This window comes from Pipistrellus hanaki (assembly GCF_964339955.1).
Source record: "Pipistrellus hanaki genome assembly, chromosome: 15".
Taxonomy (NCBI): Eukaryota; Metazoa; Chordata; class Mammalia; order Chiroptera; family Vespertilionidae; genus Pipistrellus; species Pipistrellus hanaki.
This window is the reverse complement of record NC_140517.1, coordinates 20259146-20331234: the sequence shown is the minus strand read 5'-3', so window position 1 is coordinate 20331234 and position 72089 is coordinate 20259146.

The window sequence follows — 72089 nt, the reverse complement described above, 5'->3', positions numbered from 1 at the left end:
GGATATATTTTAAATGGTGAGTTCTCACAAAGGCAGAGAAGGTTCATTTTTTCAGGGAGCTCTGATTGCCTTTGGGAGAGGGTCTCTTTGTGACGAAGATCTGTAGGTCCAGAAAGAAACCTATGTTATCATGAATATTTGGGAGGGAACGCTGGAGAATCCAAGTTGCTGGAATTATCTGAGTTGTAGAAAGGACAGTGGCCTGATTCCAGAAGTTTTGGTATTGAGTCAGCTTTTGTCACTTATTGGCTTGTGTGGCCTGGGTAAGCCAGCTTATCGTCATCAAACTTGTTTCACTTCTCTCATCAGGTGACATCAATTGAATTGGTAAAGGATGAAAACAGAACCTTGGGTTTAGTTAGTCTTGGCTGTTTGCTGGTTGAAAGTGAGTTAAGCCCCTTTTCCACAATATGTGAGGAGGAATATTGACTTTTACCTTTCCTGGTTATTTTTTATTTTTTATTTTTCTGTTCATTGAGGGCAACCATTTAATTTCTTTTCCCTCAATGCCTGTGGTTCTTTTTAAACTGGCAAGTTACTATTTTCTTATTTTGAAGCCTTTTACTCTCCATCAGTTCTCAGACCTCCCATGGGACACCACCTACACTCGCTGGGCCTTGATATTTCATTTCTGAGTTATCAATACTCTGATAGGATGGGCATGCCTGCACATCTTCTCTGAAGCTGATGGTCACATGGTCTTTCCTTTTAACTCTTATTGTGCTTGAAATTGTATGATTGGCCAGTTTTTGCCTTCAGGTTTAATACAGAACATGTATATAATACAAATGGTAAATAAAAAAGCGAGTATTTTGGGGACATTTTGCAATGTGTGGCTGAGTCCACCTATCCTGTGTATAATGTGGTTAGTACTGTTAGCCCCACATCTGAAATATGTCCTCCACGCAACCATTTTTCCTCCTTGCCACTGTCTCCTCCTGCCTGTGTTACTGTAAGAGCTTCCTAACTCCACTCACCTCTTGCTCACCTACAACCCAAAGCCAGGATGAAAATATCACCACCTGATTGGAAACAACCCAAAGTCTTCTCATTGCTCTGAGAAAGAAATCTAAACTTCTCATCACATTTGCAAGGACTTGCGTGAACTGACCTACTTCTCTGACACCATGAGCTTCCTTCCAGCCTCCAACTTGTTTGAAGTCTTCTGACATTTATCTTATCCTTCCCATCCCCTTAGCCAGCCAAGTTCATTTCTGCTGCAGGATCTGTGCACAGCTGTTCTTCACAGAACAAACTCTTATGTCCTGTCTTATCCCTGATTTTGCTACAATGTCAGCATCTCAGAGAGGATTTTCCTGATCACACTATTAAAAGCAACTCCCTGACTCTAGTCACTCTACCAAATGGTTAAGTTTTCTTTCATAGTAGTACTTATATCTGGCATCTTACTTAAATGTGGTGGCTTCTTCATGGCTGTATCCTTGGCACCTAAACTCTGCACAGCATGTCATTGATGCATGATAAATAGCTGTGGAATGAATGAATGAATGAATGAATGAATGAATGAAAAGCATACTGGTGTCCTTGGTGTGGACATACTTGGACATTCAGCATCAGAGGAGGCCCAGTAACAGCAGACATCTCTGTTGAGTGGGAATTTCACACATGGATGTGGTGGTCCATTCTGTTTACTAACCTCTGCACTTCCTACTGGATCTGATCCTCATACGTGAGCTGTCCAGAACAGCGAGTGGGCAGTGGGCATTCCATTGTACAGATGAGGACATTTTGCTAAATCATTTGCTACATGTTACAGTGTGGCCGAGGCAGGAGCGAGCTTCCTGTGCAGTGTTTTGCTATAAATTCCTTTCCTCCTGATCTGAACGGCAGGCAGAGAAAGTGAAAATTAAACAAAATGAGTCCTTTTTGCAGAGCATACTTCCTGAGGAGTAAGTTTTCCAGAGGCTTAAAATAAAGTCAAATGCAAAGACCAAGTCCAAATTGAGATTGGAGCAGAAAAGAAAGCAAAAAGCTCATTTCAGAGAAAGAGTCTATACATATTTATTTATTTTTAAAGCGCCACAGTTAGAAGAGGAAGGGGATAGGCTGCTAAGATTTCACACAACAGTATTTCCAGTGCTCCCTCCTGCAGCTCTGTATTTAACTTCAGCTGGGCAGGCTTTACATGGTAACTGAGAGATGGGGTTGCAATGGTGTAGGCCCGTGGTTGGCAAACTCATTAGTCAACAAAGCCAAATATCAACACTACAACAACTGACATTTCTTTTGAGAGCCAAATTTTTAAAACTTAAACTTCATCTAACATCACTTCTTCAAAATAGACTCGCCCAGGCCGTGGTCTTTTGTGGAAGAGCCACACTCAAGGGGCCAAAGAGCCACATGTGGCTCTCGAGTCGCAGTTTGCCGACAATGGGTGTAGGCTCTTGGCTTTTTGTTTGCTTGTTTCCACCCCACTACTGTAAGTCATTTAAAGTCAAATGTAGGGAGAATCAGGGCTTTTGGAGGTCTGGCATTGATTCTGCGCCTTCAGCTCATGCAAAATAAAGATGACAAGGCAGCTCATGGGAATCATTTCTGTTTTGAAAGGAAGGTTAGCAGGGTGCTGGCTTCCCAGGAACACAGAACCCTTATGGCCCCTCTTTAGAACATGTCTCAAGCCCCATATCCTTTGTTCTAAACACCCTGGCTTCATCGCAGCTGGACTACTGGGAAAACAACGACAAAAGCAAAACCAAATACTTAAATCTACATCCCATGTACTTATGAACAATGAATATTTGGGAACAGAAATGTTAGAATTCAGTCAAACCGGTGGGCAAACATATGTCTTTGAAATTGCCCGTTCAACTTCTCCACTAAAAAAAATCTAGGTTCGCCTTTGTATTAGTAGGCAGTGGAGTCAAAGAAACCCTTTTATGTTCACTTTATCATTTCGTGATGTTCTTTTAAAAATGTTCATCTTGATAGCATTGGAACTGGAAACAAAATTACTGATTCCTTCTCTACTCACACCCCCTCCCCCAGGAGATAGCTTCAGCTTTCGGATTTATTTTACTTTTAATAAAATATTGAATGCCATTTTCCCTAATTATTTCTTATTGAATGTACTCCTTAAGTCCCCCTTTTTTCAAATAAAAAGAATAAAATGGAGCCTGTAATAGGACAATGGCTCCATCACTACTGATAATACATTTTGTTCTCATTGTAATTGCCCTGGTTTGAACTGTGCTTATTTTAGCAGAAAGCGTTCATTATTTTATCAACAACTGGCAGACCCCGCTGGTATTTACTGACTTTCCTTTAACCAAAACAAGGATTATAGCTCCTATCCATGGCTCAGCTGCTAAATCTTTGCTAAGAAATTTGGGAACCCCTTTTGAATGAAACACTGTACAAAGCTTTAAGCACTCTTTGCAACCGAGTTGTATTAAATGATAGACAAAAAAAGCCCTCTGAAGAATTGGTGCTTAATTACAACTTAATTAGCATAATTATGCATGCTAATAGCATCTCAAATGAATAGCAGTTGTCAGGAGGTTGGGACCATCTGTAAGAATGTCGGATTAATACATCATTTTTTATTTCTAACAACGCTGTAACTCTTTCCCTGAAAGTGATTTTCATTAATCAAGTTCATTTTTATTATATAGAAAATTTGGCATTTTTCATTATGGGCCATTATCTGTTTCCCCATGCAGCCCTAATACAACACTAATGAGCCCCCGTGTGGCTGGCCCACACTGACAATGGTGGTACAGGTGTATTATTATAATTGTTACAAACAGCACATTGTACCTCTGGAGGAGCGGAGTTCTAATCTCCCAGCCCCGGCGTTTCCACTTGGTACCTCCCCAGGGCCTAGTACAATTTTCAGAGCTTTATGAAAAACATACATGTTTGTGGTTACAAAGAAGCTATTTAAAGAGAAAGAGGCCCGCGATTACCTGTGGCCAGGATGCTGTTTTGCTGAAAATCCCTTTTGTGCAAACAGAAAGCTTGGGAGGGTGGGAGGGCGGGCCACGAGGGGTCCTTCAGCCAGCTCTGGGGAGGAGGGAGGCAGAGGCTGCGAGGCCTGGGCATTCGCTGAGAATGTTTCTGTTGCACACAGCATCATTCATTGCTAAACACCGTCATAAAACCACAGGGGGGACGTGTGTCTTCATGGTTCTTAGCCCCAAGAAGCACCCCAAATGGCAGTCTTGAAATGCACATCTGGATCCACACACACATGCTGCAGCAGGCCCCGTAAATCCCGGAGTCTGTCTGGTCTCTGAGCTGCCTTTACTTTTAACTCGGGCTTTTGATAGTTTTAAGAGTGTACATGCTGCAGCTCTGCCTGGGCTCCCCCTACCCCCTGCTGCCCGCCCTCCCTCTTCCCCTCCATCCCTGCCAACATTTGCTCACCCTCTCCCCTCTACACACGTTGTACCTTGTACATCCACACACGTTCTTTTTAGCTTATTTCAGGGAGCCTCACTCGTTCCTGCACCCACACCCCAGACTGAAGCCCAGGCTTGATGCTCAGGACTCTCTGAGGAGGGGTGGAGGGTCCTCATGCTCTTCACCCATTTCCAAGCTCATAGGGGAGTGTCAGCCTTGTCCACTTCGTACAAGTGCAAACCAGTGCCAGACCTCAACTCCGGGAGAGGAGAAATATTATAAGCCTCTGGCCACCCAGACAAGCTCTCGGGTCCAGAGAAGAAAGCACCCTCTCTTTAGCCTCCTCACAAACTGCGTGGGGGCTGGGAGGGGACTCTGTGGGGCTGGTGATGTGCGTTTATACCTTGTGCCCTCAGATTGAAAAAACTGGGGTTAGAGAGGATGGGGCATCTGCCCCACTCAGGAGTCCTCTCCCGGTGAGTCTGTCAGACACTGAGCTAGTCACACCTGCAGGGACGCACACTGTGAGCCAGGGGTCTTCAAACTACGGCCCGCAGGCCACATGCGGCCCGCAGAGGAGTCTGATCCGGCCCGCCAGGTTTTTTGGGCAGTGAGCGCAGCCGAGGTGTTACAGTAGGAATTAGTAGTTCATATAGTCCGGCCCTCCAGCTCTCTGAGGGACCGTGATCTGGCCCCCACTTTAAAAAGTTTGAGGACCCCTGCGTGAGCGAAGCATGTCACTGGGTAGTGACTAAAACAGTCACTGTCCTTTAGGTGCTTTTTGTTATTTGCTAAGTCTGGCAACCCTACTCCCATGCCAGACTGCCTGGCCTTGAATCTCAGGCCTCCCCTTCTCATAAGCTGTATGACTCTAGGCAGCTTACTAAACCCCTCTGTGCTTTGACTCACCTGTAACATGAAGGCAGTGCTACTGACTTCGGAAGGTTGTTGGGAGGATTAAGTGATCTTAAAAACGCCAGGCACCTGGAACCGTAGGGGGCAATGAGCACTCACAAAGTGATGCCTGCCATCTCCTGGGAACTGCAGGCCCCTCGGTGGCCTCTGTCCCATCTCCAAGTTCATTTTGTTTCTGGTGGCCTGTTTGTCTAGATCTCTATACTGTTAGACACTGCACATTTTAAAACCAAACGGTTTCACAAGCCCTTGAGGCTGGCTGATGTTTGCTAAGGGCCCTAGATCAGGTACAAGATGCCACTTGCGGTTTCCGAGTTTCAGGGTGGGCCCCGCAGGGTCAGAGGGGGTGCTCACGCTCATGGGGTCTTGGTTCTCTAGCCCCCCAATTACTAGTTGCAGGATTTAGCTCGGGCTCTAGAGATTACCTCCTGTGTCCTCACTGGCAAATGGAGTTATTCATGGTCCCTGCCTCCCGGGGCTGCTGGGAAGACCAGCTGAGACATTGTGGATCACTCAGAGCAGTGCCTGCAGTGTAGACAGACCCCTAGGCTAGTGGGAGGTGGCCCCGGGCTGAAGTTCCACTCCACATCTGCTACATATTGTCTGTGCGACTCTAAACAGGTTCCTCCAGCTCTGTGCCTTGGTTTCCTCCTCTGTAAATGCGGGCAATGGTAGTGCTGACACCCCTGGGTGGCCATCAGCTGCACTCTTATGCGCAGAGCACACAGGACAGTGCCTAGTGCTCAGTTAGTCCTCAGCGCAGGCTGTTGTGGTTTCAGCCGCTGGGCTTCCTTGCCTCCCGTAGACCCTTCCTTTGGAGGAGGAAGGTCCCGCTCGGCCAGAGGGACTTCCAGGCAGGCCGGCTGCACAGAGCTCGCCTGGCTTACAGCGAGCTGCCGCTGGGAGCTGCACTGTGTCTGTAACGCTCCAATCAGCCCCGAACAAAAGCGCACCAGGCCGGCCTGCCAACAGCCTTTGCTGGGGGACACAGGGTTCTTCCAAAGGTCACTGGCTGTCTGCTTTTGTTAGTTTTGTTGTTTATGGAATGGTGTGCTTTGTGCTCAGGTATGTGCAGACACACACACACACACTCACACACCACACACACACACACACTCACACACCACACACCCTCCCCCATCCTGGTGACCTGGCAGGGTCCACGTCTGCTCTTTGCCCACCTCCCTCCATGCTCAAGAAGGGAGAGTGGCCCTGGCCGGTTTGGCTCAGTGGCAGACCAAAGGCTCATGGGTTTGATTCCCTTGCAAGGGCACATACCTCTGTGGTGGGTTCAATCTCCGGCCTGATCTGGATGCGGGTGGGAGGCATCCAATTGATGTGTCTCTTTCAGGTTGTTGTTTCTCTCTTCTCTTCTCTTCTCTTCTCTTCTCTTCTCTTCTCTTCTCTTCTCTTCTCTTCTCTTCTCTTCTCTTCTCTTCTCTTCTCTTCTCTTCTCTTCCCTTCCCTTCCCTTCTCTTCTCTTCTCTTCTCTTCTTCCCCTCACCCTACTCTGTTTGAAAAATCAGTGGAAAGGAATATCCTCAAGTAAGGGTTTTTAAAAAAAAGAAAAGAAAAAAGAAAAAGGAGAGATCTCATATCTTTTTGTTAAAAGTGTTGAAAGCAAAACTCATTGAAAAAACTCTTAGACCCTTATTAAGCGCTTTCTGTTCATTCCATCATCTGTCTAGACAGCTGCTTTTAGCAGACATTCAATGAATGGCGTTTCTCTGCAAAGGGAAGCAGGCTCGATCAGTGTGGTCCTCAGTGGAGCTTTTGGCCCAGTGGCGGAGACAGGACAGGAGTGCTATAGAGGCAGGCAGGAGGCTTAGGGCTGGAGGATGCTGGGAGAAGAAACCAGGCTGAGGGGGAAACGGAGACTGAGGAGGTTTCTAGAGGCACTGTGATCACTGGGCTGCCTTAAAATCCAGCCTCTGATTTTTAAATGTCTGTCACGTACAAACCAGAACATTTGCTGGAGATTTATCCTCCAGACCTGTATGTGAGATTGTTTGTCCAGCATGGATCGGAGAAACAAAAGTCTAGAAACCACGGGATGTTCATTCATAAGAGAGCGGTAAATGAATGCGCAGAGAAACCATGGGGCATTATGAACCTGTGAAAAGAAGAAACTGTGGATCTCTATGTGGTGACATGGAAAGATCCCAAAGCTCTTTTGTTGATTGAAATGACCATTCCCCTCGGTGGAAAGAAAGTGGAGATGTGTACCTAGATGGGGCCTGGGTTCAGGAGTGTGATGGAAACTTCTTTTCTTTGTATATACTATTGTTATGTTTCCATTTCCCTCCAAGATGTGTACACTAATTTTTTAATTGAAAAAAGAGAAGGACAGAGAAAGAAATCCCTCCTCTATGGGGAGGACGGAGAAGGCTGTAGGCCTGGGGCTGGGAGTAGGGGCACATTTATAGTCCTTGAGCCTGAAAGCATCCTTGCACATCCCTTCTGGAAGATTCTGTAACTTGTCACTGGTGGAACCACCTCCTTGCTAATTTCCTGATATCGTTTTGCCCCCACGGGAATGTTGATGGAGTGTTGTTTAAGTGAAATTTGTCTGTCTTGTTCCTGGCACTGAAGTAGAAAAATGAGGATCAGTTCCTAAAAGGGCCACGTCCATTAGAACAAAGATGCTCTAATTCAGTGGTTGGCAAACTCATTAGTCAACAGAGCAAAATATCAGCAGTACAATGATTCAGATTTCTTTTGAGAGCCAAATTTTTTATTATTTTATTTTATTTTTATTAAATTATTATATGTGTACATATCCAAATTCTTTATTTTCATTTATTCATTTATTTATTTAAAAATATATTTTATTGATTTTTTTTTTTTTTTTTTTTTTACAGAGAGGGCGAGGGATAGTTAGAAACATCGATGAGAGAGAAACATCCACCAGCTGCCTCTTGCACACTCCCTACTGAGGATGTGCCCGCAACCAATGTACATGCCCTTGACTGGAATGAAACCCAGGACCTTTCAGTCCTCAGGCTGACGCTCTTATCCACTGAGCCAAACCGGTTTCGGTGAGAGCCAAATTTTTTAAACTTAAACTTCTTCTAATGCCACTTCTTCAAAATAGACTCATCCAGGCCGTGGTGTTTTGTGAAAGAGTACACTCAAGGGGCCAAAGAGCAGCATGTGGCTCTTGAGCCACAGTTTGCCTACCATGCCTCTAAGGAGAAGAAACAGGCGTGCAAGCTCAGCTTGTGTGAGGAATAGTCCTTTCCTGCATTGCTACCTCTCTGAGCCTGGACCCAGGAGTTCTGGATTGACTCGTGAATTGCCAGGAGGAGACGGGACTAAACTAGGAGCCCGGGGCTTCTGTCCCAGCTGGTTAGTGTGTGTGCAGTTTGGGACGAGTCACCTTCCCCCTCCAGCCTCAGCCTCCTCACTTGCGAAAGGCGAGGTTACTCTCATCACTGCGGGACCCCTTGGTTCTGACATCCCCTAGTTTTATGAAACTTAAGGAAGGAACAAAGACTCTCAAGAGAAAATTTTCTAGCCCATGGATACTGAGATATTAACTGCTGATCCTTGCTAATGGTATCTATCTAGACCATTTTTTTTGTTTTTGTTTAAATATTAGGATAATTAAAAAAATAATAACTCAGAATTCAAGGTTTTTAAATTTTTTTTTGCTTCCACATTGTTTTGAAACTTCTCCCCCCCCTCCCGCCCGCCCCCCCCCCCCCGCACCATGTTTATGGCCCATGGGGATATACTAGCTCCAGAGACCCTGTCCCTGTCCCCCTGCCAATGTCGGATCTGATACTGGCCCTACATCCTGCAGAGAAGAATTAACTTCTTTTGGAATCAATGACCACATTTTATTTTTCCCACAATGCTCTATAGCTTCTGTCACCAGGACTCCCAGAAGTTATGATCTTCTAATTCCAAAGCCAAAATGTTTTCTAGCTGATGTTTCCTAATTGTATATAATGTTACTAAGAAGGAAAGAAGGAAAGAAAGAAAGTGAAAAAAATTCTTTAAAATGTTTCCTAGCCAAGGAGGAAGGAGGGATGGGGGTGGGTGGGGGAGTGTCGGGTGCTATTCATTAGAATTCCTATAGAGTAATCAAGTCTTTTCATTCCAAGGGTGTTATTGACTGGGAATTAATATTAGATCTGATTTTGAAATAAGCCTAATGATGATGACTTTTAGGGTGTGTGTATATATATATATATATATATATATATATATATATATATGTATTTTGCTGTATCTGCATAAAGCCTTTTTCTCAGCTTAGTATATGAAAGTCAAAAATATGAGTTCTGCCCTTGAAATTCTTGTTGGCTTCTTTTTGGGGCAGAAAAGGTAATTATTCTCATGGACCACAGATAGGGAGGCTCATATAATGTCTTTTGAAAGGTTGATTTTGAAATTAAGTGGCCTTCCAGTTTCAAAGGCTGTGGGCTAGCCAGTGCTGGGAGGCTCGGGAGCGCTGGCTGTCCAGATTGGGGCATTCCTGGAAGGCTGACTCTGGATGTGGCAGAGTGATCAGCTTGGCTTGTGCACATATCCACAGGCCTTTCTCTCTTCCTTGTCTTCTGAGCCACAGCCTCATCTCTCATATCTTCTGCATCCCCATCACTAATCACAGGAGGAAGTTAGTAGCACACACACAATATGGTGTTTTAGCCTGTATTCATTAGTTATTGCTGTATAACAGGTGATCACAGAATATAGTAACTTCCAATAACAAACATTAATGATCTCAGTTTCTGTGAGTCAGGAATTTGGGGGTGGTTTCACTAGGTGGTTCTAGTTAGGATCTCTCTGGACCCTCATTTTCATTCCTTTTTCTTGGCACTCAATTTCCTGTCTTTTGGCTTTTGCTCTGCCTTCCTTTATCAAGTGGCAAACTCCTATCTATCTTACAAAACCCTGATGAAATAACCCATTCTCTTTTGTTTTTCCCCAGCCTCTCCCTGGTCATTGGCTTCTCCCTTTAGGCTCTCATGGCATTTGGACATCCTTCTATTAAAATGATGTCCTCTGTTTGTGTGTTTGCATGATGTCCAGACCTGATTGTATAATATGGTTGATAGTAGTCACATGTGGATATTTCAATATACATTTAAATTAATTGAAATTAAGTCGAGTAATAAATTCAGTTCCTCAGTCACACAAGATGCATGTCAAAAGCGTGCTAGCTGTATGTGGCTGGTGGCTACTGTCTGGGACAGAATAGGTAGAGAACCTTTCCATCATCATAGAAAGTTCCGTTGAACAGCGCTGGGTTAGCTTGTTAGCTCTTTAAAATGTGGGGTCCTGTCCTCTTCATTCTCAAACAATTTTTATGGTTTAAAGTGGTGAGCATTTGACCTATTCACCTTTGTAATGTTTGGGTTTGAAATAGTGTCGGGTTGAATAAACTGGGAAAGGAGTATCTGAAGGATTTCAGAAACTTATTTGATATACACTTAGTGGCCAGATTATTATGATCTCTAAACACATAATAATCTGGCCACTCAGTGTATTTGTATCTCAGACGGGTACCAAAAATATTCTAGACTTTTGCTGGAAGTCAACCACCTATTTTCCTTGAGCTTTCTATCAGCCGGTGCAAAGGGGAAAACTGATCAGTGCACCATTTATCGTATCTTTGATATCAAATAAATGAGATACTCAAGAGAAGTACACTAAGTGGCCAGATTATTATGCATTCAGAGATCATCATAATCTGGCCACTCAGTGTATATTGAGTTCCTACTCTATCAGACACTGAATGTCTGGTCACTGGGACTGGATGCAAAAGAGTGTTCATCAGTGTTAATTTATTGGCCCAGTCTCTGCAACACCCTTCTCAAGTGTCACCTTTTAGCCAGAAGAGGCAACATGACACAGTGGGAGATATAGGTATAAGCTGGTAGGAAGTTCTTTTGCTTTTCCAATACTGGTGTTATCACAATACTCTTTTCTGTCAGGTGATAAAGTGTTTCGCTTCTTCATTCTACTGGAGTACAGGTATAATGGGGTGGGTGGGAGGGAGGGCTGCAGCAGCCATTCTATGTCCATGAGGTGATAAGCGGAATGAGAGAGCGAATGATAGAGAAAGGTGGGGCATAGTGTTGGGGAGTCTCTGCACCAGCCCTGGCCTGCATTTCTCCAGGTCTCCTGTGTGAGGAAGTACATTCCTGTTTTTTCAAGTCTTATGGTTGGGTCTTACATTAGTTGCACCCAAATGCAATTCTAACTAACACAGATGGGATGAGTAGGCTTCCTAATCCCTCCTGATGTAAAGATCAGGAGGTTTCTTCTTCTTCTCCAAAGCTTAAAGTTTAGGACCTCCGCCACTCGGAACATAGTAACTGAAGACAGTAACATTTCTAACCAGATTATCAAATAAGTAATTGGAGACTGGACCACTGGAAGCACTGGAGCACAGTTCTACTCAGGTTCACCTGGCCTGTTGCTCCACCTGGTTGCTCTATTTTTAAAACCTCCTGGGAGATTTTGGAGCTGAAGCTGTTTCCTGAAGGGCACCCCAGAGCACCTGTCCCCACGCTGAACAGTGGGACCTGGGAAACACACCGTTATCCAAAGGGCCAGGCCAGCTCTGGACACTGGGCAGTCCTCTTCAATCCAGTTCTATGGGGCTTAGAAATGAATGGAGAAGGCTTTGGAATGACTTTGGAGTCTTTCCTTTTGCACATTTCTCATATTATACTTTTGACTTCAAGCAGGCCAGAGATAATACTTTATTTTGGCTAAATGCATTGACGTTTATCAATGGGTGAGGTTTCCAAATATAACATTGCTTTTATCTTAACCAGATTTCCTGTGCATCATATTTTAATGTGTCAATTAAATATTTAAGTACCCTGGAAGGCTGTATAGTGTGCTGATCATCCACAGGAACAGAACCACTTGTTGATATTGAATGAAAAGGGTGAACCAAGCTGTAGCTTTCAGACTCTGTTCTTAGCAACACACTCTAGTTTGGCCACTGGTTTGCAAGGCTTTGAGCCTTTAATTGGCCTATAAGAGCAGAGTGACAGCAAGCTAGATTTCAATCAACATATTCATGATTTGCCAGTATTTTGAGCAATAAATTGCTAGTTAATAAATTTCCCAAAGCTTCCTTTGTAAATGCCAGCTAAAGGCCTAAACGTTCCGTGTAGATTTAATTACACATTTAGTGTTCCTGTAATTTTGAATTAATTACATGCCAAACAGATTTATGTTCTATGTACTTAATAAACCTCAGTAAGTGCCCTTTTAGCAATCAATTGGTATTTAGGACCCGATTTGTTTTTAAAAAATAATGGTTCACGTTGCTGGGTCTTATTGTTCCTTCCATATGTTTGGGCGTTGATAGAATTAGAGGCACCAGATGTTGATACTGAAATGAAAACAGAGTCACTGGTGGATAGCGGGGCTCGGGGTGCGGGGTGAGGAGGGGAGATGAGCTCATACTTGGACGTCAGAGAGCCCAATCATCAACTTTCATCAGCAGGTTCAGTTTTGGCATCTTTCTCAGATCCTGGTGTGGTGAAGTGCAGATGCTGTGCTGTGAGAGCAGAGGTGTATTGTGGGGTGGGGTGCAAATGTTCTTACTATCTCCAGGTGCTTGATACCCTGATGGCCACTAGGGATTTTGTTTCATTATGTTTTTCCCTTAAGGGGAAGCTTCTTACTGTATTCTTTCTCAGGACAATCTTGCTTCCAAGCTCATTGGCAACCTTGATTATTTTTATTGAGCATTTACTCAATGCCCAGCACTGTGCTACATGTTTATGAGTCTTATTTTGATGATTTTCTGATTTCTGATGACAGTCCTCTGTGGTGGGGATGTGGGGATGGGAGAAAGTATTTGTGTTTAACAGACGAGGAAACTAAGATCCAGAGAAGCAGGGATACTTCCCGAGTACATAACAGAATGCACAGATGTCTGTAATTCTTCACTGAATTTTTTATCTTGAGTTTTGCTTGTTTGTTTGTTTGTTTGTTTTTTCTTCCTGTCTTAGTCTGCTCAGGTTGTTATAACAATTTACCATAGACCGGGGGCTTAAAGAACAGTCATTAATTACTTGCAGTTCTGGAGGCTGGAAGACTGAGACCAGGATGCCAGCATAGTTAGGTTGTGGTGAGAACTCTCCTCCTGGCTTACAAATGGCCATCTTCTCACTGTGTGGTCACATAGTGGGAAGAGGGGGAGAGGAAGAGAGAGGGAGAGAAAGAGAAGCTTCTCTAGTATCTCTTCTGATAAGGGCACTGATTCCATCATGGGGCCCCACCCTCCTGACCTCCTATAAACCTCATTTCCTCCCAGAGGCCTCATTTCTAGATACCATCACACTGGGGATTAGGGATTCAATATCTGGTTTGGGGGGACATAATTCAGTCCATAGCATCTCCTGAAATGGTTGATGGGAACTCAGACTTGGAGGAAGAACCCCAGAAGCAGTGGCCCATGGACCTCTCAGGCACTAGCCAACATTCCATTGCTTGCTGCCAAGCCAAGCCAGCCACTCTCGGCGAGGGAACAGCCACTGTTTCTCCTAAGAGCTTTCAGGAGAAATCCTCCTTTAGAGCCGAACTAGAAGAGGCAGGCTCTACCCTCTGTACTGGAGATAAAAGTGGACGGACTGGGGAATGCAGGGGCAGATTGGGGTGAGAGAAAGAGCAGCAGTGAAATGAAAAAGCAGCTCCTGAGGGTGGGGTTTGGGGTTGGAATTCAACATAAAACAGTCACGTAAGTTCTCTCTCCGCAGTGCCAACGTCTGATTTCCCTTGTTGTCAGGGGTCAGGAGGCCGGTTTACAAGCGCGGGGTAAGGGATGCTGCACCATCTAAAGACATTCTTTTCCCACTTCGGGTGGCTCTTTCAGGCAGGTTGCGCCCACCTGAGATGCTTGCTTTGGCTCCTGAAGAAAAATGCTTGAAGCAGCAGCTCCTGCCTCTGACCATCTCCCACCCTCTGATGGCAAGTTCAGAGTGGAGCTGGGTTAAATAAAGGGAGGAACTGGCCGCCTTGGCCTGCATTCTTTCTTTACCTGGCAATGTCCTCTGGCCTGTGAAATTCAGCAGTAACTGAGCATGTGGCTATCATTACTGTTAGATAATTGACTACGTATCCCCAGTGAAACAAAGGTGGCTACAGGACAGTGAGGGCAATTACCATTTATTAATGGCAGTTACGGAGCATAGCAGAGCATTTTATGCATTGCATTTTTAAATTGAACAGCTTTCTGTTTGTGTAAAGGCAGGAGGCAGATATATGGAGTAAAGCACGTGACCTTTAGCTGGTGACGTTATGCCCATGTTTCAGGGCGATGCTTTTTAAATGAATTCTTCATTAGGTCACCCCTTTCGGATGTACCTTGTTTCGTTAAACAAAAGCTGCACCCTGTGCTAATAAGCAGCCATTAGTGTCTGGCTGTGGCCACAGTGTGTTTTTTATCCACACACATATGTGTATCTTTAATCATGTAAGGGTACATGTAGAGATACATAAAAAGAGACAATCAAAACATCCAAGGAAGGCCGGAGAAGTGTGGGCTCACCTCATGAGGCCTCCTCTTCACTAGGGGTGACGTTTTAACTGGTCTTAGAGTGGGAAGGGAGAGATTGCTGAAAACTAAGGGACAAGATCACTCATAGCAGAGCTGTGTTTTATCATCGGATGGGTTAGGCTCTGCTGACTTTTCAAGGCATTTTGATCTTCAATGAAAGGATGTTTGACTTGACACTACTGATTATATACCATCATGTAACCCCTGGTAGGCTAATGAGTTTCTTCAAATGTTCCTTTGGTATGAATAAGCTCCTTTCTAGCACTTGAAATGAATAAGTGGACTTATAAGGTAGTATCTGCGAGCTGAAAAGTATTTGGGCTCTTTCCATTCATTCGGGTTGTTGGCACACACCTCAGCAGTTGTGGGGGATCTTGTTACTTCCATGATTTCATAACTCATGAGACTCCCATTAAGTTATATTCCAAGTCACACTTTCACCGACATGGCACCTCATGAGCTGAGCCAGAGGTGAAGGTGACCTCTAGGGGTTACTGTTCAACTTCCCTGTTTTGCTTGCGTTGTTGTTTTGTTTTTATCGCCACGTGACTTAGCAGGTTCTCCCTAAACCTGCTGCGCTTGACAGAACTGCTGGAAAGACACAAAGCCGAGCTCGGTGCCTCCTCTCACCCGCCGGTCGAAGTGGTTTATTCACAGCCATTTGTAGGCGGTACAATCCATTTCCCTATGTCACCCCCTTCCCGAATACCCTGTCTGTATCCTGATGTTTGGGACCCAGGAAGGCTTGATGTTTTATACAGAGCTGCCTCATGCATGATGAATATAATGGGCGTTTGCACAGCTGGAATTCCCGCACACCCTCTGCTCAGCAAAGATCCCCTCCTGTCAGCTCCTCCTCTCTGCTCCGAAACCAGCAATGAGCCCTTCGCTTTCTGTGTTTCCATTAATTTCGCCTTCAACACATCTGATTTCGATTGCAGGGTCGCTGGGTAGAGCCCTGATTAGCTCTTCTCTTGGAGTCAGTCCTTATATTGCTTGCAAAACGAGTACAAATCATGAAAATGCTCCTAAACAAAATCCACTCGCTGGAAATAGAATGGGGAAGAGAACATTGCTGTGGGTGATGCATATTTGAAAACTCGCTGAGTTGGAAGCCGTTTGCCAGAGATTCTGCATAAACAGGGGTGATTGTCGGGACTTATCTTCCTTGCGGTATTTCTGCTAAGAACTATTGGGCAGGCCATTCTGGAAGATTCCGTGTCTCTCTAAAAGAAAAAAAAAGGACAGAAAATCCATCATTTCTCCGAGGCATCCCACTTCTAACTTCCCAGCCCACTCAGCACGGACTTGGAATTTGTGGCCCCAATCACAGCTTTTGTGCCTTTTTACATAATGGCCGGCCCGGCTGCGGAGGGACCGGATGAATGACAATTTTCTGCATTGTGTCCGAGTGTCACGACTGGGTCAATAGTACATCCCTTAGAATAGGAAAAATGGCTTCTGGATGGAAACAAAACCATCCTTTAAAATCCCCACACAGTCGCCCACACCGGCTGTGGATGGGCTGACATTTGGGAGCGCCAGTCCGTGGAGAAACAGTGCTGAAGGCGCACTCTGCTAGCATCATCGGGTCCGAGGGAACCTGATCCTCCCCCTCCTCTCCATTCCAGCCAAACTTCCTGCACTGGTTATAAATATTTAAAGCTACAGTCAACAAAGTTTAAAGACAGGGAAGTCAGGAAACCCAATCCTGTCTGCAATGCCTTCTGTGTCCTAGGGCCTGCCTCCTCTATCCTTCAGCGTAAGGTCAATGGCACGGAGCTTGGGAGGAGCAGAATGTGAACCACCAGAGCAGGTTACTTTCCTAAGGAAAGCCATCAGCCCTAGGGAGTGGCACAGACCTTTCATCTTCAATCTTCAGTCTGCTGAGTGGGACAGTTTGCTAGAAATAAAGATTTTTGAAGCAGCTCACATTTTAGATCCCTGCTTTGGATGCCTTTAGTTCAACAGGCACATTATGAACACCCAGACTCTGCCAAGCTCTGTGCTGGATTTGGGGGATGCAGAGCTTAAAAGGCACTAACCCTTTCCTCTAAGAATTCACATTTATAGTATAAGGTATACTTGATAAGCCTCCAAATGGGGCACTGGGAGGCTTAACAAAAGATGTACAAGGGGTGCTGTTGGGGCTTAAAAGACTGATTCATTCACCCAACCGACATGTATGAGCTAGGCCTACTATGTGCTAGGCATTGGGCTAACCATGAGTCAATGATAAAGCTAGGATAAGAGTGGGGAGAAAGCCTCACATAAAGTGCTAATTTCATGGAACCTTGAAGGATAGATAGGAGTTTTCCAGGTTTAAAAAACGTGGATGATTGGGAAAAGGATATTCATGGTGGAGAGGAGTCAAAGGCAAAGGTGTGCAAGTGGCCAGCGTGACCAAGGCATAGATATAACCCCCATGAGGAGTTTCCCCAAGTATATAGCTACTTTATAGCCAAGAACCCATGGACCAAGGAAAACACAGGATCTTATCCGAGCTGGAGACTCTGGTACAGGGTTGGTCACTCAGGGAATGAGGTGCATTTTTAAAGCTGTTTCACCCAGAGTGAACCCCTTTTTCTAAGTCTCACAATGCCCTGTATATTCCTCACTATCTAATTAAAACATTCAGCTCTGTGCGTCCCTAGCCAGGAGATAGAAGTCCTTAGAGGATGGGAGAGAGGAATGACCTCCTGTCTTGCATTTGCTTTGGAGCCAATTTTGCTCACCTGACTGTCTGGACAAGTGGTGAAAAGATTCTTCTGGCAGAGCAGATGCTGTCTGCATTCTCCAGGAGCGAGGCCCGGGAATGAGCTTAGGTCCTTCCCTGGGTCAGCAAAACTGAATGCAATTGCAAGGTAGTGCATTGTAGATGCCTTCTTGTTGGATGCTATTGATGAGGGGCAGATTTCAGAGTAGGAATAAACCCTGACCCAGAAGTCGTCTCTAGCTGTCATGAATTGAACTGTCCTAATAGGGGGACAACCCCAAGCTGTAATTTTTAAAGACCTCTTTATTCAACTGCAACAAAACTTTCGTTGGGTAACATCAAACACTTTTTAATGAATACCACGTGAGGTTGCTTTTGAAAATAATCTTTTTAATGTTACCTTTCCCTTGGTGAAAAATCTATAGTTCTTCATGTAGTCTAGGCCCATTATAGTTTACAACGCATTGTGGTATATGTATTCTTTACAAGAACTTCTCACGATCAGCAACAGATATCCTTAAGCAAATTATATGGGGGAGAAGACACTTGGTCAGAGAGAGTCATGTGACTGACTTTGTTTCTGTTTTAGCTGGTGTGGTTCCTTGAGGGTGTGGGATGGCCCCCGGGGTCTATAAGAGGCCCTTTAGGGATGTGAACCCTAATTTTGAATCCTGATGCAAAATTTTAACGGATGCCTTGCCTGCGGTCAAGGGGTTGAAAGGGCTTCATTTGCTGCTGAGGAGCTGTGGCTTTGAAGGACATGTTTGTACATTGAAACAGGTATGTGACTTGGGTCCCAGGATTTGCTCACAATAAGACACACTACTGCCTTCTGCCTAAAGTATGGTGTGTGGGGACATGCCCTTGGCTTACACATGCCTGAACTCTCACCGTTTGAAGATGATTAATGGCAATGTTGAGTTTGTGGCTGTGATTCAGCTTCATCCTTTGAAATTACCTGTAGAGACTGAGTAGGGCCTAGAAGAGGCTCCTGAAGACTTTGGAAACTGGCTTCTTTGATTGGCGACAGTGGAATAGTCACCCAGACATCCATACCTTCTCTGCCCACTTGTTAATGACTTATCTTTGAAGTCTTTCCTATACATCACTTTATTTCTTGTTCTCACTCAATGTTTCTGTTCCCTGTTTGTGCTTCTGAAACGCTGAACCATTGGGCACACACTGGCTGACAGTGGTGCAGCTATATTTGGAAGCTTGAGAAGATGAGCTGTCCCCCTTTGTGGTCGGTTCTGAGGTTGAGTAAATACACATGTTCATTGAGTTTTTCATAAGGCCTATACTTTTGTGCCTGTTGTACCTATATCAATAATGAGAAAGGGCAAAGGGGACAGGGGGACTTGAATTTTACCTCCTTTCTGAGACAGTGTTAAAGTTCCAGTCTATGAGATCTCCATCAATCCTGACTGCCACTCTCGCTCACTCTCTCTTCTTGCCTCCTTGTGGCTGTGATTCAGCTTCATCCTTTGAAATTACCTGTAGAGACTGAGTAGGGCCTAGAAGAGGCTCCTGAAGACTTTGGAAACTGGCTTCTTTGATTGGCGACAGTGGAATAGTCACCCAGTTACATTATTTGTCTACAAATAATGTAAGTGCTAGTACGATGCAAACTTCTGGAAGCTGTTGCAAAGTTGAGTCACCCACAGATTCCCATTATCAGTTGTGCCCTAAAATGGTAATGATTTTATTAGAAAGTGAGGAGACTTTAATCTGCTTGCTAATACATTTCTGCAGGAGAGTAACTCCAAAGGAAGCTTGTTTCCTTTTTATCAGGAATTGTGAATCCCCAGCCTCTCCTGGGTGTGTTCCCCCAGAATAGAAATTATTCCTGAACTTCTGCTGGGCAAAGGCCGCTGAAGTGGGAGGACAGGGTGGGGTGTGGAGTCCACACCCCTAGGAAGGGTTTAATGGAAAACAAGATGTGGTGCCCCAGATGAGAGCCCTTCAGAAGCAGCTAACTTATTTACAGAGTGAGATGAGTGACTCTTAAGCATGTGTGGATGGGAGATAAGATTCTGAGACTGAGGCTCATACTGGACACCATGCTTCCCTGGCCCAAGGTCACTTCCAAGTGCAAACCTAATGCCTGGGAGGAAATAATAAGACTCATTTTGGAGTTGTCTCTTATTTTTGTTTCTTTATACAGATTTTCAAGTCATGGGCAAATTAAGAAAATGGTATAGCTTTAGTGTGATCTGGCATCAGGGTGACTGTGTTTAAATCCCAGTCTCACCTGTACTGGTTGCATGACTTTGGGCGTGTGATTTCAACTTTCATGCCTCAGTTTCCTTGTTCTGCAAAGTGGGGATAATAACATTACCTACCCATGATAGACTGAAAAATGGCCCCCGATGTCCTCGTCGTTGGACCCTGCATATATTACCTTATTTTGAAAAAAGAGACTTTGCAGGTGTGATCTAGTTAAGGATCTTAAAATGAGTAGGTTATCCTGGATAATATAGTTGGGCCCTTATCGCCATCACAAGGATACTTATAAGAGGGAGTTCACAGACACACAGAGGGGAATGTGAAGATGGAGATGGCATAGTGAGAGATTTGAATATACTGGCCTTAGAAATTGGGGTGATGTAGCCATAAGCCAAGGAATGCCAGCAACCAAAAGAAACAGGAAGAGGCAAGGAACAGATTCTCCCTCCTGAAAGAACCAGCCCTGCTGATACCTTCATTTGAGCCAGTGAGACTGATTTTGGACTTCTGGCTTCCAGAGTGGTCAGAGAATAAACTTCTGTTGTTTGAAGACATTTGTGATGATTTGTTACAGCAGCCATATGAAACTAATACTTCACGATATTATTGAGATGATTACACAAGATAATGTGTGTAAAACATTTTGCCTAGTAAACTCTCAACAAGTATTAGCTTTGATTATTTTGAATCTGGAGGAAGATTTGCACATGACAATAAAACCTGATGAGGGGGTCAAAAAGGTGGATGGCACGTTCTGGTTGGGCCACTGTCTCTTGCAAGCCGAGCTTGTTTTTCTCCCTTGGAAAAAGGAGGCGACTACATCCTGCCCTCTTTTCTCCCCTGAATTATGAGGATTAAATGAGTTAATGAACGTGAAAGTACTTTGCATGTCACCCATGTAAACTGTTAAGCCGTGGTTACAAAGACAAGTACCAAACTGAGGCGACCTCACAGAGGACTGGTGGGAGCTTTGTTCCTTTGGGGCTGTGAGATGAGGTCATCTCTTTTGGCTTTTGTTCCTGCCTTTCTGAGCTCATTGCTAGTTTTCCCCCCAATCCTGGCCCCTTCCCCCCAATGGAGCTTTGGATGACAAAGCTCTGCCAGTCCCAGCCAGCATGAGCCTCCCTGGGGGCACATTTCTTCCTGTTTCCATTTCTAAGAGGCACAAATATAAGTACAAACAAAACCCAAAATATGCTATTCTTAAAAATGATTTGCAATGCTCTCCATAGAGATTAGGTTGGTGGATTTCAATTAATTTTATTAGGAGATTGAGATGTTTTCAATTCAGGCCTGAGACTCCAGAGAGCCAGCCACGGGTGTCCACTTAGATGGGAACAAGTCAACCTTTGTCAAGTGCTTCAAAGTGGTGAATTCATCTGTAAAGATGCCCAGACTCCCAGGAAAGGAGCTGTTGGATGAAAACACATTGGATGAAAACAAACCACCTCTGCCTGTGATTTGCTTTGACTTTTGCTGGTATTTCCAGTAAAATCTTCACACTCCCTAAGATATACGTTGTGAAGATAGCCTGTGGCTGAAGCACATGGCACATTCCTCCTGTTCATTGATTCCAATCTGCTCACTCACTGGAAAATACAGGACCCCATGCATATGTCAGCCTTCTATTAACAGTTCTGTATGGAAAACCCACTACATTCCAGGCACAGTGCTAGGTACTGGGGAATGACACTCAACACGATGCATGTGGGCCTCTAGAGTTTAGACTTCAGGAAGAGTGATGTTAACCAAATAGTGACAAGACATTGATAAATGGCAACAATGCTTCAAAGGGGCACCCAGGAGTGGGGGTGTCTTCAACTGAGTCTTTTTCAAATGGAAGCATCCAGGGATCAACTAAACCTAATGGAAGGGGAACACATTAGCTGCAAAGAGAATAGTGTGTGCAAAGCCCCCCAAATGGAACAAAACCCATAAAAGATTAACCAGGAGGAAGCCATGGTGGTAATGTGGTAGGAAGCCGAGGAAAGAGGAGTTTGGGGTGAGGCTGAAGGAGTAGTAGGGGCCACTTGGGGGTCTTGTTGGGCTTCTACTATTTGGGGAAGGAAGAATTATCTCCCCAGTTTCACTGTCCTGAAGAGACATAGGTGTGGGCCCTCACCTGTGGGCTCCCCAGGCCAGTCTAGTGTCTGTGCTGATCTTGACCAAGGCAGGGCAATTAGAAAGTTGTACCTCAAAGGCAGGTGCTCTGTAGCTCATAGTGCAACCGAACCTGGAATGTGGAGCCTGGAGAGCATAGTAGCCAAGCCCTTTCTGGGTCTCTTTTGGGTCTAGTACAGATGCAAGTGTTTTTCCTCTATTCTGAATGCAGCGCAGTAAGTCTCCCTTTGACCTTGTACCCCTCCCTATCTCCAGTTTATCCATTCACTCAACAAATAATTATTGGGTATTTAAGATGTGCCAGGCACTGGAGATGCTGTGTTGAGTGAAACTGTTCCGCCTGGCTAGCGTGGCTTAGTGGTTGAGCATTGATTCCCTGTCAGGGCACATGCCTGGGTTGCTGACTTAATCCCCAGTAGGGGACATGCAGGAGACAGCTGATTAATGATTCTCTTCATTGATGTTTCTCTCTCTCTCCCTTCCTCTCTTAAATCAATAAAAGTATATTTTTTAAAAAAGAATTAGACCCCCAAATGTTTATAGACATTAAAACACAGAAAAAGAAAGAAAGAAGGCCCATTTCCTATTCTAGAGAAGCTTCAAGTCCAGCGTGGTGGTGGTGTTTTGGTGGGGATGGCAACAGCTTGGAATCTCCCCAATCAGATACTGCTTTCCTCTCTGCCCATTGTCCAAATCTCCTGCTGTTGTCCTCCATTGAATACCCACTGCTCACCTTCCACTTTCACAGGAGTGTGGAGGTAGGCCAGGCTCTAGAGTCTAGACCATTTGCAATAGATGGTAATGACCCTCCCCATTATGGACCAGGATTAGTTCCCAGTTTGGTCCCAGCTCTATCCTCTTGCCTCTTGGAGCCCCAGTTTCAGACACCAAAACATTTGTCTGAAACCAACCACCCTGCACTATAACTTCAGGTGCCCAGAAAAGCTCTCTTTCTTGTTATTTTCTTCTGGGTAAAGGTCCTCTAAACGTAGCCTAATATCTTGTAACAGCATATTCCCCCTCGCCAGCAGTTAATGATCTGTTCCTGGGGATGGTTAATGCCCTGTGAAATCAGTCATTAATTGCAGAAACAACTGATTTCAGAGAGATCACAGCAAGTATGAGCCGTTTATGATGGCAGAAGCACAACAAAACACACTGCCATGTTGCCCATCTTCACACGGAGGGAAGGAACCTGCACTGTGACTTTGAAGTTGTCTTCTCACTGGGGGATGGTCTTGGGCTACTGAGCTCCCTGCAACCACACCTTGAACACCCAGGCTACAGAAACAAAAAGTTAGCAACTGTGCCACTTGGGAAATAAAAAGTTCACCTGCAAAAGGCCGTCTGAAGGAGGCAGCATCGGATAATGGATGAAGCTGCTCTCAGGGTGGTGGCCTTGCCTGGGCCGGTGGCTTCTGAGCTGTAGGCCCAGGAACTGTTGAGGGTTAGTGAAGGCCCTCCAGTGGTCGGTCCCTGGCTGGCCTTTAAAAGTGATGCTTCTGAGACTTACTCCTCATCCTTGCTGTTTCTGGAGAGAATTTAAAATACGCTAGGCCTTGTTGGTAGTGCATCCAAAACACCATCATTCATTTGTTCTTATGATACAGTTTCCCTCCTGGCAGTCAGAAACCAGTCCCCTTAATAGGAACATTAATAGTCACATTAATAGCCTTTCTCTGAGCTGCCCCTAACAACACTGCTAAGAATTCAGCTTTCTGCCTTCAGGTTTCCCAGCTATTCCCGGAGCCCCAGGGAATGTCCTGTGCTAGCTCTTGAAGGAGTCCTAAAAGATCACTGTCCTGCTCTTGGCTTAGTCTCTGGTCCCACCCTCACGGTGTTGAGTCTGCAGCAGATCTTATCCCCTCTACAGTCCAGAAAGAATGGCAACCACCAAAGTTTCTGAAACAGAATAGCAGGACTGTTATTTTGATATTTTACAAATAGCAACACGGTCATGATTGACTAATAATGCCAGCATGTGCTCCCAGCAAGGAGGACTCGAATACTGAGGTATTGGAATGGGCCTATATGATCAACAACACAGGATTAGCAACATACAGTTTTTACATGAATAAGGTGGAATCCTAAGCACTACTTCATATGGTGATTAAAATATATGCTGTCAACACTGGAAAAATGCCCATAGTAAATTATTGCGTGGGCAAAAGCAGGCACCAAATATGCGTGATCCCATTTTACAGAAAATGTACACCCATGTGGGTATATACATGTGAAAGTGAATGGTATTTATTGACACACCCCAAGATGTTACCTGGTTATTCTGGGAGATTGAAGGTGATTTATAAATTCCTCCTTAAATGTTTGGATAGTGTCTGAATATTTTTTACAATGAGTATGTTGATTTTATAACAAGAAAAACAATTTTTTAAAAATGTTTGAAATCTGTTCTATTTTATCAATATTTCTTGTAATGAAATTAAATCTTAGGATTTCCTAAAGCTTTTATATTACTTGCATTTACTGGCCAAATTAAGACAGAAATGTTAAGCTATAAAAGTTGAAAAGTAAGTGGCATGCACATTTTATGGATTATATTATAAACTAGAAAGAAATTCATGCACAGGGAAAGTGTCCCTCAGCCTAGACTGTACCCTCTCCAATGTGGGACCCTTCGAGGGATGTTAAACTGTCCATTTAGGCCCAATCCTACCTAAATGGGAAGTCGGACATCCCTCTCACAGTCCAGGACTGCTGACTCCCAACTGTTAACCTGCCTGCCTTCCTGATTGCCCCTAACCCCTTCCCTGCCAGCCTGTTTGCCCCCAACTTCCCTCCTCTGCCAGCCTGGTCACCCCTAACTGCCTTCCCCTACAGGCCTGGTCCCCCCTAATTGCTCTCCACTGCAGGCCTAGGTCCCTTCCACCTCCCCTTCCCTGCATGCCCAGTCACCCCCAACTGCCCTCCCCTGCTGGCCATCTTGTGTCCACATGGGGGCAGCCATCTTTGACCACATGGGGGCAGCCATCTTATGTGTTGGAGTGATGGTCAATCTGCATATTACTCTTTTATTAGATAGGACTAGAGGCCTGGTGCATGAAAATTTATGCATTGGAGGGGAGGAGGGTGTCCCTCTGCCTGGCCTGCCCCCTCTCACAGTCTGGAAGCCTTCAGGGGCAGAAGGAGACCCGATGATCAGGGGATGGTGACACTCCCATAACACCTCTGCTGCTGCCTTTGCCGGCAGCACAAGCCTTGGCTGGCCCTGGTTACCTGAGCCTTGGGCAGGCCTGAGTGGCTGGACAGCTACCATCCAAGGACTGCATGAGCCTCAGGCCAGCCCTGGGCGGCTGGGGACTGAAGGGACTGGGGGACTCTGGAGGCAGGTGCACAGAGTGGCTGTGGGCACTGCCATCTTTGAGGGTGATGCTGTCAATTAGCATATTCCCTCCTTATTGGCTGTGGGTGCTGCCATCTTTGTGATGGCATGAGGGTCAGTTAGCATATTCCCTCTTTATTAGATAGGATTAAAACCAAATATCAACTGGGGAGCATCAGACAGTATAGATAGGGGACTTGAAGCGCAGATAGAGGTGGAGAGCTGGTAGCAGTATCCAAATGAAAGTAATTATTTTTGTAATAATGGTGAGTGCAGATGACACACCAGTATGTGTTGTGGCCACAGAAGTGATTCTTGGCCAAAATAAGTCTGAGAATTTGTGACATGACTAAGATTTTTATTCTGCCTTTAATTTTTCTTCTATTTGTGCATAATTCCAAATTCAGCTATGCCTTTTCCTTATAATCTTCTGTCCTATCTCTAAATGTTGGAGGACTTCTACTTGACCACCTGGTTGAGAATTGGCTGTAACAGGTATCCAAAGAAATGACCATCACACCCATGTCTCCTTAAATAGAAGGTTTTTCTTGTTAAATATCATTGTGTGCAAACTTTATTTTAAAAAAAATATTTATTGTTGAGAATATTACATATGCCTCCTCTTTCTTCCACCATGATCCCCCAGTACACAGTTCCCGTGTTGTCCCAGGCCTTCACCTCCCTATTGTCTGTGTCCATGGGTTATGCATACATGCATATAAGATTGGATTAATTTCTTATTGCCTTCCTCTTTTGAGATTTGTCAGTCTGGTCCATGTTTCTAAGCCTCTGTGTCTATTTTATTCATCAGTTTATTTTGTTCATTAGACTCCACATGTAAGTGAGATCATATGATATTTGTCTTTCTCTGACTGGCTTATTTCGCTTAGCGTCATAATTTCCAGGTCCCTTCAGGTAGTGGCAAAGGGTAATACCGTGTTTCCCCGAAAATGAGACATCCCCTAAAAATAAGACCTAGCGCAACTTTGGGAGAAAAAATTAATATAAGACAGTATCTTATTTTCGGGGAAACAGGGTAGATACTTCTTTTTTTTGTAGCTGCATAGTATTCTGTGCTATAAATGTACTACAGCGTTTTTTATCCGCTTACGTATTGATGGGCACTTGGGTGCTCTCTTTGTCCAGATGAACCCAGATGTAAACCTTATTTTAAAATAATGCAGCACATTTGGAATTTTAGCTGGCGATGTTTTCAAATCCCAATGGAAAAAGTTGTTTCTTTAATAAATTTTGATGCAGAGCGCAAAACCTGAAATCTGAAATTCATATTGTGAATCCAGGTTTTTTTTAAGTTATGGAGCAGTTGGAAGGAGGGAACATGAATTCTTTTGAAGAAGTTAAACAAAATGAAATATTTTTGAAAAGGTATCTTTGCAGCTGAATATAAACAACAAAAACAACAAGTGTACATTTGAAAGTGGCTTGGTAATCATGGTCAGAGGAGAATTTTGAAAAATATTCCACAGCATAATAAGCATCAATATCATTCTATTAAATGTTGAACAAAATAGTATTTCTTCTTGTCAGTTCTCTAGTTTTGAGAAGATATTTTATAAATAGAGCTAGAGGCCTGATGCACGAAAATTCGTGCAAGAAAAGGCCTTCCTTCCCCTGGCTGCCAGAACTGGCTTTCCTCTGGCACCTGGGGCCCGGGCCTTCACTCTGGTCCTGCCACCCTCCTGTAGCTCCCTTCAACCCCAGAGTGACAGTCAATTTGCATATTCTGCCTTTATTAGATAGAACAGTAAAGTGAAATCAATGCAAGACATTCTAATTGGAGATTCTGGGTTTGCTATAAAAAATGTTGTAAGATCCAGGTAAAAAAATTAAAAACCAGGGCACCCTCCAGATTGCCCCTTTTTAGTGTGTCCCCTTTACCAATGGCGAAACCACTGTTGTCCACAAGCAGCTCTAAAAGAAGTTTCTTCACTGGTTTATGTGTATTTTGTTTCTCCAGCAAGATTTCATGCTCCTGAGGGCAAGGACCATTTGCACTTTCTCTTCTGTTTCCCACTACTGTGCTTGTTAGGAGAGCTAGGAAGGTGACAGGTGCTTCATAATTACTTATTCACTGGGCTAGAAAGGGTTGGAATCAGAAACAAATAGGTTTTATACAATGTGCTAACTCCAGTTGATTGACAATAGCTTCTTGGAGTCCCAACTTAAGGAAGATTCTGAGGGTGAGTCTGCGCTCCACAGAAAGAATATTGTGGTTGATGGGTAATGTCTACCAAGGGTACAAAAGTGATAGTATCTATGTGTGTTCAGTCCGCCAGAGCTACCATGCCTCTAGATTCTGTTATTTTACATAAACACATATCTCAATTGACTTTTATTATTTATAGATAAAAGCATCTTATACAATTTACCAACTCCAAAATTTCAACAGGAACTTTTTGGACTCCCAAATGATGATCTTTTTTCCCATTTAGGAATTAGATAGTCTCAAAGGGTAATAGATATTTCTTTAATGTTTTAATAACACACCACATAAGAATTACGGTTAGAAAAGTTCTCAAATACTGATTATGTTACTTTCTAGTTAAGTAACTTCTGCTTAAGTTTTCTTAAAGCTCTCCAAGCCTCTGTTTTCTAACTTATAAAAGTGGGACAATGTATATCTCACAGAATGACCATGTGTGGTCAGTAAGATAAGTCAAGCATGTGAACATGGCTATCGCATTGCAAGCACATAGCAGGTGCACCACTCAGCCAGGTCCCTTTTCTCCTCTGCATTCCTGAGGAACTGCAACCTCAGCCACTTTGCTTTGTCACTCGAGCTCCGTCCTAACATCTCTTCACAGATGTGGGCTTTCCTTTTGGGCTGATGGATTTCCTCATGACATTGCCTGGTGGTCCTGGCATCACATCCCCCTAGCTCTAGTGTGGCCAAGAGGAAATCTAACCAGGAAAAGAAATTCAATGCTAACTACTACACATTTTGGAAACCATCTGAGAGTAGATGAATTTGACACTTTGAAAGACTGTGGTCTTATTTTATTACTGAGAAATTAAAGAGAGATGAGTTGTTCATGGACCAAAGAAACCCTTACATTTATGTTAAACTTTAAAGCTGTCAGAAGGGGACATGAGCAATGCGACATAGTTTTATATTTAAATTTTTTTTTTCCTGTTCAGAAATATTCTTTTGACTTCTCTCTGCAATACTTTAATTTGTCACAAGGGTGTTGTTCTCTATGGTAAAGGAAAAAGCTGAAGATGTAGGGAGAATGACTTTGGCCAAACAAAACATTTTGTTGGCCAAAGCAAGCTACAGGGCCACATACAGTCAAGGGGGAGGAGATTATGTTCCTTCCCCTCCATGATCTTCCTCCCTTCTTCCTCCTCTTTCTCTTCTCTCTGTGTGCAATTTGAGGGGAAAAAGCCATGTTTTATTTACCTCTCTCCACCTGTCACCTTGAAGGTACCTGATACATATGGACTTAAGACCATAAGAGTGTTTGCACTGGGCTCCTCTAAATGGGTATGCTCATGCATGGACACACACACACACACACACACACACACACACACCGAGTTTGAAAACATTGGGCACTCTTTGCTTATGAATAATAATAAAAAAAAAATCCTTTGTCTTGTCAAATGCTTCAGGAGAGGAAACATTTTCTCTTTTATGCCATCATTTGCTCAAAGTTGGACCCAGGGTGTTCGTTCACATGTTTCTTCTCCCCTGATTACCTTGTACAAAGCTCTCCATTTGGGAATCGTTGCAGGTTTCCTTGTAGTTCTCCAGCTCTGGTTCGTACAAAAATGGATCATTGTTGAGGCAGACTTCAAAGCCAGAGAGTGCCCTAGGTTTTGAATGGTTCCATCTTTTAATTCGAGCATAATCCTGTTAGAGACAGAGCTCTCAGGGCTGGGGAATCCTTTTAGGGCTCTTTGATCAAGGGAGCACTTTTGAGTTCAGTGGCTTCAGCTGTCCAAGCCCTAAAAATAACAGGGAACCCATTTAATATCTGGAAATGTCAATTTCCCTCATTTCTGGAGGAGGAAGTATGCTCTCAAGTAGACCAGTACTTGTTTTTGAATTCAAGGGGAAAACTGGGGAGCAGAAATAGCATTCTGCTGTATTTCCAAACTTTGGGGGCTGTCTTGCTGGTATACCAACTAACTTAGATGGCTTTAAATTATATCCTAGGGCAGTGGTCGGCAAACTCATTAGTCAACAAGAGCAGCAAACCACGGCTCATGAGCCCAATGTGGCTTGAGAGCTCCAGTTTGCCGACCACTGTCCTAGGATATTTGGTCCCTGCTCATTCATGATCCATCTTTATACCATTTTTTTATTATATGAGACAAAAGTTTATGTATGATTATCTGTCTTAAACTCTGTTTCACAGAGAGCAGTTCATCTTTGTAGACTGCAAGGCTCTTTATATTCTTCAGCTTCCACCTTCCCATCCCCCATGGTCCCCTGCTCGTCCCCACCTTACTTATCTCACTCGCTCTGGTTCAGCCACCTGGTCGATCTCCTTGCTGTGTGTGAGCACACCACACACATTCTCACCTTGGAAACTTGTCACAGCTCGTTCCCTCTGTTCTGGAGTGTTCTCTCATTAATCTCTGCAGCTCAATCCCTCCCCTTTGTCTGATCTTTAATAAAACGCTGCCTTTTCCATGAGGCTGGCTCTGTCCACCCTATTTCAAATGGCACCCCATCTCTGGCATTCCCTGTCTCCTGGCTCTGCTTTATTTTATTCTCATAGCACTTTTCATCACCCATCATTTTATAGAGTTACTTACTTGTTTATTACATGTCTTCCCCATGAGAAGATAAGCTTCATAAATACAGGAATTTTTGTCCCTTTGGCTCACTGCTATATTCCCAGGACTTGGATCAGTGCCTGGCAAATAGAAGATGCTCATTAAAATTTTTGTTGAGTGGATGAATGAGAGAACTGTTTTTGACATTAGTGAGTGATAGTTCTTTAGGTGACGTTTAGAAATACTGCTCCGGTTTTATTGTCATTACTTTTACCTGCACTTTCTATTAAAGACCAGTGATACTTACATCTGGGCCCACAGTTTGTGAACCAAAATTCCTTTAAAATTCTACATTCTGATTCCCCAATTATCTGTCAAGGCTCTGAGTTCATGGCAATATTTAATGCACTCTTGGGATCATCCACAGTCCAGATGAAATATGGATCACGTTGGGATTTGAAACATATATTTTAAAGCCTTATATTGATTTATGTTTTTCATTTTCCCCCCCGAGTTTTTCATGTACAGCTCACATTTTTCACGATCTGGAAAAGGAAATTTGTTGACAAGTGGACTATGTGCTCAGTTTTTCAGGCTTGCTTCAAGTGTAACTCAAGAATCCACCCCTTATATTTAGATCTGAACTCTAACTCAAGTGCCATCTTGATAGGTGGAGTTCAATAGTACACTTGCCTAAGCTCAAGCATGGGAGGTGTGTCCAGACACACAGAGAATTTATTTGGAAGAAACACTGGCATCAGATAAATGAAAATGGTGGGAAAAATCTTTAGGGAGTGCCAAAAAAGAAAAAGAAAAAAATCTGGGACCTGACCTTGACAATGATTTAAAGGAGGAAGTCCATGATGCTAAACAAATCCAAATGTACCTGAACTATCCATACCAACTGTGTGCAGGGACCCAATTACTTCATTAAGCAACAAATTTACTGAGCTTTTATTAAGTGCCAGGTACTGTGTTAAGTGCCTCCCAGGGACGAATAACCAGATAAGATCCCTACATTTAGGGAGCTAAAGGCCTAGTGGGTGAGATGACATAGAAGGCAATACACTCCAACAATTCAGTTTTGAACTAGAGGAGCATTTTTGTTTTTTAAAAAATATATATTTTATTAATTTTTTACAGAGAGGAAGGGAGAGAGATAGAGAGCTAGAAATGTCGATGAGAGAGAAACATCGACCAGCTGCCTCTTGTACACCCACCACCGGGGATATGCCCGCAACCAATGTACATGCCCCTGACCGGAATCAAACCCGGGACCTTTCAGTCCGCAGACCGACGCTCTACCACTGAGCCAAACCGGCTTCAGCTAGAGGAGCATTTTTGAAGGAAAAGTTCAGGGAGAAGTGGCAAGCACTAGCAATAGGTGTGACTTAGCTGAAGGTCTGACCTTTATGCCCTCCAACCTCTACCCACTTCTCTCTGCCCAGGAGTTCCTTCCTCCCATTTTCTTACTCATTTTCTGCTCCTAGGCCAGTGGTTGCCAAGCCTGATGGATGATTGCAGTCTCCTAGAGAAATTATAAATGGACAACCCTGGGACCTCTGGGAACTCTGAATCTCTACGGATGGGTCCAGGGAGTCTACATTTTGAAAACATACCTGAAAATTCTCTGGTCAGCTCAGCCTGTGTAATGATCCACGAGAGATTCTGAGGTCATCAGGCCCTTCCTGTTTCCACCAAATAACTCCCTGGATTATTTGCCTTAAATGCCAGCCTCTGCATTTTAGAGCCCAACCCCACTAGACTGATTCATAGTCACCATTCACCTGCCCTTCTCCTTTACCTGTCCTGAGGCAGGAGTGGGATTGTCTTGTCTACACTCCAGCATGCAGCAAAGGGCCACTCACCATGAGATAGTAAATGAATTAGAACAATAGCCAGTACTTATGTGGTGCTCATTCTTGCTTATGTGTTTGGCAGTGTCCCTTTACTTACAAAGCACCTTAAATCCTCCTAAATTCCTAACTGAAGGAATGATTTCTGTGTCATTCCCTTGCCATTTTAACCTTTAATAACTAATGCACAGTATGTTGGGGAAACCCCTAGAGCCATAGGAAGTTCTGCTCTCTGCTAACCCAAACCCTGTTTTGGCTCATCGCCGGCTTTTGAAGATTTCATTACAAATTCCTTTGGGGCAGGCACTGGACAGAAAGTTTTGCAGGAAAATCTCCTAGTAAATAGCCCCACTCTCCAACCCCAACATAACTCTTCTCATAAGGCATATTGTTAAGTTGTCGATATGTGCTGTTGGATACCCAACCTTGATATCCACGGTTATTCCATGGGGCTGGGACAAGAACAGGGGAATTAATCATAGCTTTCCAAACCTGATGCATAGAGGCAGACTCTGTGGACCTTTCCAGAAGCCCTAACGTGCCCAGGACCTTTTCTTGTATCCTGTGCTAGGTAAATAAGTTACAGTTATTATTTACTTAATACCCATTGCATGCCAGGCATTGCATAGATAACATAACCTATCACTACTTAGCTCAGAGAGCACTTTCCCAAGAATATTGCATGACTCCACCCTCCAGGTGTTACCAATCTCCTAATTCACTGGTTCTTAAACTTTGGTCATTTCAAGATCACCTGGAGAATCTGGCAAAAATACACAGTCCCAGATACTGTTGTATTTCAAGGACCCTAACCTCTGCGCTTTAGTAGCTTTCAAGGTGATTATGATACTTATGTTTGAGATCCTCTGTACCAGTGGTTGGCAAAATCATTAGTCAAGAGAGCCAAATATCAACAGTACAACGATTGAAATTTCTTTTGAGAGCCAAATTTTTTAAACTTAAACTTCTTCTAATGCCACTTCTTTAAAATAGACCTGCCCAGGCCTTGGTATTTTGTGGAAGAGGTACACTCAAGGGGCCAAAGAGCCACTTGTGGTTTAAGAGCCACAGTTTGCAGACCACTGCTCTGTACTAAGGCAGTGGTCCTCACACTCTTGGAGACATCGGGATTACTTAGGGGAGGTTTTAGTGCTGAGAAGGAGGGTGCCCAGGTGGTTCTGATTCAAGATCACGCTTTGTGTTTCTGCTGTACGCTTGTGCTCATGGGAAGGCAGCAGGTTGATGGCTTTTCCTCAGTACTCCAGCTCTCCCTTCCTTTCCATGCTCTTCCGTCTCCTGCAGGAGAGTCTGGAGGGACCCAGCACCCTGGAGCAAAGCCCTGGAAAAGAGACTTTTGCTATGGTAAGGAGGCCTTTGACTTTTATTTCAAATGAAATGAATTTTGGCTCCTGGTGGCTTGGGTTCGGTCTGCTTGAAGCCCGGCTTGATGCGGCTTACTAAAACTTGTAGAGGCCAAGGCTAGATTTCTGTTTTGTGTGGGTTAAGGTAGGTCCTGTTTCTAGGGAAACCTGTGTCTGTGTTACATTTTCCTAAGCTCTTTCCACCAATCCACCCTCTCTTCCAATACTCTCCACGTTTAGCAAGGTTGGAGGGACCTGGTTTACAAAAGAGGAGGCACAGAGATGAAGGGACCTGCTTAGGAGCTTAAGGTGAATGAGTTTCAAGGCTGAGGCAGTAACTGAGGTGGTGATTGAAAGGCTGTGCCACCACTGATACACTGACTCCCATCACAGCCCATGGTCCTTGATGTTTAAGAGCTGAAGGTGCAGGTTGGGAGAACTCTCTGAAAATTGTACTTAACAAGGCACTCACAAAGTGCAGCTTCTACCACACCCCACGTGACACTAGCTGGACTTAAGGCTCTGCTGATAAATCGGCATTAATGAAATCCCAGTATCTCCCCATGAAATGAAAAACAAAAAATCTATAATGAGCTCTGATGGCCTGTTAGGTGTTAATAGGAACAATACAAATGCCCAACAGTCCTAAGTGAGCCTCACCCAGCTCATCACAGTTCATAATGTCTTCATATTTTAACTATACACACTTCTGTTGGACCGGGAATAATAGTAACTGTGGTTAGGGAGTAGGACTGTATAAGTTAATGACAGACACCTTCACTCACTAACTAGAGCACATGTGTCAAACACACGGCCCGCGGGCTAAATGCAGCCCGCCAGGCCTTGCAATGTGGCCCGCACCGCGCTGTCATCACTGCACTCCGCTGTCAGTTTATGACATTGTCAGTTTATGACTGTTCAGTAAACCATTCGACCCGCGATTTAGGCTGGATTTTAGATTTTGGCCCCTTCTCTGATTGAGTTCGACACCCCTAAACTAGAGGAATGGATTTGGGCAAGTTATTGAAACTCTGTGAGCTTTGCTTCCAAACTGTAAAATGGGAACAACCAGACTCTTTCACAGGTTGTTGAGAATCTGAAAAGAAGTCATGTAATCTCCTTATTTTAACTTGCATTTTCCTGCTTTTGAGCTTATTTGGAAACCTTTTCCTGTATGATTATTGCTTGTTCTTTTGTGAATTGTCCATTTTCTGTGTAAGGGTATAAATCTTTCGGTCAGGTATGATACAAATATTGTCCCCCCTTTTAAAAACAGCTGTATTGAGTATAATTTACATTCTATGAAATTCAACCATTGTAAGGGTACAGTTCAAAGATTTTTTTTGGTAAATATGTAGGGTTGTGCAGCCATCACCACTCTCCAGTTTTGGGCCTTTTCCATCAACACAGAATTTCTCTTGTGCCCACCAGTGGTCCACGCTCCCATTGCCCAGCCAAGGCAACCGCTGATCTGTTTACTTTCTCGATACACTGGAGTTTTCTGGGCTTTTCATAGCAAATGGAGTCATACAATATATAGTGTTCTCTATCTGGCTTCTTTCACTTTGAGGAATAGTTTTTAATATTCATCCATGTGTAGTGTATGATGTCGGGACTTCATTTCTTTGTATTGTTGGATAGTATTCCACCGGAGGCATATGCCATGTTGGTGTTATCGCCAGTCTCTGCTGCATGTGTGTGCAACCTCAGCCAGGAATATGCTGTCCCCAACCAACACCACACCTTTGTCATGTAGTACCATTGGTTGTCACTGCCTCTGTGATTGTCCCTTCCACTGATAGCACCACTGTACTTGGGTGTTTCCCTGTTGGTATAGAGCTGCCACACTCCTCACAGCTACACCACTGCAGAACCTCTGCTAGTCTTGCTAGCAGAAGGGCAATGACCCATGCTGATGGTGACTGTGATTACCAACCCCAGACCACCAAGCTGCGGAGTTCCACTGTACTTGTCTAAATACAGCTGTTCTACAAATGTAAATGCTTTCAGGTTGTTGTGTGCCTTGCTGATTTCCAGGACACTGAAATGGTTGTTTTTGTTAAATTTTTCCTGCTTTAGAGTTGCTTTTGGGGAAATGATTTGCCAGTCTCATTCAGCCATAGCTGGAAAGCTCACCCAGTTTATCAATCTCTTGATTGTCTTTTAACTTAGCTATGAGGTCTATTTTCATATAATGATTTTCATTTTTGTGTAGGCATGCATGTCAATATTTCTATTTTGGAATCTCTATTTTTTGTCTTGTTTAGGGAGATCTTTTTTCCAACCTGAGATCATTAACAAAATTCCTCACACTTTCCTCTAATATTTTTACAGCTCTATGACTTACACTTAAAGGCTCCTGATTCATATAAAATTGCTTTCTGTACACACTTATTATTCTACCAGAAAAGTATCAGAATATTTTTAAACTGTATCTTAACTAGTGTTAAAATTTGCATATATTTCCTCACCATTGAAGTTGATTGTTTCTTAACTAATTCATTAATTTTGTTTTATGAGTTCATGTTATTTGCCAAATATTTCTTATAAAGTCTTTACACACAGAAGACATTGAGCCCTCATTTATTGTGAGGCGAACATGATAACCATTACACTACAGAAACTGCCAAGCCCTCATTTATTGTATTGGCTATGAATATTTCACCAATATGCTGTTTGATTATTAATTAACTTATTTTTCTGATAATATAATACAAAATAACTTTTTTTAAAAAAAATGAGAAAATAAACACAAAAGACGAATTTTTAAAGTACAGCTTTATGTACACCTTGATAGTTGTTCTTTTCCTGGTTGGTGGATGTATATATACTCAAAAAGACACCTGGCATAAAGTATTTTTAAAATCATTATATCATAAACTTCTCTCAGAGTCACTTCATCATCAACATAATTTTAATTATTGAAAAGTGTCCTATTATATGGATATACTGTAATTTGTTTAATTTATTTCTTTTGGTTGGTCATTCAGGTTCTTTGCAATGTTTTCCTCTTATATATAACACTCTGGAGAACACAGCTGTAGCGAAACCATTATGGATGTCCTATTTATTTCCTACTATGCATTGTCAGAGAATATACCGATGTGTAAAGCTTTCCATACCCATTGACAAATTAGCCTCCAGAAGACTTATGACAATTTATATTTCCTTTGGTTGTAAATAAGAGTAACTTTACTCCTAGGATAGTAAGAATTACTATTCTAAAAAATCTGTGTTAATTTTGGAGGCAAAATTGTTTTTGTCCAATGTATTTAGAATACACTCATAAATTTATATATATTTACTAAAGGCATACATGAATATATGTATGTTCATATATTTGTATGTGTGTATACTTACATATGTATTTATGTGTATATATGTATTTTTTAAATAGCAATTACTTAGTAATAAGGTTAGACTTTTTTCAGGTTAGGCAACTACATTTTTATCAATTGCCTTGTCATGGCACTTGCCCAATTTTTAAGTGAGTATCCTTTTCTTCTTTATGTGTTTTTAATATATTCTTTTACAAATATGAGGCCTACTGTGTTTTATAGTGTGCCTTGTTTAATTTCAACTATCTAGTTAACACAATTCTATATCAATAGAATAAATTTTACATTAATTTCAAGAAGATGGAATCACCTTCTCCAAATATTCTCTCCCTAACTATGGTAGATTGCAAAATAAATAAATAAATAAATTAATAAATATCAAAATGTCCCTAATTCTGTACTCTTCCTTGCACCTCTGCCCTTTGTGAGTTTTTAGCTCCTCCCATCCAGAGATGGAGTCTTGATTCTGTTCCCTTGAGACTTGCTTTGGCCCACAGCATGAGGAGGAAGTGACAGTGTGCCATGTGAGGTGTTACTTCTGTTCTCTCTCTTGCAATCCTGCTACTGTCCTTTGTACAAGCCTGGGCTAGCCTGCTGGATGATGAGACACAGGACTATCACCTATGTCCTTAGCAGACAACAAGCCAACTGCCAGAGGGGGAAATAGGGCTATCGTTGACCACCAGACCCTGCCAGCTGATTTCAGATGCTTGAGGGAGCCTGGCTGAGACTGGCTCAGGCAGCCCAGATCAAAAGAGCCTTATCCTGGTGTTGTCAGTAATAACACACAGTGGTTGCTTTACACAACAGACATATGGAACATCAGATATATTTATTTTTAAGAAAATGAAGTGGTGCAGAATCTGGAATCTCTTTTACTCTTCAGATGTTTGTGATTTTATATGCATTATATCTTTCAATTGTGATTTATATTTTATTGTATCTTATAACAATATGGAGATTTCAATATTCACCATTTTATCGAATGTGCTAGTGTTTGAGTTCTTCATTTGGATTTACTCTTATTCTTTTATTATGCATATTGGTGAGGAAAAAGTCAAGATGCAGAGTTGTTTTAAATGTTTCTATTATAGTTTCATTTATTGCTCTTATACCAAAAATTGTACAAGGTAGAAAAGAGGTATTTATTGTTTGTTCATTTCATTTGCTTCATAACTTCATGAGAATATGGACTGTTTTGAGGTTGGTGGCGATAATTGTAACAACTTCAGTATATTCGTAATTGCTATGCTTGATGAGTTAACTAAAATTCAGTTCCCTGAAACAAAAACAATGAGTAAATAGAAATTCTCCATTATAAAAGAGTCATTATTGTCTCAAGCTTAACATTTTATAACAACAAACAATTGAAGTTAAAATAGACTCTTACTTCAGAGATACTGATAAACTAGCCAAAATTTAATTTTTAAATGATAAAAACATATTTCTAACAAGAAAGGGCCTTTACCTCATACCTTCTAATATTTATATTTTTGGTATTTTTAAAGGCATCCGGTTATTTTCCAACTTATACTTTTATCTATGCTATAGAATGTAATACTCTGCAATGCAGCATAGTCTCACGGCTTTATATCAATCAAAATTTGTATCATCATAGTCTCACAGCTTTGTATCAATCAAAATTTTATAATTTCTCAAGGTTATCAGAGACCTGTTTTAAAGTTGATTTTAATCAAGACTGAATTAGATATGTGTGAGTTATAGTTTTACATCTTAATAATATTTTAATTTTCTCTTCAAAAATCATAAATGAATGTTAAAATTTGTTTTGCTACAAAGAATATTATTTAATTATCTTCAGATTCCCTCTATATTAGGCTGCGTATAATATTCTCAGGTTACCTTTTTTTTTTTTTTTCTGTTTTCCAAACACCATTAACATGGACACTATACAGTTTGCTTCTGGCATGTACTGATGGAAAGTCAGCAGGATTTTTCTTCCTTTATAGGTAACCAGAGCTTTCTTCCTAAATTCTCTTAATAATCTTTCATTTTTTAATTTAAAAGCCAAAACAAACAACAAGGATAAACAGGCTATGCCTAGGCATTGATTCCATTATGTTGATTTTGCACTTACAAAATAAGTATTCAGCCTCATTGTAGCTTTGCATTTTACTTTGTTCCTTTGTTTTGGTTTCCTGCAACATGGATTATCCATATGTTGGAGTTGGATCTTTGCCATTTGTTTCTCTTACCTGCCACTTTCCCTCTCAACATCCCTTTGCTCTTTTACTTGGTGTTCTGTGAAAAGCATACTAAGCTTGTTCTCCACATTTTATTTCGATGTCAATTTCAGTCTTCACAGTTTTTAATGCATTTTATTTTTAATTCAGTTGTGGAGTTACTTTGATTTTCCTAACATATGTCAGGAACCATTGTAACACTCCAGGTTGTCCTAGCCACATGTCTCATCTGAGTCCCCTCACCCCCCTGAAATAGATTCTGAGGTAGGACCCAATACATGTACAGTTAAGAGAAGACAGACAGTATGGATGAGGCATAGGCATAACTCAGATAGTGTGGGCTCAGTTCCAGGCCACTACAATAAAGCGAGGAGAGCAATCAAGCAAGTTGCAGTGTTTTTACTGGTGAAGAGTCTTGTCTTCAATTTATAAAAAAAAAAAATAAAATAAAAAAGGAACACCTGTGAAATGAAATAAAGCAAAGCACAATAAAATGGCATACGCCTGTATTAAGCTACCTTCCACAGCTGGCAACCAAAACTAAATCCCAAATGAAAACTCTGAGAAATGGTATAAAATGCATGCTCCAAATGATTCCATTTAAAGTGTGAGGAGTCGGGGGTGTTTGTACCCCACCTCTGTCAGTCAGTGGTAAAAAAAAAAAAAAAGGCTATCTGCAGGGGGATGGTGATTTCCTAGGAACCATCAGCTCACCATGTCCCTGGGCAAACTGGGTTCCAGTAGCTCCAGAGCAGAACTCCCAAAGAGATGCATGAGTTGGCTCTTGTAAATGAGGCCAATATGCATAGAGACCAACCGTAGGGAGGATTGAGGGACTATGGGAAGAGTGGTACTTTTCACTACATCAAATGAAAAGAAAATTAGCAAAACTAAATGCTGGCCTGAATAAACTATGATGACGAAGATGTGATAGTAAGTAGAGGGACTTTGCATTCTGAAGCCTGGATTTAAGTGTAATTCACTCCTGCCAGTTCTTGGCTGTGTCTGTTTACCCTATCATCTCTGGGACCTACATCTCCCCAGTGTAAATTAGGTATGATAGGGTAGTTTGAGGGTCAAATACGATAGTGCCTATTGGCTTCCAAGGGGAGGAAAGGGCCCTGAGCCAAGGAATGCAGGTGCCTCTAGAAGCTGGAGTCGGTAAGGGAATGATTCTCCCCCAGAACTTCCAAAGGAAGTAGATCTGCTGCTGCTTTGATGTTAGCACCGTGAGGGTCATTTTGGACTTCTGACCTCCAGAACTGTAAGAAAATTTATGTTGTTTCAAGTCATTCGGTGTCTAGCAATTTGTTGAAGCAGCCATGGGGAACTGATACATGCTATAATGGTAACAGCTTTAGCTATTTAGAAATTGCTTATCATTTTCCATGAAATGAACAGGAGTAGGAAGGAGAGGCAGAGATGACAGCAGGCTCTTGCTAGCTAAGACTCAATAGCTGGGAGCAAAAGCATGGAAAATCAGGAGCCTTTGACTGTGGGTTATAAGTGAGGCAGGCCTAGAGTACTACAGGAGAGGAATGAGAGTTCAGAAGAGGTCAAGGTGCAATTGGAACAGAGTCTTAAAAAAATATAAGGTGCAATTAGAACAGAGTCTTAATATATATGTAGTTGATTTTTTATAGAAAGGAAGGGAGAGGAATAGAGAGAAACATTGATGAGAGAGAAACATCAATCAGCTGCCTCCTGCACACCCCCTACTAGGGATGTGCCCACAACCAAGGTACATGCCCTTGGTCGGAATCAAACCTGGGACACTTCAGTCCACAGGCTGATGCGCCATCCACTGAGCCAAACCAGTTAGGGCTGGAGCAGAGTCTTTAAGAATGATTATTATCCCAGAAGAGATGGGCAAAGTCCACCCTGGGCAGAGTGAGGGAACCATACGTGCAAAGTGAGTTTGAGGAGCGCTCAGTGGGTCTGGGGGAGCATGATGGCAGGTGTGGCTGGGTAGGTAGGTGCCTCTCCTCTACTCCATGGCTCCTGATGGTCCTTCTCAATGATGCTGGCCACTGTATCTATTTGCCAAGGCACCTTTCGGCTGGCCTAGGTGCCCTGGGCTGGGAGCTGGGTCCTCTGAGCAGAGACAGGGAAGCTGGTCAGCATCTGCTGGCAGTTCTCCTGGCTCCAGAGGTACCCTCAGTCTGCTGATTCATAAGCACTGAATGTCAATAAAAATAATCAAAGGAAACCAGCAGCCCATAAACAATATTAACTCCAGGACTGGTAGGATACAGGGGGCTGGAGAATATTGGAGAAACCCGTGCTTACATACTTGGACCGAAGCCCAAGGTGAAATGTGTTTTCTGTATTAGTAACAGATGCTGATCAAAAGATCAAGATGGTAATGCTTTAATTTTCTGTTTCGAGGGGAAGACCATATTCTTTCCCCCTTTCCACGCATCTTGTCTTGGAGATGTCTCCTGTCCAGAATTCAGCCCTGAGCTCTTGCGGGCTGTGCAGGTGAGCGCTGGACCCATGCTGGGTTATAGGCTTGGTTGAGCTCATAGACGGATCTTGGACTGCAGAATTCAGCTTCTCTTCTAGCCTGCCCATGCAGTGACATTCAAATAGCAAAGAAACATCCAACTCAGGTTAAAGGAAATCTGCGTTGACTTGTTTTGAATAATATCACGAAAGAGACTACCATCAATGTTGAGAAGGTAGCAAAGGTGAGATACTAACTTGGCACACTTGGTGTTTCTTTTAGTATTACTTAACCTTGTTTAATTAACCCGGTTAACTGGTGGTAGCTTCCACTTCCCCCTTTCCTTGTGTTGTACGGACAGAACTTCACACCCACAGGCTGGTTAAGCTGAATGGTCTGTGCTTATCTCCTCCCTGGTGTTCTTACAGGTCCTCTCACTTCGGTACGTACAAGGTGTTTGTACAGCCACGCACTACGTGCCAGGCATTTTTTTTTAAGCACTCAAAGATATGAATTCATTTGATCTTCATCATTACCTATCAGGCAGGAACTATCAATATTATTGTCCCAGTTTGAGTGATGAAAAAATTGAGGACCAGAGAGGTTAATTCATTTTCCCCTGTAGCTAGACGTGGCAGAGCTGGGATTAACATCCAGACAAGCTGCTTTAGTTCCAACAGGCTGCTTTAAGTGTCATCTCTGAGCTGAGCGATCTGGTTGTGCTGTGGTCTCTTCCTGCTTGCCCACCCGCGCTCCGGGTTAGCAATCACACCCTCTCACCCCCGGGTCTTCTGGCCTTCCTCACGCCAGCCCTGTGCTCTTTCAGAGAGTTGGATTCTGTCTGCTGGCCTCCTTGCATCATCAGGAGGCCAGGAGCCAGGAGCAGGAAGTACCCCCACCTTGCTCCTCCTCACTTGCTAGAGCCACCAGGCTGTGAGCCAGCCCCCCTGTGCCCACCGGTGTGCCCCACTCCCAGAAGCATCGCCAGGCCCTTTAATGGAAACTGACAAGGGGATGTCAATGGAGAACAAGGTGGCCCTGATGGCCACCTAACCCCACCAACCCCAGAGTTTAGGGCAGAAATGCCCATGTTTGGACACAGCTTCCTTTAAGTCCTGTCATCATTCTGTGGGGCCGTCTCTGGCACCCCAATAGGTAACTGGAAACAAGGTCTGCAGGCCTGTCCTTTCTGGATGGTGCCTGGTAAGGCACATCCCTTGTGTTAACTCCATACCCCCCACAGACAGTGATTTGATTTTCTGAGTTCAGGGCTGCACTTGGGCAGTTCTCTCCTGTTTCTTGTTCATTCAGCCCACAGATGTAGCCAAGCCAGTCCTGACACACGACACAGGACATACAGATGCAAACAGGCCACAGTCCCTGCCTCACTGAGCTCACAACCTCCAGGGGGAAGTAGATAAATGGTGTCATCCAGGGTGGGGAAATGCTTTGATAATAGCCACCAAAGTGAGAGGGACAGGGAGTCTGTCCTGGGAGCTGACCCTGCACTGGAGGGTGGTTACCTGCGCAGAGAAAAAAGGGAGAGACTGTCAGGCATAGGGTGCGGCATAAGTGAAGGCACTTACAAGGAAGAAGACATGTCTGAGTTGGTGATGGGATTAAGGCTTGTCAACCAAATGGGTGCTCTTGTGTGAGAAAGCGATGCCTGGCATTGCAGCAGCCGCCTTGTGATCACGAGGCTGAGCCTGAGGGTTTGAGACAACTCCCTTGGGATGTTTTGTAAAGCATTAAATGTTCTTAGGATCTGAGCCACACATAATTTTTTTGTGACTTTCAGCTTACAAGATATTAACTGACATAGCTATGGCAAGGGATTTGGTCTTTACTTTATGATAATGGGAAGACATAACATGTTGTTCTGAGAAATCTGTTTTCTTTAGACATGGCAGACTTGTGTGTGTGTGTGTATGTGTGTGTGTGTGTGTGTGTGTGTAAGTGTATACAGGTGCACACACATTTGAGTGTCTCTGTGTGTTTTTCCAACATCGCACACTCCCTGCTTTATCATCTAAGGAAGTAACAGTCCAAGCAGAGCCATAGATGAGGACAATGTCCATCCCATCTCACGTCCCTGAGCACCATGTCTTGTGAACAGCTGCCCCCATAACAAGCCACACTCAGGCCAGTGTTCCCACGGAGGATGCCAGCTCTCCTCACACCCGCCCTGCAGCCTTGGCAAACTTCTCAAGTTCATCCTTATTTAGAAAGTTAATACTTATCATGAAAAGGTTTCTCTTTGATGTGAGAGTGTTTTCGAAGCCTCAGTGACCTATATTGCCGACGCGCCCTGTGTACGAGGTGAGGCGGGGACCGGCTGGGGAATTACCCGTGTGTAATGAACACTAAAATTAGAATTTGACTGAAATTCACAGAAACAGCTCAGCAGCAAGTTGGAGATGCCCCTGGGGAGCTGTGGGCAGCTCAAATTTACCCACAGGCGTTTTGAAAATGTTTTTTTTTTTTTTTTTAATTAGCATAGTTGGCTCTTTTGAGCTGAGAATGCTGCTTGCACTCAAAAGGCTACCCCGGCCCAGAGCCCTGACATGGACACTTTGGGGACAGCTAAGCGCCTCTGTGGGCCTTTGTCACACGGGTCATAGGAGCACAGAGCAGGGTCCCCCGGCAGTGGTCCGTTTCCCTTTTGCCAGTGGCCATGCTCCCCGTGGGAAGTTCTAAGAAAAGTCACATCATCACGAATGAGCATCTGGTGGACAGGAAAGGATGCTACCGTGTTTCCCCGAAAATAAGACATCTTCCGAAAATAAGACCTAGCGCATGGAAAGATAAGACATCCCCTGAAAATAAGACCTAGCGCAACTTTGGGAGAAAAAATTAATATAAGACACTGTCTTATTTTCGGGGAAACAGGGTAGATACCCTCCTGTCCCCAGCTTGGGGCCTCAGGTCAGTGTTGGTATTCTAAAAGGCTTTATAGAAATTCTACATGTGATGAGAACAGAGCCCCGAGTGAATACATTATTTTATTTATTTATTTATCTATTTATTTAAATATATTTTATTGATTTTTTTACAGAGAAGAAGGGAGAGAGATAGAGAGTTAGAAATCAATGCAAGAGAACATTGATCAGCTGCCTCCCGCACACTCCCTATTTGGGATGTGCCTGCAACCAAGGTACATGCCCTTATCTGGAATTGAACCTGGGACCCTTGAGTCCGAAGGCCGACGCTCTATCCACTGAGCCAAACCAGTTAGGGCTGAATACATTATTTTAGTTTGGTAACTGTCTCTCCAAACCCTGAAACCATAAAGATAAGAAGCCACTTAAAAAATGGAGCAGTGGATGGTGATGAGGGACCTACAGATTCCGTGCAGCTGGCTTCTCTCATGGGAGGGGAAGCAGTTAGGAATCGGGAGCAGAACCACCCAGCACACACATCTCCTGGCGCTGAGGTCAGCATGCTCTGTGCTGGGGTTCCTCACCCTGGTTTGCACGCTAGGGCTGCACTAGTTGCGTTGGAATTATCAGGAAGCATTTTTATGTGCTGTGTCACTGTAAACTTTCTTTTAGACCTAAGTCATAAAAGCATCGATAAAAATGCATGTTTTAACAAGTAAAAATAAAAGAAAAAGAAAAATTTTATTGAAATGTAATAATCACTCCCTACCCTTCTCCAGTCTGTACTCACTTGGAAACTGATGTTAATATTCAATATATGGTGTTCTATGGCTTTTTCTTTTCTTATAGAAACATATAAATTATAGGCATGTGTGTTTATATATTTTTAATGAGATGCTACACTGTACTTGGCATCTTGCTTTTTTTACTTAGTAGTACATCAGAAGTGTCTTTGCTCATGTGTACTATGCCTTATCTAATTCTTAATAGTTCCATAATAATATTCTATAGTGAGGATTTATCAAAGTTTATTCAACATTCCTTATTGATTCATTCATGCGTTCACCTAGTCAAAATATATCTCCATGCATCCTCCTCTCCCGCTGTCACTACTGCCCTGATCCCGTGCCTCTCAAAGTTGAGAATGTACAGGAGTCACCTGGAGATCTGACTAGCGCACAGGCTCCTGGGCACTGCCCTCAGTGTTCTGATAGAGTTCCTGTAGGTGGGACTGGAAATTGCATCTTGTGTGATGCTATTCGCTGAAAGCTAGCTAGAGTAGCTCTGCCTTCGTCTAAACTGACGATCTATTCTGACCTTCTGGACATTGAAACCTGCCCGAATGGATAAATAGGAGTTATCCCCCATGCCCAACCAAACCATGGCATTTAAAATGTTTAAATGGTTCTGTATTTCATTTAAAAATAAGCTGGGATCCCTCCCCAAGATTCCAACTTAAAAATTAAATCCTCAGAGGAATCACTTATGTGCCCCTCACTCTCACCCACCTCAACGAGTTTAGATTTCTCTGTCCATTATATCCTTTCAAAGTGCTGCATAGCATCATTGTAATTAAATGCCCGTATGTTTGTTTAATGTCGTTCTTCCCCCCTCCCCCACCCTCCCCTGCACAGAAACTATGTTAGGGATGACATGGTTTCATTTAGGCTTTTTTATTTGTCTGTTTTCTTCCCCTCTGTATCTTTAGTGCCTTTCACAGTGCCTAGCACATAGTAGGTGCTCAGTAAATACCTTCGAATGATGGACAGACACAGTATATCTTTTTCCTTTTCCAGTTTCTCTTCCACTGGCTCTTCACAGACAGATACAGAGTTGTGTTCCCTAGATAACACCAAGTTCTTTGAAAAGTCCCAGCCTTCTCATGACATTCTCCTTCCTCCAGAAAGTCCATCTTCTTCCTCCTTTTCCCTTTGCAGCCTCAAAAGCCCCTCCCTATCTGTTGGAGCCTAATGCCATTGCCACAGGTTTTGTGGTGGCTCCCAAGGTGTGGGAAGCCAGATTTTATCCCTCCCAGTGTCAAATAGGGCTCCAATTGTGTATGAACTGCACACTGGATTTGCATTGTAATCATCTCTCAGTTAACATTGACAATCCACACCAAAAACTCAGACTCTGCTGAAAATGTTAAGTAGGGGGCTATGACCTGATATTTTAAATAGGAAAAATTATATGGTCTGACACAGCAACCCTAAACCTTAAGTTTCTTAAATCATCACGGAGACTCAGTAAGGCACCTGTATATGTAATAAGCTATCATGTTAAAATGTAAAATGTTTAAAACTTTGCATTTGAACATCAAGTAATGTGGATGTTACCAACCAGCGGCCTTGTCTGCAGCGGGGCTCAGTGTGTCTCAGTGCAGCCCAGCTGAGACAGGGTCCCGTTTGTGGGCCCTCAGCCAGCTCTTTAAAATATCTACATGTCATCATGAGATTCCGCTGGTTGTATTTGAAAGGCAACTCAATTCTTTACGTGCACATTGCTTTAAAAATACATATATTGCACTGAGTATTGGGGATGTACATACCTCTTTTTCTTGGTCCATGTTGGTGGAATGACGTGCTAAGGAGAAATAATCAAATTCTATGAAATTTAAATATTCAAAACTAGGCTATTCCACTAAAAACATGTTAATGGTGGTTGATGGCAGGTGGGAGATGTTCTCTCTGAAACAAATACTGCAATTTCCCCTAAACCTATCCTATCCATAGCACCATCTGGTGAACATTCTCTTTTAATTGATTTACAGGATTCTCCCCCAGAGATACAGATTCAGTGGGTCTGGGGGTCTGAGGGCCTGAGGGCCTGAGAGTGGGGCCCTGGAATTGATCCCCTGCGATTTCACAAAAACAGCCAGGTTTAAGAATCACTGGCTTAGGTCATGGTCTTTGCCAACTACATCGTGAACTTTCCAGGACTAGGAATTCTTGTGTGTGTGTGTTGATGCCGGGTGTCTGTAAGACGCCTGGAATGGAGCAGAGCTGTAACTGAGTGCAGAGCCCCAATGCAGTGCATAGGAGGCCTTCATAATGCTCATGGCCCAGAAACACTTGTGTGGAGCCAGTTCCCGAAGATTGTGCCGGCTGCAGAGCCAGGAGCATAAGGAATGGCTCAATGATATTTCTTGGTGATAGATCTCAAAGAGTATTTTGTGTAAAACAGTCCCTTTGCCTTTCCAGAGTCAGGCGGGTTTGTTGTTTTGCAAGACTAAGAGTTTCTCAAAGCATCTGCAGCGCTGAGTGAAGCCTGATCCTTATCATAATCATTGTTGTCATCTGGTTCTCATATCCTCCTGCCCACCCTGGGGTCAGGTCAAGATTCCCCCTTGCTGAGCTCTCGCTTCCAATAAAGCTTCCTGCCCTTGACCTTGGGGTCCATCAGATTGCACTTCACTTTGCCTCTCCAGCAAATTCAGGGTTGCTTGTGGGGCTCTCACCTTTCATTTTATTTTCACTAAATCATTCTGGGGCTTCTATTTTTATCCCTGTGTTTGAGGTGTCCAGGCTGGTGAAGAGGCGGCCTTTGCTATGGTAGTAACTCTATTTGCACAGATGGAGACTGCCGTCCCCACGTGGCCACCTTGTAGCACTTACCTGGACACATCAGCATGACTTCCTTTTCCAGTCCTCTTCCTCTTCACGGCACACCTATAACAATGCAGGTGTGCACTGCCATTTGTCAAGCAGGTAAGAGAAGAAGAAGCTTTGATTTGTAAATTTCTGAAGTTGCCTGTTTGTTTGTGCATTAGTCACTTTCTCTTCTTACCCATAGCTCCCTTTTTAGCGGTTATTATTTTATGATTAATACCAGCAATTCACCTTTTATTCTGTAATATTCTGTCCTTGTGGCAAGACTTTCAAACTGTTTGAGATCAGGAGTTTGTCCCACCCATATCTTTGCAGCATCCATGACACCTAGCAGAGCTCAGTGACTGCAGCATGAAATGTTGGGCCATTCCTGAAGACATGGGCATTGATATAAAGCAGATTAAAACAATAATGCACAAAATTCTAACTATAGTTTTGGAAATGTGCAAAATTTTATTCTAAGTTATAAAAGCATTTACTTGTTTTTTAAATTTTTTAAAAATACTTGTTTTAACAAGCAAGAAGAAAAATTAAAACATAGGCAATCACTCCTGGCCTTTCTCCAGTTTCTACACTTCAGGACCCTGCCACACACATGTCATCTCCATGGTGATGGTGACTCACTCTGTCTTCCTCCAGAGAAATGGAGAAGCCCATTTGCACAGAGACCTGATCACCCACGTCTGTGTCCATACAATAGCTCACTCTTGTTTTTCTTTAACATCTCTTTGCCCCCCAAGCTTCCATGCAGCCCGAAACACTAGTTTGCTGTCCTCTTAACCTGATAAAGATCTGCAATCTTTCAGATCTTGGTTTCCATATCACCTTCTCTAAACAGCTAATCCTGACTTCCCTGCCCCTTGCTATTGTGGCACCTGTTCTTCCCTCGTTTTGGTGTTGCCTTTGGAGATGAAAGGACCTCTAGCCATTTTTCAGAGTAGTGGACATGGAGAGGTATTGCTCAGATCCCCTGTGAGGAAGGACTTGGTGCTCTGGTTCAAGACTGACAGCTGATCCTGGCCCAGAATGCCACATCAGTGAGGTGAGGCCTTGTTGAATCTACAACACAGCTCAGCATCTGCATCTGCCCAGACCTGCTCCTTCTCCTTACACAGGTGTTGAATTCCACTAAACATCTTGCACAGGAAGCTGCACCTCATTTTGTTTCTGAAAAACCCACCCTATGTCATCTAGTTAATTGCCTGCCTTAGTGAAGGCAGAGAGAGTCTCCTTCACTATTGTATCCCCTGAATCTATTACATGGCTTTGCAGAGAGTAACTATTTGCTGATGGGCCTATTGAATGAATGAATGAACGAATGAATGAATGAATTTGGATAACTCCAAAGGAGGTTCAGATGCTAGTGTCCTCCTGACCTTAGCCAGATGCCCTGTCTCATCTCTGCCCATCACTGTAATCTGAGCCTGTCAAGTCCCTCTCCAGTGGGGAATTGTGCGTTCATTGTATCTCTTCCCTTTTGTTCTCATCCTTGCCTGTCCCTGGGAGAGGTGGGCAGGGGTGCTAAGCAGCCCACAACAGACAACCCCTTTTATTCCTTTTGACGGCCTCCGGGAAGTTTGATGGGGATATTTCCATAATCAATGAGGGAGCCCTGTCACCCCAAACATGGAGTCTTTAAAGAGAATAGGTTTATGCAAATTAGATATTGACGGAGTAATGATTAATTGGCCCTGAGCCTTTGTTAGTATGCAATTGTAGTAACAGAGATACATTTATAATTATTTTGGTTAATTGTTCAAACAAGCACTCAGGACTTAATTGCACAGAGTAATTGAAGAGCCTTGGTATTCGGGTTATTTCTTCTCAGAGAGAAATTGGAGTTAACTAGTTGGGTTCCTGTGCTGAGAGGGTAGGTGAAGCCTGCTTCTTTGAGGTCCTTTCATCTCCAAACATGAAGGACAGTCCTGTGTGTTCAGAGGGTTGGGGATATGGGCTTTGAATTTGGACAGATACAGGTTCAAAGTGTCAACTTTGCCACTTCAATGGCTCTGTGGATTTGGGCAAGTTATTTAGCTCCTCTGAACTACATTTTCCTGATCTGTGAAATGAGAGGAGGGACGCTGTACCGTATGCGGAGTGGGAGCAATAAGCGAGGCAGCCCGTGCAGAGCCCACAGCTAGGCGCTGGGTGCATGGTGTGCAGTCCTGCCGGGAGTGGGTACAATGGAAATGACCAGCACCGCCCTTGGCAGAGGCAAGACTAATGAAAAGGAGTGTTTGCCCCAAACACCTGTGAACTCAGGAACAGGAAACGTTGAAGGGAGGAGGGGCATAAAAGGCCTGACTTTGTTTATTTTAAAACACAGAGATTGGAACAGATTGGAGGGACATGTGCAGGCTCTGCTACTGATTTGCAAAAGGTGATGACAGTGCTTTGCAGAGGAGCTGGTTTGGCTGCCCACCCTAAGGTGACCCACTTCTGAAGAGTATTGGTGTGAATTCCAGCTTTTTCTTATTTATCTTTGTTCAAACTCTCTCTCTCTCTCTCTCTCTCTCTCTCTCTCTCTCTCTCTCTCTCTCTCTCTCTCACACACACACACACACACACACACACACACACACACACACACCATTATAAGTACTGTGAAAAGGAGAGGAATCTGATGTCTGGTAAGGGTGCACCTCTTTCCAGTGGTCCCTGTGTTTCTCTCTGGCCTTTCCTGAAAGGCTGGCAGGTTCTAGGATGCACTGGTTAAGGCTAAGAAATGCCCCCTCAGCCCCTGAAATGTAGTCCCCGTGAGAGGGGAGAAGACATGTGGTGCTACTCGGAGCATGGACTCTGAAGCCTGACTGATGTATTTGGCATTCCAGGCTTTGCTGATTCCAAGTCTACGACCTTGGACAAGTCTCCCCATTAGTAGTTTGGACCTCATAGAGCTAAAGGGAGGCATAAGTGGAAATATACAAGTGAAGTGCTCCACACTGCATCTGACCAGTGTAAGCATTCAGCAGGCTGTGGTGATAGAATGAAGATCAAGGTCTGTGGAGTGCTCAGACAGGGCTTCAGGATGTTTTACAGGTTATAGCAAGTATCTACTTCCCCTCTCCCCCATCACGGCAACCATCAACAGAGACACCTGGGGAGAAAAATGCCATGGCCAACCTATGTGGAATGATTATTTCCCAGATCTGTTGGATGGTAGGTCAATGTTAGGTTGGTAGGACAGCTAGTGATTAAATTGGCTGGATAAATCTGTTTTTTCATCATTTCCAGCTAAAATTTCAAAAAAAGAAGGAAGCAGCACAGGGACATTCTTCACAGGAGGCAGATCATTGGGGACATGAGCTTATTGATTTGGTTACAACAAATTCTGCAAAATGAATGATCCTATGTAGTGATTGATTCCTCTTACCCTGTTGGCATGGATCTCAATAAAGAAAAATGCCAGGGCGCCTTGAACAAACGCTGGACTTTTACAGATTCATCTCATTGAGTTTCCTCATAAACCTATGAGGTAGGTATTTTTATTATTCCCATATTTCACATAAGCAAGTTAAAGTACAGAAAGGCAAAGAGAAATTTGTATGAATGAGGCAAAATTTTCCATTTCCTGTACCCTGGGGAGTTCCCTTTTATGAAACATTCTACAACCTACTCAACTGAGGTTCAGAATTTTGCCTTCAAAACTCCATTGGAGTTTACTGTCCCCTTTCAGGTAAACATTTTGGTGATAAGGTAGGAATGCCTATGAATTCCTTTTTGAAGTTATTGCAAGTGATAGACGCTCCTGGGCCACTGGTTTTGTCATTGGAGGGTGGTATATCTGTGCATAAGGAGCTGAGTTTATCTCCAGGTTTGCCACTCAACCAGCCCTTTCCCCTCTCTGAATGTTGGTTGCTTCATCCGTTACTAAAGGTGAACACCATGACTATCTCATCAGGATGCAGTGAGAATTAAATTCATGAAGGACTTAGCACATTGAATGATACCATATAATGGTATAATAAATCATGATGTTGTTTTGTTATTTTTGTATTGTTCTTTTTTTTTTTTTTTTTTTTTTTTTTTTGAGAGCACAAAGGAAAGCTGTGCTGAGAAAGCTGGGTGACACTGGGGACTAGAAAAAGGGATCAAATGTTGAGAAGGGGATTGAACAGGATGGCCAGGATGGCTGTGGAGACCTACAATCTATTATTATATTAGGTGTCTACTCTGGTTTAAAATGTAAGGGGAAGGTGTATCCTAGATAACCCAACATTTTTGTTAATAGTTGCTTTATGTATAATACCATAAGGCAAGGCTCACTTTCATCAGAGTAGTCATCATGTTCCTCATCCATTGTCTGGTGTATAGAAAATACTCAATTGAGTATGTATTTACTACACGAATAAAGCAATGAGCTAATGAAGCCATGACTCTGTACTCTTCTCTCTTTTCCTCTTCCACCCGCCACCCCCCCCCCGCCCCCTAACTTTCCTCTCTCCTATCCTCCCCTGGCCCTCCCTTCTCTCCCTCCCTCTTCTGTGTCTTTCTCATAGGAGTGTAGGGAACCTGGAACCCCATCATTCCCCCACACCCCCCCGCCCCATATCTCACTGTCTCCTAGAAATGCTCTCTGTGACTAAGTGGAGAGAAACAATAGAATCAAATCCAGGACATAGACAAATACTTGCTCAAAGGTCATTTGCCAAGAGTTTCCAACTTTTCTTCTTACATTGTATTTGTTATGAAGCATGAAGGCTGCTGCCCACCTGTCTGAATGAATGCAGGGAAGAAGGGGTCACCTGATCCCCATTTCCGCTCCCCCACCCTCTCTAGGTGGTGTTTCTTCTTGACACTGCCATGTTTCAGGAGATAAACAAATCTCCACATAAGCAGCAATGACTCCTCGAGTTCATTTGCTTCCTTGTTTCTCCTGGCTGCTCCTCCATCCTGTGACCTTAGTCAGCTGTGGGGCTGCCAGGCCGCATGAAGGAGGCCAAATGCATAAGGACATTTCTGAAAATGCTGCCTGCCCCCCTTACTGCCCGCCGCAGACTAGGATTCTGCTTGGGGTGCCATCCCCATCTGACCTGATCCAGCCTGTGGCATGGAGTATGGACCCAGCCCGCATACCCTTAGCAGCCTCGTCCCAAACCCCAGGTTCCCACCTCTCTGGCTGTCTCAGGCTTCCTAGAATCAGTGAATCTAAGAGCCTTATTTATATTTGCAACTCTTAATCCTTATTTATTTCACTCTTTTCCTATCTCAGAAGGCTGGAACTGGGAAGCAAAGAACTGCTTCCTATGGCAGGTATCACCCAGGAATTTTGTACATAGCAGTGATTCTCAGTATCATTTCACACCCCACCAGATAGATTGGCTATCTTCTCGTCCTTATCAAGATTCACTGTAAAAGAAAATTTTCAATGGGGGAGTTAATCCTTAGGAATGAGCATATAGAATACAGGTATCTGAGTGTAGGGAAGTCAGTGTGATATATCAGTTAGGGCTTTCTTATTGAGAGACAAAAGTTCTTCACTTAAACCAGCTTAAGCCCAAAAGGGTGCAGAGAAGCCCAGAGGTTAGGACTTCAGGTGTGGCTGGGTCCAGAGATTCAAATAATGCTCTCAAGGCTCATCTCTCTGCTCAGCTGTTTTATATCTTGGCTCCATTCTCAGAAGGCAGGATGTCTGCCAATGATGCCATTCCAGCTTCTCAGCCACCCCAGAAGGACACTATTTCCCCAATGGCTCAAAAAATGTTTTTAAGCCTCAGGTCAAATCTTAGTGACACTGAATGGAGCACATGTTGCTGTCCCAGTCTGAGTCATAGGTCAGCTCTGGTCAGACTATCTGGATAGAGGGTCTAGTTAGGCCCTGTGAATGATAGTAGCCAACAGACAGACTTTTTGTTTATTTTTGGAAGAAAAGACTAACTTTTTCGCTTCCTGTGCCTTGAGGCTCTATTATTAGGCACACTTACATTTGATTGCTGTGTCTTCTTGATGAATCTATCATTTTAATTTATTATGAAATACCTGTTTTGGTCTCTGAAAATATTGTCTCCAGGTCCATTTTGCCTGATGTTGCTATAGCTGCAAGAGCTTTGATTTCCTGGTGTACCTTTTTCTATCTATTTACATTCAGCCTATTTGTATCTTTATGTTTAAGATGCACCTCTTATATACAACATGTAGGTGGGTTTTGATGCTTTAAACAAGGAGCAAGCAAACTATGGTCTTCAGTTTGAAACTGACCCAGCACCTGCTTTTGTAAATAAAGTTTTATTAGAAAACAGCCACATGCACCTGTTTCATTGTCTCTGGCTGTGAGTAGTTGTGGCAAGCCCCCCCCCCCCCCCCAAATGGCCTATAGAACCTAAAATATTTATTATCTTTTGGCTTTTGACAGAGAGAGGTTGTCGACCCTTGCTTTAACTCATCACATCCTATATAATAAAAGACTAATATGCAAGTAGACCGAAAAGCAGAATAATCGAACAATCAGTTGCTATGATGTGCACTGACTACCAGGGGTTGCCTGTGGAACATGGCAGTAATTGGCCAAGACAGGATGGTAGAGCAGGGGCAGCAGACCAAAGCAGGGCACCGGTCACTGTCATTGGGGCGAGCCTCTGGTGGTTACTGAAAATTCTTTGCTCCCAAGTGCTGCGGTCCTGCCTGGTGCTTGCATCTGCTGCCAGTGCCCAGCTGGGGGTCTGGTCATTCAGTGCTGTCAGTGGGTGAGTGGTGGCTGCTGGCTCCAATCACCCCTGAGTGGTTCTCCACCCCTCCCTGCTCCTGAGGGGCGATCGGGACAGCAGCTGCTGCTTGCACCTCCTGCTGGTGCCACCCCAATCGCTCTGCACCATCAGTGGGTGTGAGCAAGGCCTGTGACATCAGTGCGTGGGAGCAGGGCTGCTGGCAAACAGGGGAACAGGGGGCCATGGCAGGAGGGGCTGGGTGGGGCATGAAGGATGGGCGGATTGTGCCCACTCCATCCCTGTTCCCACTGCAGCCTCAAGGCCCACAGTTCCCTTTAAGGTGCACAAATTTGTGCACTGGGCCCCTAGTACATTATAAAGAAATTAAGAAGGAAAAGCCTTTCATAGGTTTCCCAGATGTTTACCACAGGTGAGGCTCTTCTTTCCTTCATGTATGTCCTGATCTCTATCTGGTGCTATTCCCTTCTGCCTGCTATTATAGTTACAGACCCTATGCCGTGCCTTCTTCCAGGTGTGAGTGCCCCTCCAGAACCTGTCTGAACCAGGCCACTCTTCAAAGCCTGCAGGCAATTTAAAATGTTTTGTGCTGTGCTTTCAGTTGTTAACTGCAGGAGAAACCTTTTGATAAGAATCACATTGCTCAGCTAGGAGTAGAAGACCAACTTCTTACATGCTCAGGTCTAGTGAATTCTTTTATTGGACCTCTCCAATCATGGGCTGTTAAAAGGAGTTACACACAAGACTTTGTATATCAGCTTGCAGAGCAGATTGTAGAAGTGGGAACTTCATTAAATGCTATGGGTTTTCTGAGGTTTGTGAATAGTTGAAGGTGCTTGGGCAAGGAAATCCTGTTATTATTTTGACTTTTATGATAATGGCTGACACTTTATTTTCTTGGATGACTAGATATCAGCTACTATTGTAAACCCTTTAAGTGGATCTTCTCATTACATCTTTACAAAACACCTCTGACATGGATATTATTAAAGTCCTATTTCCCTGATGAGACACAGGGAGGTATGAGGGATGAGAGATGTGCTTAAGGTCACACATCCAATTATGTATCAATAGTCAAACCCAAGCAGTAGAACGGAGAACTCATACCCTTGACCAAAACTGTGCTCAAGCTGTTGCTGAACTCTTTCTGCCTTGGGTTGTCATTTGAGATATGTTTCTATCTGGATGGATTGTGAGTTCCCAGGGTGCATGAGCCAAACCTTCCTTACTCAGGGAAACCTCCATAGGCCCACAGCCCCACACTGTCCACAGCGTGTCCCTGAGTGTTGAGCATGTTCATGGGTGTTTAGAGGCAGGGCTGATGTAAATTTCTTGGGTAGGGAAGATATTCAAAGTAGAAATTGAGTTTGGAGGTGAGAATCAGAAGACTGTGAGGAGGGTGAATGCCAGATCTTAGACTCAATAGGGCCAGGGAGAAGAGTGGGCTGAGTCTGGGAAGGGTAAAGTATGGGAGACCTAAGCAATGAAGGACAGGGTCATCTGCAAGAGGCAGAACTGACAGGAGTCAGAAATCTGTACCCCAAAGAGGAAAGGGACATGTTTTAGGGACAGGGTGGAGAGGTGGGAAATCAAGAGAAATGCCTGGATGATGTTAACTTACTTTGGAGGGTCCAGAATCTGCCACCTCTTCCCCAGCCAAATATGTATGAACACCTCTCTCTGACTCTCTCTGAAAGTTTCCACTCCTGGAGTTTGATGCACAATAAATCCTTGTTGAATTAAATTAAATTAAAATGTTTAAGGAGTTATTTTCTGAGCCAGGCCTTTCTCTGCTGTCAAGGAAGAATTTATTTAATAAGACCTATGCTTTGGCAAACAGATTCTACTTCTGTTGACTGGTCCATGGCCACGATTTAAGATGCCGATATTACTATATACTGTTGGGAAATAGTTTCTTGGTTGGGGGAGGGGTGTGGCTTAAAAGTTTGGGAAGAAGTTAATTTAAAGAAGCTCTGAAAATGATAGCTTGGTTTACACTCTGGTCTCCCCACAGGACTCTAGGTCCTTGAAGTATATGCTTGGTAATTTTTGTGGTAGATGCAAAACCTCTCCCGTCAGCTCAAACAACTCTAGATCATCTCTATGCAAGAGGAAGGGAAGAAATATTAATAAAATCGGTGCAGTGTCTGGTGCCAATTTTCTTTCCTTCCCTCTTGTGGAGGCTGCCTGTTGCAAGCATCATCTTAAATATAATGGACATTTGCTATGAAAAGCTAGGTGCCTGGAGCAGTGATCAGCAATCAGAAGTGTTCCCCGGTCATCACTTTTACTGTGTGTCTTTCCTCCTCCTATTTCATGACCAATAGCAAAGCCTTTCCTTCCCTGAACAGAAAAGGTGCTGCTCCTTTCTAGGTGCCCAGAGCTAAGATGGAGTATCCATGCCAAGACTTAATGATCTCCTGTTTCTCAAGAAGACAGTTACAGCAGCTAGAATAAGCCCTGTGATTCAGTGAGGTGAGAATGAAAGGAGACATTTTAATTTTACTGGACAAGTGCCTTGTGGCTGCTGGGAATCTGAGCACTCTGTCTTCACACCAGCACATGCCAGCTCTTGTTCCCAATTCCAATGGGTAGGCGAGCCAGGCCCTCCTTGCCAAGGACCTCACCAGGGTCTAAGGAGGCAGGAGGCAAAGAAGCCACTTGGATACTGACCCAGCCCCAGGGATTTCTCAGTCACAGGGCATTGTGGGCAAGTGCTCAGGATGTTGTTAAATTCTTCCAGATCTAGTGCTTGCTCTCAGCTTGGGGGAAGGTTCACAGATAACACACAACTCTAACCTTCCGTATTGGTCTCCAGGTATAATTACTGTTTAATTATGAAGGTTGTGTTCCTGGTTCCTGGTTCTGAACCAGGAACCCCAAATGGTTCCTCTTGCATAGGTGATGTGAAAGATGGAACAAAGTTTCAAAGACGTTACTTAGGCAGATTGCAGAGTTCATTTTCCCTCCTATCTGCAAGTGCTGAAGTTAATGGAGTCAGATACTTCCTTTTAATTCAGTTTGAGTATTTGATGTGGAATTAAGACCTCCGTGTTCTGAGCTCAGCCGTATGTTTCTGTTCAGTTTTATGTCAAAGCCCCTTCCAGAAGTCATTTTTCTTCTTTTGGTGCTTCTTTCCAAGATATTACTATGGCATATTTGAAATGAATAGGCAGCACAAAATTAAAGACTCTAGAGATTGCGGATCTATGACCCTACTACTCACTCATCATGATTTCATTTTTATCTCCATATTCCTACATAATTTACACATATAAAGCAATGCTAAACCTACTCTTTTGTGTTTTATTTGTACTTCATTTTCCTCTGTGGGGCTACAAAGTCAATTTAATGATTCCTTAGTATTTCATCCTGCTTTACAAATATTTATTGAAATTGTCCCCAAATATTGAACCTTTATGTTATTTTTCAAAGATTAACTTTTAGAGAAAATATGCACTAAATATCTCCATGCATATTATTTCATTTCCCTCTTTGTCTGCTGAATTATATCCTTGGATAAAATTAATAGAAGCATAATCATTATCTGAGGAATAGGGCTGTTTTCATGAATCTTGTTACAGAATGCCACAGTGCTTTTGAACTTGGTGGTTCAATTTATAAAGAACAAATGACTATTGTACCCCTGAAAACTCACCAGGATTTGGGGCTATAATTTGTGAAATTTAGGTTCGAGAGAGTATTTTATTTTTGCTTAATTTTTATGTATGTTATTCTTCTCCAAGCTTTTTATCTTTCTAGCAAGAGAGACCTGGCTGCTTACAATCTCATCAAAGGCATTGTGTACTTGGCTTTAAATCAAACACAGTCATTTCTCTGAGTGCTAAGAATTCCTGTAACTTCTTTTATGAGCCAAACACAAAAGAGAGGGGATGAGTTAGCCAGCAACATGCTCACCCAGGGTTATCTTTCCCCAAACAGAAAATAAAATTTGATTAATTATTTGTTTTCTCACATTTGAGACCAGATCTGTCGTCTGTCACCAATCCAGTGGAAAGTTTTCAGTCTTCATCCTAGTAGACACTTGGCCGCCCCTACCCTTGGACCACTCTCTCCTTAAGACCATGTCTTCCTTTGGGGTCTGTGACCTTGTTTTCCCTTATTTCCTTCTGCTTCTCTGGCTGCTCTCTGGGGTCCTTTCTTGCCTTGGTCTCCTCCCACCTGGCTTTTGAATGTGGATATTTCCTGGACTTCTCTTCTATGCTCCCTGGACAGGCTCCACACAGAGGTTTTCATTACCATCTCTGTGTTGTGACTCCTAAATTCAAATCTTCCTTCCAAATCAGAGTGCCAAACACACAGATCTGAGCATGAACTATGTATCCCCATTGATTCTTTTGAGTATAATATGGTTGATTCTACTTCAGAGTTCTCCATTCTAACATGGGGACCTCCCTTCATTCATTCAGGAACCAGGAACCAAGCAGCATCCATGATACCCTTTACCCTTCACTCTCTCATCTACACCAGCATCAGGTCCTGTTGACTTCACATCCTAAATATCTCTCAACTCCATTCAGTTCTTACCGTCTCCTTAGCCACCACCCACTATACATGAGCTGGTCTGCCAGCATCCACTCAATCTTAACTTTCCTAATGCCACTCAATTCTGTTCTATTCACAAAAGCAGATTATTTCCTTTGCTCAAAAACCTCTGGGGTTTCACATTACTTTGTGAGGACAAAGCTCTTATTATGGGCCACGAGGTCCCACATGCTCTCATCCTAGGTCCCACATGCTCTCAGCTCCAGCTTGATCTCATCCTATGTTTATATCTGCTCTCCATGCCCAGCCCTACATGGGCCCTCTCTATATTGTCCACTCACTTTCTGCTCCTTCCTACCATAGGATCTTTGCACACATGTTTCCACGTTTGGTATTTATCCCCTTCTCCTTTGTCAGCTCCTTTTAGGGATGCTGGGGAGTCACTGGTCACCATTCCTACGTAAGCCTCCAAAACGTCTCTTGATTCCATTCATTCCCTCAATGGTCAGGACTTGTCAGCTGGCAGCCAAGTCTTTTCCCAGGTATTATCCTGAACTGAAGGATCTGCTTCACCAAAAATTACAACTGTTTGATGTGGGTGTACAAAGTCTCTTGCCTCAACTGGGACATTTCTCATAAGCCTTCCTAGCTCCAAAGCTCCCTATGAACCTGGCTGAGCCCTTTGTTGCTACTTTCCCTCTGCCCAGTGTAGCTTCCAGCACTCTCTTACTGGGGTTATTCCTGAAAGTGCTCTCAAACAGTCCCTCTCCACTCAGAATTCCTTTCCTCGGGATCTGAGCTTATAGATTTGCTAATTATCCTTTAGGTCTTAACTTTCTCTTCACCTCCTCATGGCACCTCTCCAACTCACCTGCTCATTCAATAGTGTATTAACTAATGCTTTATTCCTCCACTGGACTTTAAGCTCCTTGAAAGCAAGAAGCTCACCAATATACTGCTTGGCACAAAAGAGGTGCTTATTACACATAATTATTGACCACGGTCAGATATCTCAGTTGTTTAGAGTGTCAACCCACTATGCCAGTTGTAGTTAGGGCACATATAACAATCAACCAATGAATGCATAAATAAGTGGAACAACAAATTGATGTTTCTCTTTTTTTCCCTTTTCCACTCTCCCCATCTTTATAAAACAATAAAAAAGTTTAAACAGAGTCAATTATTATTATTCATGGTAATTATGTTCTATAACACCACTGTCAACACTGAATTAACCAACACTGAATCACTGTTCCTCCCATAGATATAGGGTTAGGTCCCTGCAAGCCTCTGGTCACGATGTTTTCATCTGCTAATCAATATGTAACCTTGTTATATGTGTGTTTCTGTTTAAATATACCATAAGTAATATATTTTGTTGATTCATTGACATATAACTCACAGCCAACAGCGATATAACTCATGCCTGAAGGAAGCTTATATATATTTTTTCCATAAAGCATATCACAGCTTGGGGACACTAGACAACACTTCAACGCTACCCTTTTAAACATCAGAATCACCAAAAATACAGAAATAGAGGGAAAATGGTACTGAATAGATTGTAAGGATGATGCTTTTTTTCTGGAAAAAAACAGTGCCTTCTTTGATCTCAGATGTGCGTGAATGTGCATGTCTGGTGACACTTTTTTCACCATTCTGTGCCAGTCTGTGAATGGCCATGAAAGTGTTGAGAGTTGGTGTTTTGGGGTCACAAATAAATTTAGTGAGTAGGCAAATTCACAAATATGGAATCTGCAAATCATGAAGACCAACTATATTTGTCCAATGAACAAATGTGATAAGTTAAAAAAAATCACAAATTATTCCTCTCCTTGGAGCACACCCTTTGGTAGTGATCCTATTCCCGGCCCTGAGCTGGCCTCGGGCCTTGCTTTGGCCCATGGGACTACAGCAAACACAACCTGGGCAGAGACTTGGGAAGTGCTTATGCCTGCGACTTGCTCTCGGTGTTTTCTGGAAACCTGCCAGCCACTACCACGGGAGAGAGCCCAGGCTCGCCTGCTGGATGATGGGACATGTGGCCGAGTCATCGCATCCCCTCTCCCCATCTGACATTGTACCTCCCAGATGAGCTGGCCCACAGAACCAAGAGGAATAAAGAAGGTGTGGAACAAATTGCTTTAGCCTACTAAGTTAAAGGATGACTATTCCTTGGGGCTACTTGCCAATTAAAACTGTGACCACCTGGGGCAACTCTGAAGGGCAAAATTTGATATGAGTGTATAGATTGGGTTATGTCAATAGTTAAATAGAAAAATGTGCTAAGCTTATTCAACCAAGGCTTTTAACACTAGTAAGTGGAGTCCTCACCTGCTCTATTCCAGGTAAAGGGTAACACAATGGGTTGGGGAAGAGATTATGCTAGCCTATAGAGCATATGGACATCCAACTACAGCATTTCTTTGGGGGACAGTCATAAAACAACTCAACCTGTACTGACCCAGCGTGACTGTTGAGTCATAGAGCAATACTTCTTCCTGTGTTTTTGTAACATCTGGCTCACCTATAGACTGACAAATCTCTTTCTAAGGCTGGCTACTTGCTGACACGTTTGCCTTTGATGTTCACAGTGTTCACATTTAGATTTCTTAATGCCATGTTTAAAAGTACTTTCAAAATCCCAGAATATCATTTATCTCAGGCAGCAGTACATCTTTGGAAGAAAGAAATCTTTGCATCAAAAATCAGAGTAGCAATTAAAAGGCATGGAGGCATAGAGGGGGTAAATGTAAATTGAATTGGGAATAGGATGTACTACAAACTTTTCAAAAAGCCAAGAAATAATTATTCAGTAAGCCAACAAAGTTATTTTTTTAAAGCAGGCCTTTTCAACTGCTTCTACTTTATTTTTTTTAATGCTTCAGTGACTAAAAATGGCCAAAAAAAAACATTTATGTAAAAAGAAATCACTTGTATGCAAAGTTGCAGCTGCTTCTTATAGGAATACAAAGGAATAAAAGCCCGGGAGCATGCGTTTTTTTTCTGATTTTAATGGAAATCTTGATTCAACTCTTCAGTGTTGAGTTGAGAATCCTTCATTCAGTGGTATCTTGGAGTTTGGACTGAATTGACGGCAAGAAATGAAATACTAGGAAGACATCCATATGTCTCTCATTCGATGCATTGACTCCTGCGCTTTTTAAAAAAATGTGACTTTCTTGACTAAGCCATTAAAAATAAAATGATGATGATAACAGTAATAATTAATGCAATTTCTAATAAATCAAATTTTAAAGTTACGTGATCTACTTTCTCCATTCCCACACACCCATTTAGCAAATATTCTTCTTTACCCTAAGCTGAACTAATAAATAATTCCCTGAGCTAAATAATGTTCAAAAATAGAATAATGACTTCCAACTTTTTCAGAGCAGCTACCAGAAAGTATTCTGTACTTGAATTAACTCTATTTTGGTGACTCAGAAGAAAAAAAAAAGAGATCCATTATGACTTCTGTAGACAAGAATGATACTTTTATAGAGAAGAGCAAAGAATCACTTATTTTACAAAGCACCATCCAGGCTTGTTTACTTTTTGTCACTTAACTTTTCAGAGCCAGTTTTCGTGACTGTATAATGAAGGCATCTCATTGCATTGTCTCCAAGGGTCTTTCATGTGCAAGTTCTATGCCTCTTAAAGAATGCATACATTTCTGCCTTGGTCCCAAAAAGATTTTAGGCAGCTGATCCTCTGATAAGCATTTGGTTTTCCTAGAGTTGCCTAGTACCTACGAAGAGTCTCCCTACGTTTTGTTGGATGGTTGCTTCTAACAAAAAACTCTGCAACAGTCAGCAGACTCTTCCTGAAGCATTTCCTCATTGTGCCTTTCACCACCCTGGGAGAGATTGGGGTGTTAACTTTGTCTTACAGCTGAGCAAACTGAGCATCAGCTCAAGCTCACAATAATCGTAAGTGGTTGAGACTGTTGTGCCCAAATGGGCAATTCCAAACTTTGTGTCCCCTGTGTCTCCTTCCAAACTTCCTGGGAAGTAGAAGTTTCAGGTAAATGTTCATTGGCCCTGTGCACCTGTCTTGGACAGTCAGTGCTACACAGGTTCACTAGATGGAACAGTGGATCTTGGAGAGAATCTTCCAGAGCCAGGTGAGTGAGCAGGACCATGCAGAGTGTCACTGCATGGTCCATCCACACTGGGCGCCCACATAAATCAGGGCATGCACAGGCTTTGTTTTGTGTGCTATTTACAGTGGACATGGTCAGAGCATATCTTCCTCTGAGTGTGCAGCTACCTACCTGCAGCCTCCACACTGGACAACAGGATGGGTAGATGTAGTGAAGGTGGTGGCCACTGTGGGCCCTGACAGCACCATTCAGAATTAACATGGCAGCAGAGAGCTCGGTTCATTCAGGCCAGATGCAGGATGCGGCAAAGACAGAGGCTGGTCTGGACACCTTTCACTTCCTGGAAGTGATTTTTCCATTCCCCCTCATCCAGCTGAAAATGAGGGCTGAGAGCCTTTCCAGGAATGAGCATGGGGCCTTTTGTTCATCACTGCAGGGAATTTCTTGTTCCCTTCACCCTGATTTATCTAACAGTTCTGCCTCTGAGTTGCTATATGTAAGTCTCTGAGTTGGCCGTGGTTTCTTTGAGAGCAGGGATTGTGCCATATTTATCTGCATTTGATCAGCTTCGGAATAGTGCCCAGCATATACTAGACACTCAACATTTGTATGAGAGGCCACATGAAGGGGATAGACCCTCTGTTATAAGGAGCATTTCGTAAGCCTTACTCTGCACCAGATGTTGTCCCAGGCATTTTCCATGGAGTCATTCATTTTGTCTTCAGGCAGCCCTGGGAAGTAGAGACTGCGGTTATCCCGATTAATAGAAGTGGGAACTAAAGCCAGGAGAAGTGGGAACTAAAACCCAGGGTGCTGGAGGACAGTGTTGGATCCAGGACAGGAAGCCCAGGAGGCCAGCCCAGAGCCTGCCCTCCCATCAGGAATCAGATGTTGTAGGGGTTCTGAGGTCCCCTAGCGCCTACAGTGTCTTAGTGACTCACCTTTGCCTGTTTGGTTCTGCCTCCATTCTCTCCTCACTCCTTAAAGACACATTTTCCTTCCATTTCACAAAGCTGGAGAACTCCATCCCTGACCCCCAACCCTGATTCTGACCCAGCCTAGCTGGGAGACAGTGAGCTCAGTCAGTGAACACACAGAAGGGTGGGGGGGGGGTGGGTGTCTACCCACCGATATATCCCCCTCCACACCCGTGGCCATTCTGTCCTCCTCAACACTAGCCATTCCCTGCCCCCGGGCCCTCAGCTATTAGTAACGCCTCCCTTTCCTGCTTTTTTGACCTCTGTCATCTAACCCTTAGCTGGGCGCCTGACCACTTACAAGTCACCCCCAGAAGAAACAAATGAAAACCAAGTTCTGTCAGGACACTTTCCCCTGTGCTGCCTCCCCAGCTCCTGCACTCACTGTCTCTGGTGTCTTCATTCAGAGACAAACTTCCAAGAGTGGCCCCACTCCCTGTCTCTCCTGACCCCCATCATTCCATGCTCCACTGCAGCGGCAGATGTGTCTTTCTCCTCTTGCCACCAGATTGCTTATCTATTGCTGGTCTCCTTTCTGTAGAATATGAGCTCCTATGTTAAGCCATTTTTCCCGCCACAGCTCTTTCTCCAGTGCCTAGAATTGTGGAGGCACTGTAGGTGCTTAGTAAAGTTTATAGATGTAGGAACTAAAGCCAGGAGAGTAAAAATTGTTTGGAATGAACGCTTGGTATTTAATGAAACCTAAAGGCGGAAGTTCCCACCCCATATCTGGGTCTCACTTGGGTTGGGGAAAGTGTGTGTGTGTGTTTTTTTTTTTTTTTTAAATATATATTTTGATTTTTCACAGAGAGGAAGGGAGAGGGATAGAGAGCTAGAAACATTGATGAGAGAGAAACATCGACCAGCTGCCTCCTGCACGCCCACTACCAGGGATGTGCCCCCAACCAATGTACATGCCCTTGACCGGAATCAAACCTGGGACCTTCCAGTCCGCAGACCAACACTCTATCCACTGAGCCAAACCATTTTCAGTGGGAAAGTGGTTTTTCTAGGAAAATGCAGCACTTAGATTTTTCAGCTCTTTAGTACAGAACAGCTTTTCCCACTTTCTGCCTGGTCCTTTAAATCCTTACACGTTTTCATTCCATTTGCCATTGACAGTGCTCATAGGCTTGTCAACAATCAGTGCTACAGCGAGGCCGCTGGGTGTCAGGAAGCAGGGTCTGTCTTTCCTTCTGGCTTCAGCTTTGCTTCCACTCCAGTTCATTCCAGGGAAAGTCGGGTGTGAACCAACTTTGGAAATTCAAGATGCTGTGTGTGGAACTATTTCCCCCCAAAGATATGTCCAGCCCAAGCCAGTACCTGTGAATGTGGTCTTTGTACCAGTGGCGAAGTGGTCATGCTGGGTTAAGGTAGTTCCTGGAGCCAGAGACCTGGGGAAAGAGGAAATGTAGACATGGAGACATGAAGTCACACAAGGGGACTCCATGTGATGGTAGGGGCAGAGCTTAGAGTGACATGTCTACAGGCCAAGGTGTGCCAAGGGTTGTAGCAGCAGCCACCAGAGCTGACAGACAGGTATGGGATAGAGGCTGCAGAGGGTGTGGGCCGGCTGGGACCTAGATGGCGGACTTCTAGACTCCAGACAGAAGAAACTTCTGTTGTTTTCAGCACCCCCGTCTGTGGTGACTTGTTACAGCAGCCCCAGGAAACTATATACCAGGCAAATAGTCTCAGAGTGGGCCTGTCCCTTCAGCCAGTCCTTGCAGCTCAGGGAATTCGTGATGAAATGAACCCCAGGCATGAACCAGCCGGCTCAGCATAGCCACACAAAGGATGTCAGTGTGATGAGGCAGCGAACTCTTCACGCCCACGGAGAGGGGATGTGACAGGAGGCAATGGCCTGAGCCCTGTGGGACCTTGTGGCCTGGGGTCCATGGGAAGACCTGAAACCCAGGCAACTAGAAACCAGCTTCCACCTTCGGCAAAGATCCCTGAAATCATGAGCTGACTCAGATATGGCCCCGAAGGAACCAGGGCATCAGGAGTCTTTGTTTCTGTGAGGTCTGCGAAGTCGGAGCCATCATTCTGCCAGCTGGTGGAGGCTCCTGCACTTTCTGCACGTGCCCTTTGGAAAGGAGTCCTCCTGGTCAAAAGCTTATGGAATATTCATCTGTTCTGATAAACTCAAGCTTTATTCAGGCAAGGAGAGTTCTCTTTTTCACTATTCTGTCCTCAGCATGCCACCCACTACCTGATACACAGGAGGCACCTCATGTAATTGGCTTGAATTCATGTGCAATTATATATGCTTAGGTAATTAAAAAAGGAGTCCGTTATTATTTATAAATTTTAAGGAGCCCTTAGATGCTAAAAGTCAGAGGAAAAAAGCAATCTAAAAGAAAACATCTCAAAACCCATCAAACTGTACAACACAAGGTGTGAATCCTTATGAAAACTGTGGACATTAGTTAATAGTAGTGCATTAATATTTGTTCACCAGTTATAGCACATGCACCACACTAATGCAAAATATTAACAATAGGTGAATGGGGGTAGGAGGAAAGAGAAAAGGAAGGGAGGAGAGAATGTCTGTGGGAACTCAATATACTTTCTGCTCAGTTTTTCTACAAAACTCAAAAGTGCTCTAAAAAGAAAGTCTATTAATTTAAAAATATCTAAACACAAAAAATTCTTATTTTTTATTTTCTGAAGACTTGAACTTACTTTTCAGGGTTACTATCAAGACCACGCGAACACACACACACACACACACACACACACACACACACACACAGTAGTTTATATATAGTTGGCTATGGAGAAGACTATGAAGAATGGTTTTGCTTGCCTCCCTCTATGCCCCATTTGGAGCCCTTGTGACAAGGAATTTTACCCATATTAGCTCCATAGATTAATTTTTATATGCAAAAGCCCAGGTATGAAAAGATCAAGATTAAACTAATAACACATTACATAATTAATGCTCCTGATCTGTATCATCATTTCTGCCCCATACACCCTTTCTCATAAACTTAACCTCTTGTAGAATTCCCAAATTTTCTTGACACAGACTCTCATATAATTTTTACCCTGTTAATTCAAGAACTTTATTTCAACTGGAAGACATGTTTTGAGCAGCACCATGGTCTATTTAGGTTCTTATTCCATTCCTTTGTCTTTGGGGGAAAATGCAGAAACTTAGTTTGACAAGCGTGATATGATATATATGATATGAGTTTGTTCAGAGACACCCCTCCTCCATCCAACAGGAAGCTGTGGTCAGAAGCAGTGAGAGTGTCTCTGATTCAGGGAAACTCTAGACTTTGAGATGTAGGATCAGGTAATGAGTTGAACACAGAAAACAAGAAAGACCAGTCTATGAGGAACTCAGTGAGGAAATCAAACAGAGCTACACATAATAAACGGCGGGAGGAGAGAGAGTAGGAGAGCAGACTTGGGAGAAAAAGAAAGATTTGGGGCAGGCTCACTAAATGAAAATCTCTGGAGAATACAGGAAGTGAGGATGAGGAGGAAAGGATAGGGGATTCAAGACAAGTTTTTGGTCAATGCAAGATATCCTTTTCAGGGGAGTCCTCCAGGTCACGACTGGCTCTTTAATTGTTGACTTTTTAAAAAATATGATTCTTCTCTGACATGGAAATGCACATAGTGGATCTGTTGAGGGTATGTGGGACTATGGGGACATATTTTTGTGGGTCCTTTGTCTATATAAACAACTTAATTATACATTTTATTCAAAGTTTATGGGCCCATGGGAGGCAAAGCTATTTACTGCTGAAGCTGTAAAACAATGGGCAGAGAGCATGACTTTGTTTATTGTCCTGTCTGGGCATGCAGAGTCCAGGGACCATTAATTCAGGTTTTGGGACCTCCTCTTTTTGATCATGATTGTCAATAATCCATTCCTGGCTGATTTCATGTCTTTCATCTTGAGCAAAAGTGAGCAACACTGTTATTACTCATAATGTCATGGCTTTTCATAAGCACTTTGTAACAATACAGACAACCTTGCCTCTGCAGCTCCCAATACCATGTTCTTAGCTCTGATTCTGTCATGACTCATGAGGCTGCGTCATCCTTCAGGTTACCTATGAGTACTGGTTTTCAGTAATTCTCTCCTGGCTTCTGCTTCATCTAAGGTGACCACACATGCAATCTTAGCAAGAGTGTGCAGGAAAATGGAGATGATGAGTCATGGCCATGCTAAATATGTCATTTGGAATTTCTTTGTATCAACATAGAACATAGAATGACACAAACTCCAATGATGTTCTCTTTCAACGCTTGGGGACATAATCACAGTGGGCCTCGTATGCGATCTCTTTCAGTGTTTCGGGATGCACAGGGGAAAACAGGCAAAGGGCCCCTGGTGGAGAAAGGCGAGCTGTCCATTTGTGTGAAGAGAAGCTCTCCTCCAGCATGACCTTGTCAGGCCCTGCTCCTGGATGGAGGCCTGCCTGTGAGGCCTCAGGATGACCATAGGTATGAATGACCATAGGTATGACCATAGGTATGAATCCCAGAGCTTTTAGAGACTTCAGTTTGACTCCAGGGCCAAAGAGTGCTACAAAAGTGATAAAAGAAGATTGAGGTCTGTTTCAAGGAAGGCACTTACTTCATAGCGTGAGCTCACAGAGGCGTGGAGCTGGAATAGGGTACCTACTAATGTGGGCAGAAGGGCATGCTACCAGTCTTCAGTAAGATGATAAATACATGTCTTCTCATGGTATCTCTCTGATGCTCTCCCCTTTGACCTCCACTCTGGCTCCTGTGTTCCACCAGCTCTGTGTTCCTTGATGTGATGCCCTGCCCTTGCCTCTATATGGCAGATATTATAAGTGAATCTCCCCCGGAAAGCCGTTTTCACTCTTCTTATTCTGATGAGTACTTTTTATTCTTCAAAAATCAATCTTATTTGTTACCTTTTCTCTTTTTTATAAACCACATAGAACATTTCCATCTTCACAGTTTCCTACTCATCAGAACATTCATTCTTTTCCTTATCTAGTCAATGAGAATTTTTTAGTGAGTACCTATTTTGTGCCAAGCCCTGATCTGGGTATATCAACAGTGAACAAAACAGACTTTATAAGCCAACTGTCATATAGATGCCCTCTGGACTCTACATATTTTTATTCCACTTATCTTGTGTTGAAATTACCTGTATTTATTGGCCCTTTCTTTAAAGGACCAGCTAATAAGTACTTTATATTTTGAAGACATACACTGAGTGGCCAGATTATTATGATTAGTGAACGCATAATAATCTGGCCACTCAGTATATATATTATATTAGAGGCCTGGTGCATGAATTCATGCATGGATGGGGTCAGGTCAGCCTGACCAGGGGAAGGGAACATGGGCAGTTAGCCAGTCTGCCTGCTGGTTGAACTCCTGGTTGAAGGGACAATTTGCATATTAGCCTTTATTATATAGGATATACACCGAGTGGCCAGATTATTATGCGTTTAGAGATCATAATAATCTGGCCACTCAGTGTATAGTCTCTGTTGTATACAAAAGCAGCTATAGACAATATGCAAACAAATGGGTGCAGCTGTGTTCTAATAAAACTTTATTTAAAAAAAACATGTGGGGGGCCGGATTTTGCCTATTGGTCATAGTTCACTGATCCTTACAGCAGACCATTAACTCCATGAGGACAGATTTCTTCTTCTTCTTCTCCTTCTCCTTCTCCTTCTCCTTCTCCTTCTCCTTCTCCTTCTCCTTCTCCTTCTCCTTCTCCTTCTCCTTCTCCTTCTTCTTCTCCTCCTCCTCCTCCTCCTCCTCCTCCTCCTCCTCCTCCTCCTTCTTCTTCTTCATCATCATCATCATCATCTCCTTCGTGCTTGGAGCAGTGCCTTGCCCAAAGAGGTACTTGACATAGATTTGTTAAACAAGAGAAACGAATGGATTATCTCCATTGCACTGGAAGTCCCTGAAAGGCCGGGCCCTATGTACACTGTGTCGGCTCAGTGAACATGTTAGGTGAATATGTTGAGTAGATAAATGAATGATTGGAGCACCTTCCTCCTGTCCTCCAGAGATTTCCTCCTTTTCTTTGCCCCTTGTGGGTGGGCAGGAAGTGGTAGGTCTAGGCCAATCTCATTATTGTGAGATTGCAGCAGCCTCCACAGCAGCCAGAGTTTCACATGAGAAACCAATAGCAGAATCACAGGCAGGCTCCCCCACCCCACACCCATCCCTGGGCCAGTTCAGTGACAGCCGGCTGCAATGCTGTAAAGCAGCAGCCTGGGTCCAGGAAACTCGGCAGCGGAAATGGCCATTAAAGTTAAACATGACTGCCTGTCAGAGGGAAGTAGCAACAACACGAGCCCCAAACGCCACCATCAAACTGCCTGTCAGCGCCCAGCCTGCCTGGCTTCCCAGGGCCCACCTTCCTGAGGGCTAGCGGATTGGCTGGGACAGGCAGGGCCCTGGCATTTGGCAGGACCTGTCAGCTGAAATCTAGTGTTGAAGCTGGTATCACTTTGGAAATTGGGGCATGACAAGTACAGCCAGATAGAGACAAGACCAGGAAGAAAGGGTGGGGGCGCTGAGCTGGGGGAGACGGGGCCTCACCCAGAAAGAAAGCAGCTCCTCCTGCTTCATGTCAACTTTGCTGTCATTGGGTAGTCGGCGAGATTTCAAGCAGATAAACTCCCCTTTGGGAAGCCGGAATGCCTGGGCAGACGATTTTAGGCCTTGATTTGATTGATAAATCCTTTGTGACAAAAGGGGATGAAAGAGGCCCCCCAGTTTGCTCCATAGAAATAGGAAATTAGCTGGCAAAGTTGTCAAAGATAATTAACTTTCTGATTCTGTAGGTCTATTCAGGTTGACATCCTGAAATTATTTAGAAACGCACATGTCAACGCTCTGACAGAATTTGGGGCTGATCAGATAAACAGATTTGGAGATGTTTGATTGTGAGATGATGTAAATGCTTAGCTGGTGTTTTGTCACTCCATGCTTCCTTTCGCTGCTGCCGCGGATGTCATGGGGAAAGTGTTCTGTTATATGGTGGGATAGGGAAATGGGGAGGGTGTAGGAAGGGGAAATTGAATAGAATGCACAATGCACAGCACATTTGCCTCTTGTTTCATTTACTCTCAGTGAGTTGAGAAATTCCTAACCCGCCATTCACCCGCAATTAACCTTGTACCCAACCCCAGGACTCTTCTCCAACCTCAGTAGGAAGGGGAGCATTCTGAAGGATGCGGCAGCAGACACACTGTCCTTGGTCAAGTAAGATCAGTCTACCTAGAGCAGTGGTTCTCAAACTTTCTAAAGCAGCGACCCTTTAATACAGTTCCTCATGTTGTGGTGATTCCCAACCATAAAATTATTTTCGTTGCTACTTCATAACTGTAATTTTGCTGCTGCTATGAATTGTGATGTAAATATGTGTGATATGCAATTATCTTAACTGCTCAACATGGGTAAGTATTGCTTACCCAGGTAACTGAGGCTCATAGAGTTTCTGGGAGCCAGTCAGTCTAACAAGGCAGAGTCAGGATTCATTGCCAGCCCGCCTGATTTCATACTCAAAGCACATGCCCTGAATTTCCTCCCTTTATTGCTGTTTCACTATAAATCCATGTTTCCTGGATATGGTTTTTCTGGGCTAGGATGCTTGAGACACAATTGTGATGACCGCTGTGATGGGCAGGATAAATGGCCCCCGAAGATGTCCATGTCCTAATTCCCAGAACTGTTAACATGTTACCCTCCCATAGCAAAATGTGCTTTGCAGATATGATTAAGGGTCTTGAAATGCAAAGATGATTTTGGCTCATCCAGATGTGCATAAGGACAAAGGCATTTACAAGAGGGAGTCAAGAAGGTCAAAGAAGGAGAAAGAAAGAGGAGGATGAAAGAAGAGGTTGGAGTTCCTCTAAGAAACAAGGAACCCCAGTGGCTTCCAGATGCAGCAAAAGACAAGGAAATAAATTCACCGCTGACCTCCAGAACTGCAAAAGAACAAATCTTTGTAGCTTTAAGACCCTGAGTTCATGGTAGACATTTGTTACAGCAGCCATAGGAAACTAATACACACTCACCAACTCATTATCTTTAAGCTGCTCAAGGTGCTAACAGACTCAGCCATAAACTGAAGGAAACCCTAAGTTGCAAATGGGCATAGGGTTTCACTACAGAGGCCTTCCTAGAGGTTAGGAGCTAGCAGGTCTGTAGAGCTG